Raw genomic sequence first — 72089 nt, 5'->3', positions numbered from 1 at the left:
AAAAAAAATGTTTAAAAATTAAAACACAGAGTGATAATAATTGATTATATTTTAAATAATGTCAAACAAATAATAAATGCTGAAAAACACACGAACGGAGCAAACACATAGAACGTGTACAAGTAACTGTAACACACTGAACGCCGTTGACTTTTAAACATAGAGTAATAATAATTGATTATATTTTAAATAATGTCGAGCAAATAATAAATGCTGAAAAAAACACGAAAGGAGCAAACGCATAGAACGTGTACAAGTAACTGTGACACACTGAACGCCGTTGACAACGTAATATGTAACTACATCCAAATTTGAACTTAAAATATCAATCAAAAAACTGTTTATATATTTTTTAGTTTTTAGTTACAGAATGAACTATATATACGTGGAGCCTATTGTTTAAAATTTCAATCCTTAAAGTTATAAAAATAAATTCAACTTTTGAAATTTATATGCTTATAAACATTTTTTTTATGCATTTTTAACTCAAAATAATTGGTATATATATTTGATTTTTACGAATTTTGACAAAATTCGAACTTCAGACGCTTATAAAAAATGACTGTAGATATTTACGCTTTTTTTAAATTCTTAACTTACGAGAAACCTTGTATTACATTTTTAAGTTTTTTGACAGTGCAAACATTTTTTTATTGACATTATTTAAAAAAACTAATAATAAACAATAATTGAATATGCATAGGCATAATATGGAAATAGTTCAACATGAGTCATTAATTTTGAAAGGTTTTTATGGATAATAATCTATGAAAATTTCATGTATCTACGGTTATTTTTTATAGAGTTACTCCAAAATCCAAAATCGATTTAAACTGATTTTGCGTAAAAATTCCCGTTTTTCCTTTTTTTTCCGGTGCTTTTGGAAACTAGTTAGGTACTTGGAGTTATAAATGTTGACCTCACGAATGCACCAACTAGATTAATTTTCACACTGGAAAAGATACTGAAGTTGAAAATAGAGCATTATTTCGATCACTTATCATGTACACAGACAAGAAATATATTTTTTAAAAATCACCCACACATCATTATAAAATCATTACATTCATCGATTTGCTCAGAATCTAAAAATATATGGTCATATATAACTTTCTCTTCAAAAATTCACCAAATGGGTTATTTGATATCAAATATAAGGGAGGACAGATTATTCCTAGTTAGTACGCAGGTGGTTAGTTAGGTACCTATATTATGATACCAAAATAATGTTATTATTTTTTATTCATTTAATTTGTATATTACCTATCATATATTATTTGCATATAATACATTGTACCCATTCATAATAAAACGTAAATAAGTATACGTAGGTGGTAGGTCATATAAAATATGTAGTACCTACGTAAAATTCCAACAAAAAACGCTAATCGATCTCAAACATGTGCATTGTGCATAATTTAAACATTGTAAACTATATAAACAAAAAAAAATTCTAACAATTGTTAATACATTAATGTACAATGAAAAAATATTATATTATTTGAATTATTAATACCTACTATAACTTTGGCATCTCTGGCCTCTGGACCAAAGTTATCATGCTACTGTTTTTACTGGTCTACACGAACCAGTCGTGTGATCAGTGGTACAAGTATATTGGCTGTTCCTTTCACTTGTGTCGCATTTACCGACAATCATCGGGAACGGCACCAGTGACAAATAATTGTACAAGTATGCCGATCCGACGGCATGGCAAGTAACCACCAGTACCAAATATTGGCCAAGTACACCAGTCGTGGGAATGCGGCTTTAAGACAAGGTCGTATCGATAACAAAGGGATAATAGCCATCTATTCAATAGATATATACGATTATTTGAACGTTTTCAAAAAAACCTACACCGTACTCCAAATGTAGACATACAGTAGATATTTCTGATTTATATCAATAAGCGTTTATTTCGTGATTTTCGGCTATTTGATCGTTTTCAAAAAAACCTACACCGTACTCCAAATGTTGCTACGCAGTAGATATTTCTGATATTTAACAATAAGCGTTTATTTCGTGATTTTCGGCTATTTGAATAAATCTACACCTTCATAACAATAAATATATGCGTCATACGATATTTAATAATAATATATATTTATTTTTAATTTCACACTCAACGTTGATAGTAGGAGTTAATTACTGATAAGGAGATTTATACACCGCGCACGTTACGGATAATCATTATCACTATACTCTTTTTCAAATGAGAACGCACCGGGTCGCGCATCGTTATCAGAGGTTATTATTATAATTATTATCTACCGCATCATACTGTTGCACGCCACAGAATATTATTATTTTTATACTCAAATACGTAAACACTTACGGATTATTATTATTCATTATTTATTGATGTATTTCTTATAGTATACATATTGTTCAATGTTGTGGAAATACAACTCACTACGTATACAAGGTGGCACCACCTACGACAGCTGAAACTGTCGGGAGTGGGGAGGCCATGCGCGCGTTTCGACCGGTTTTCGTCCGCCGCCCGATGCGTTCTCATTTGAAAAAGAGTATAATGAGGAATGGTTACTGGTAAGGTTACGGTAGTTGCATCAGATGCTGATAGTAGGAGTTAATTACTGATAAGGAGATTTATACACCGCACACGTTACGGATAATCGTTATCACTAATTAACTGAGGGTGCGGAGGGTGCGGAGGGTGCGGAGGGCGAGGGGGTCTGCGGTCTGAACTCTCTATTATATACTACTTATATAGTTACATTATTTATAAACCATAAACTTTTGAGAACCTGTATAAACATTTAAAATGCGTTTGTACAATTTTGCGATTTTTATCAATAAAAAATGTATCTGGATGAATTCATTAAGATTAGTAAAACAATTATCTAAGATGAACGTTTAGATACCTTGTAACTATTTATCTAGATAAGATAAAATATGTACAAATAATTATCTAGATCAATTTATTTAAGTCCGAACACTGTCCCTGGTACATCACCAACGACTCACTTCATAAATACATTTGCATTCCAACCTTAAATAATCTTGCTACGCTCACCTATAAAATACACATAAAACTTTCAGTTCTCACTCAAATCCTATTATTACTCATCTTTCATCCAAGCAAATTCCAGATAACCCACCTAGGCGTCTTAAAAGGAACTTGTGTAGGGATTAGAGACCTTTTCTCTCCATAAAATCTTTCTCACGGGGTGCCGTCAATGGCTAACTTGCTCTTAACGTCAATAAGCCCCCATATATCTCAACATCTAATATATTATATAAGTATTAATATATTCTGTAGCCGAGTGCCCCCACCACCATGTGTTAGGAAAATTAGGTGGACCCTTTTCTTTAAAAACTCCTAAATACGCCACAGCTGTTCATTATGATTAAAGTGTTTATGTGATCCACATAGGTACCTACTAATTGAAAAAAGTAGATTAACTTTATTTAAACTTAGTTAAGTTGATATTTTTTCTATACCTATTAACTTCTGATTTAGTGTTCTCTTAACTTACCTAAGTTAACTTGAGTAATGAGTTAATTATTTTCTTTGCGGCTAGTTGCGCCCTAGGGACAAATGTAGATACTGGTCATAGGCGGAAATCCATTGAAATTTATGGGATGGGGGAGGGGGGTGTTAAATTAACTAAAAAAAAACCTTATTCAATAATAATATGATAGAAATTGAAACATAAACCTCATTGCGTCTCATATTTTATTCAGTTGAATCATAATACATTTTAACAGCCTGTAAGTAGGTACACATAAATACAACAACAAAGGACCATTAAAATAATATAATTTATTCAAACTATTGTAAATAACACAATTGTTCTATTTTTTTTTGAAAATTTGTTAATTACCTATGCAGTCATTGTCAGTAGGTATGTTTTACAATATAGGTTAGGTTAGGTTAGGTACCTATCGTTTTAAATATCAACATTTTTTTTTATAATAATGTAATATACCTCTACTAATTACTGTAATGTCGTGAGGTAATGACAAAACTTCATAATTAATTCTCGTTAAGCATGTGTTCTTTATTTTACATAATTTAATAAGAAACGTACATAGGTACTTGACAATTACTATACTCCGGACACCGAGAGAGCGCTACTCGTTAGCGCATCCAAATGACCGAGCTCCGCGTTTTCGTACCCAAATTTCTCCTACTCTGCCATATAGTTGTAACAACGACGGTGGCGGCAGCCAGGGTTGACGGCGGCCAACGAACGGGCAGATTTATACTCTGTTCAACGAGAAAACGCACGGCGCACCGACCAAAACTGGTTCCCCCACGCAACATCCTGCCATAGAAGGATAGTTTTGATAGCAGTGTAACGCGGGGGGATGCGCAGAATCTGTGCGTTCTCTCGTTGAACAGAGTATAGTGGTGTGAATGCGCGAGATCGGACGAGTTTTGGTCGCTGCCGGGTAGCGCCCTCTCAGTGGCCGGAGTATAGTATATAGAACAGAATGAATTGCATTATAATAAAAGTGAGGTTAACATCTCTAATATACAATGTAACCAACATCATAACAATTACTATACAATTAGTAAATCTATATCAATATATAATATATTTTCACATGAAACATGACATAATTCTGTGGGAGCTATTACAATATTTGGGAGGCTAAGTCGCTCCAAGCCCCCTCATTTTGCTACTGGCTGTAGATAATATTATATATGTATAATGTATATATCTCTTACCTAATGGCTATTGTTAAGTTTTTTGTGCAAAATATTGAAGTAGTTTTGACATTAATTAAGTAATAAGTATAATTATAAAATATTTTGAGAGTAGCTTTCGATAATAATATTTTGTATATTATTAGATTTATTAGATATTACAAGCACAAGTGTTACATAAATAACATATCGAATAATTTTAATAACAAGATCAAACTTTTAATTTCCAACATAAGGTAAATACATTTTAATAAATGTTATCGATATTCAGTTATAAATTAATATCATTAATAATGTCCATTTTATCAACAAAGATAGCGTTTACTACATCATAACTCCATTATTGCGACAGCATTATTTTCTGAAATATTTTACATATGTGTGAACTTGTAATACTATAATAATTTATGTTATCATTTTTAAATGTTAGAAAATTCGTGCAGGAAATTAGCTCAGAATCTATGTAGGCGCCTACGGGAACACAAACGATAAGCGCTAATAATTACCAGGTCATACTAAAAAAATGAATGGGTAAGTGAATAATTGCATCATTTATTATGCAATACACATAGGTGATATAATGACAAACGTCAAGTACCCACCACTCGAAGTCTTGCCTACATTGAATATAGGAAATTCATGTAAAATTATAATTATTTTAAAATTCTAAAATCTTACTTTTGGCAGCTCTTAGTTCTTCTTCCCACATTGATAAGCCTAATGGTATGCATCCTAAAAATTATAATTCTTTAGATATGTAGGTAGGTATTAAATAATTCAATATTTAAGAATTTGGAGACATACATTTTAGGATTTTTCAAATACATTTTAACATAGAAAAGTAGTTTTATTAATTGAAAACAAAATCATAATTATCATATAAGAAACGATAAATTTCTAATTTTTACGTATAGGTACGTTCATACGTTATAGCTGGTAACCATTATAACCACTATATAATCATATTAACAGAGAAAAAAACTTACAGTTCCGATTTAATTTACATATTGTTACACAATCATTGATGTAATTATTAAAAAAAAACGTGCAATTATTTTAGGTTGTTTAGGGATTGGAGTTTTTGAAAAAATTAAATTCTATTAAGTGCCTCTTGTAGTTTTATTTACATAAATATAATAATATACTATGGGTAAAGACATAATCGTTTGATTCAAATATTTTACCGTTATAATATAGTCTTGTTATGTATACATGATACTGATCTTCTTTGCTAAGAGCCCGACCTGATAAATATAATAATATGATTCATTTATTTACACAGAAATTAATAAATATACAACAAATTAATCGCTTATTATAACTTATAAGTATATACCTACAGTTAAAACGAGTGTCATTTAATATTTGCTTTACTAGATTATTTATGTATTATTAGAGGCTTTCGTAGACAATAATATTTATTGTATCCATACTCCGTTCAATTTAAGAAACGTAGGTATAGACAGCGGCGACCAGTTTTCTCCGTGCAGCAGTGAGGCACTCAAGCAACACCTGTTTGTCAACTCCATCGAACTATCCGTTTATAACTGCCGCGTGGCCGTGTTATTGCTACGACTCTGGCCACTGCGGACAAGTCAGCCGCTGACTACGTTTCCTAACAGAGTAGGTACCTAGGTATAATAGATCAGTGATTGTGAGTAATTCATTCCATCACAAATATATCACTGTATTAATGAAAATATGCTTTTCATTACTTAATATGACGGTACCACCTAATAACTAGAGGCCGGAATAATATTATCTCTTAAAAAGTTGAAAATATTCTTTCAATATTCTTTAAGAATCATCAAAAAATTTGCAAAAATATGTTTTTATATTAATGTATTCTCTTAAATTAAAAATATTCCTATAATTTATATGCAAAAGAATAAAGTACATAATACAAAATAATACTAATATAAATAAGTATATAGGTAATACAAAAAAAGTGAGTGCTGTCGTGGGACACCCGGTAGAAACGAAGTTTCTTTTCCAACAAATATTATAGATTACAAATACATTTTAGTGTAACCATTCAAAATAAAAGTAAATATCAATAAGTAAATGTATTTAAGTAAATGTGAAAAATAAATGAAAATGAAAATGATTATTATTACTATATAATTACTATTATATTAAGGGGGCTGGAGCGTGATTAATTTTCGGTCGAAAACATAGCTCACGACTTCAATCACTACGCCCAATATAAGGTTCCGATATCAATTTTGAAAGCAGATTTGAATTCGTCTCTAAATTATCTATGCACTGACAATTTCATTTTTCTGATTTTTATTTTTTTTACTTACAAAAAATTTACTAACAAAAAGAGTAAAAATAGATCATATTCATAATTCAAATTTAAATACATCGATATACTCGTACCTAGAATATTAAAAATGTACGACGGTTAAAGCATAGTAAATTTATAGGAAAATTCAAATCTGCTTTCAAAATTTAAATTGGAACATCCTACTGAGTAAGTTAGTAATTTTAAGGTACCTTATTAAGGTATTTGTCATTATCATATTTTTTGTATTTTCCACAAAAAAACGCATGCGTTGTCTCCGTTTAACAAATGTACAAAATGGCAAACAACTGTTTTGCGCGGGATAGAACCACTCCCTCGGTATTTATAGTGGAATTACCAAAATTCCATAAAGCATAGGGAACAATTTTATCTGTTGACTCCTACAGAAGATAGTGTTGACACCTACAAACGATGGCAAAAATAATAGGTGGTAAGTTTTTAAAAAAAGTCAAATTAATTTTTAAAACGCGGACAAGTGAATACCGCTTGTACCGCTGTTGTTGCCTCCTATCATACTTATATAAATTATCAAATTTAATAATTTCCTTCAGTTTGAATCGTTTAATTAATTAATTACCATAAATTATTAAATATTAAAAAACCAAATGACTTATGTATATAGGTAAAAATAGCAAAATTATGTTAAAAAAGAAATCAGTAGAAAAAATTATATCTTCGTATTTTCGACATTGAAAATAAAATATATATGTCTTGCAATACATTAATAAATATTAGGTATACAAAAATCAATTAAGCTACCTATATTTTATATTTTATTATATACTCAAAGATTTATTTAAATACTTTTCTTAATAGAAAATAATTTTTTTTTAAAAAACACAATAATAGCCTAAACTTAACTTAGCGGACAGTTAGGGTGGTTTGCGACGATCAAATTGATTATTATTCAAACTATTTTCGTTGTCCCTATAGTATTTCACGAATTTTGAGTTCAACTTTTATTGAGTAATGACTATGATCGTGGAGTATTCGCCATTGCAAATGGTGTAACACTTTTAAATGATAAAAAAAATAATATCATCAAATACGCACGACCCAATGTTCGAGTCAGTGGAGAGAAATTTATCATAGGTTATGAAGGAGATAAAGATCATATTGTCTTTTCAATCACTTGAAATATCACAATTATTCAGCTTCCCAGTAGGCTCATTCGGTGAATTTGTGCTACTGCATGCATAAGGAAAAACATACAATTATTATGGATAATCATTGCATTGTACATTTCTCCAAATAAAAAAATGGATGACATCATTCATATTATGAAAACGTCTTTTTATTTTAATTAACATTGTTTTATATATTATTAAAAAGTTTTGTTAATATTTTATTCTTTATTATAAACAAAAAAATATAATATTTATTATAATATATGTCAATATTGGTTGAAAATATAGTTACATAAAAATAATAATAGTTTTATTATAAAATATTAAAAGTTGATAAATATTTTACTTTTATTTAATTTTTTATTTTTAACTTAGAGTTATTTAAACACTTTTCTTCATTTAATTTTTTTATTTTATATTTATAAACATTTTTAGTAAAATATTTTTCTTATATTACATTTTTTATTATATATTCACAGTTATTTAAATATTTTACTTCTATTTATTTTTTTATTTTATACTCAGTTCTTTAAAAACTTTTTTTTATTTTATTAAAATTATAATAAAAATTAATTAAATATTTTCCTTGTATTAAATTTTTTATTAAAATATATTTAAAGTTGATAAATATTTCACTTTTATTTAATTTTTATTATAAGCTCAAGAAGTTATTTAAATACTTTTCTTAATAGAAAATAAATGAATAAAAAAAACACAATAATTGTCTAAGATTATAAAGCTATTAAGCACGAATGTTCAAATTCTCACTTTCAGGAAAATGAATTCCATCAAATTTTGAAAGTCAATGAACGTAATGTATACACTGCGTAAATACACAAAATGCACAACTTTTTTTTATGATTCTATAGTAGACATTTTGATAAGAATTATGTAATATAGAGCTAACTGAAAAGATACTTAACAAAGTTCCATGACTCTGAAAATAACGTACAACAAATTCTGAAAGTTGTCCTAAAGTGTTCAACAAATGGAGACGAATCTGTCTAGCACAAAAAACATGTCCCAACAAACAGTTGCGCTGCTGGCGTGAACTTGGCAGCGCAAAACTGGAAATTGGCCCCCCGGTGAAAATAACGTTCAACAAATTCTGAAAATTGTCCAACAGTGTCCAACCAACGGATACGAACCTGTGTAGCACAAAAAACATGTTCCAACAAACAGTTGCGCTGCTGACGTGAACTTGGCAGCGCAAAATTGGAAATTGGCCTCCAGCGAAAATAATGTCCAACAAATTTTGTAAGTTATCCAACAATGTTCAACAATCCACCAACAAAGTTGTTGGATTGATTGGATCGATGTCTGCTAATGTTGCGTTGCCAAGTTCACAAGGGTGATAACGATTCCGACAACAGACGTACATATCTGGTCACTATGATGCCCCTATACAACGTTACTTCGGTACTACCATGGCTAAATATATAGGTATGATCGCAACTTTGTGATACGCAGGTGTCATGGCCGCTACTGGCAGTGAATATTATCACTTCGATTTATTTGCTAACAAAACCATACAAATTATTAATTTCTTGGCTAAATAAATACAAAAATCACTGCCAGTTGAGATTCCTTTCCATGCTAAAACATGCAATAATTGTACGTGCGTAGCCCATAACGAAAATGCGGCTCAATGCGATCATACCCATATATTTAGCCATGGGTATTACGAATTACACACACTAATAACCATTTATTTTCAACACATTCAGAAGACCCATATAAACTGAAATATAAAATGCCTAGATTTACTCCTTAGAATAGATTACGCTCCAGCCCCCTTAATTATATTCAATTTATTATATCACTATTATCGGGCATAATATATAATTTATATTATTTACGCCACTGCAACGCAACATTTTAAAAATCTATAAAATTAATTAGTATATTCTCTAATATTTTTTATTATACAAAATATTCTTTTATCTTGAAATATTCTCAAATATGCAAAAAAAAACTTTTGCTATTAATTTACATGTTTCATGATTTGTAAAAATTTAACCTAACCTAACACCCGTCTGACTGCATAGAAAAAAATATGCAAAGTAATATAATTCCGGCCTCTACTTATAACTAACAATCGTATAATAATTGGTAATTACATACAAATATACTCTATTCAGAATAAGCTTGAACCGCTCGTTCGACCAAAACATGTTTTTTACGCGCATTCTGGTCACTGGTGGGGGCGTATGCACTATGCACGGCGGCCAGCACCGGCGTCAATCACAGAACGCATAACCATCGCAGGGGGGTCAGGCATTGTTCGGCGGCTCAGTCTGTATGTGTGACGCGGTTCAATCTTATCTTGAATAGAATATAAAAGGTACTATTTTTAGGTAGAAATAGGAAAATTGAGCTAAGTGCTAAATTGAATACTTTTTCAAAATTAAGTTATATTACTATACAAATTACATAATCAAAATATTATGATATGCTAAAATTACTTAGATATTAAATATTTTAAGTATTAAATTAGAGAAAAATAATATATGAAAGACTCACATTTTCTCATCAAATTGTAATATGTTTGGTCCACTGAAACAAAATATTATTATATTTTACATTATACAGTTATATCAATACCATACAGTGCCTTGATTTGGCGCGGTGGTTGCATTCAGTCACGAAGCGTGTTCTGAGTGCAAGCCCTGGGTGGTGTCACTATATAGTTCCCAGATGGGATATTTTAGCGACAAATCCTTGCCACACATACACGTGTTCTAATCCAACTCTCCCTACAAACAGCTAATGGTCATAGTTGCCAGGCTTTAAGAAGAAAAAATAATAATATTAATTGAAAATGTATAACACAGTATCACGTAATATACGCCAAAGGTGGGAATTAACTAGGTAGATAAAACTTAAAAAGTTATATTTTTTTAAACTTTTTAACTTAACTAGTTAGTTAATTTTCTTATCAACTTATAAACTTAACTAGTTTAATTGACAGTTGAAATAACTTAACTTTCCTTAGTTTATTTAAAAATAATCCATCAAGTTAAATTTTTTTGAAATTTTTCGTTTTTAAGGTTTTATACGTAAATATTAACAGTAAAATAAAAATAAAATTAATCCAATAAGTACCATACTAATACTGATATTTTTATTATTTTTATTGATAAAAATATTTTGTAAAAAGATATATTTTAGTTGATTAGATAGGCATAATATTATATGACTTTAAATTGTCATTTGATATAAAAAACTTAATATTTGTTAAATTATTAATTGGGATGTTTTGGTATAGTTTAAATATTTATTAATCATGTAAAAAAAAATAGGTACATACACTGCACAGTACATTGGAAGTTCAATAAAAATTGTTATTCTAATTTAGGAAATTAGAAAGAACTCAGTTACTCTTTATGTGATCCAAATTCCATACACTAACTAAAAAAGTAGATTAACTTTTTTTAAACTGAGTTAAGTTAATATTTTTTTTCCCTGTTCATTTTTATTTTATCGCGTTAAATTTATGATTTGTTAACTGTTAACTTTTAACTTATCGATCTTGTGTCTTCTTAGCTTAACTTAACTTGAGTTAATTATTTTAATTAACTTGTCCATCTTTGATATACGAATTATAAATAACATAATTCAAATTGAAAAGCAAATGAAAAAAATGTGGATAAGTGGATGTCGCTCTGCTATTCAGTAGATTATAAGTGGGTCACTGTTATGGTTGGTGTTAAATTTGAATTCAATGATATAATATTTACTAAGTATATTTGATGATATTATTATTGTGAATAAATAGTAATTTATATAATATTATAACCTATTTACGTGGAACATTGTTTTAAATTTTCAATCCTTGGCTATAAAAGTTAAACATTGTTTGTATACATTTTTAATTACAAAATAATTATTAAATTTGAAATTTGATAAATTTTGTCAAAATTTGAACTTTAAATGCTTATAAAAAAAAATATATCAGGAGCCTTGAATTAAATTTTCATGTTTTTTGACCCAACAAATAAAATCATATTGACATTTATAGAAAAAAAAAATTAAAAAAATTAGAAAAAACGACTGAATATCCAATGTAAAAATATGAACTTCAAACGCACATAAAAATTTAATTAGACTTTCTTGTAGACATTTTTTTTTTATCAAATGTAGGAAAACTTATGAGGAATCTTGTATTACATTTAAAATTTTAGATTCAAAACGAAAAATTTTTATGAATTTCTAACTTAAAATAATTTGCAAATTTTTAGATTTTAACGTGTTTTGTCAAAATTTGAACTTTAAATGCTTTAAAAAAACTGTGACTTTAGATTTTTAATATTTTGTCATTGTAAAATATATTAAGAGCCTTGTATTAAATTTTCAAGCATTTTTAGCCAATAAATAATAGAAATAATAAAAAAATATTTAGGAAATTAAATCGTGTAAAAAAATGCTAATATAAACAACTATTGAAAATCTTATGTATCTATGTATCTATTTGTTTTAGAGTTACACCAAAAACCAAAATCGATTAACCGTAAAAATTCCCTGTTTTCCTTAATTTTTTTTTGTTTTTCTCGGTGCTTTTGAATACTAATGGGAATATGGGATTTTGACCAAATAGATTGCACCAAATATATTCACTTTCTCATCGAACAAGATACTGAAGTTGAAAATGAAAGAATTTTTTTTTTTTTATTACGGTTAAGGCTCTGACTACTAGGTCATTAGCCTGTGGTACTGTAGGGGAGGGTACTGTAGAATTGTTTACACGTGTGTGTTTGTTTTGGCAGAATTTTTAATTTGGGCACCCGTAGGTATCTGCCATGCCCGGGTGGGAGATGGCGGCACTTGTTCTCCGGACACCGTGACTTTCCCGAAGAAAAATGCCGACCGAGACCGAGGTCTCGAACTCGGGTCGGCTGCGTCGCAGCCGACGCCTTAGTCCGCTCGGCCACTCCGTCCCCCAAAATGAAAGAATTATTTTGACTACTTATTGTGTACACTGTGCTTGTGCACAAAAAAAACCACACATTGTAAAATCAATACATTCATCGCTCCGCTCAGAATCTAATACATAATTAAATTAAAGTCGATACTACATAAATAATTTATAATAGTGTATTCATTGATTATGATTTATTAATCACATTAACTACTATTGGTAAAACAAGCTAACGATGGGCACTCTTGTGGAAAAAATTTGTACCTTCTGATTAAGAATTTATAGATATAATTTTATATTGGTTATTTTACTTTTTATAATAAATTAATTTTGGTATCGAAATTTTATACGCTTTTATAGCTAACTGTAGACGTTGGTAAGTACAATTTCTACTAATATTATCAAATACATTTAAATACACTTCACTTAAGACAAAATATATGCGAAATGTCGGGAAAATAAATACAATCTCCCGACTCGAGTGCCGACTCTATGTAAGGGGGAACCCGCCTAACCATCAGTATGATAGACGTCGACAGCGCTCCCAGTGATAAACATTATAATTATACACCCAGTGGTACTATAATAAATTATACGGACCAGAAAAATAGCTCCTCAGAAAAGTAGAAAGAATAAGGTTTGGTGTGTTCAAAAAGATAATTTTAAGAAGAATTTTTGGACTATACAAGGATAATCAAAACTGTGAGTGGAGAAAAAGACATAATAAAGAACTCCAGAACCTTTTACAACATCATTACATTATGAAAGAAATTTCTTTCAGAAGACTGAAATGAGCAGGGCATGCATAGAGAAAACAGTGATCAATAATAAGAACTGTGATAAAAAACAACCAGGCAGGAAAACGACCTCTGGAAAGACTTCGTCTGACGTGGGACTATAAGAGGACTTTGTCACCAGAGATGTAGGAGCGGTGGATCCTCGAACACAATCGAGAAAAGCAGCAGAGGACAGAGACAGGTGGAGGAAAATATGCTTGGAGGTCTGGTCTTAATGGCCAGTACGATAGGCGTCGACAGCGCTCCCAGTGTTAATTTGTTTTTCCAATAGTAGTATGTTTAATTCTCACATAGTAACTATATAATTTATAATATACGACAAATAATAACCATATGTACTATGTACGTTTTTTATTTTCAACTTCTAAATGTTTGTACATATTCTTCTTATATTTTCGAACACGTTTGTCTATAAGAAAAAGTAAAAAAAAAATATTTATTAGTAGATCAAGGTCAAAACATTATTTATACAATTTTCCATTTCAAAAAAAGCATTAAATTATTGATGATGCTAACTTTTCCCGTAGAAGTAAAAATATCAAAACAGTACAATATCACCTACAAGCAACAGCAAAACACCTAGAAAAATGGTCAGCAAAACGGGCTTCAGCTTTTCAATAGAAAAATCCAACTGCATAACCTTTACTAGGAAATCAAACGTAGGGGAACTAAATATTAAAATGAATAATAAAAATATACCTAATAAAAAATGTATAAAAATATTGGGTATCACATTCGATACTAGGCTCACATGTTCGCAGCACATAAAATCCTTGAAAATATCTACAAACAAAGCCTTAAATTAATAAAACTATTATCACACACAAAATGAGGAAGTGATACAGAAACATTGATCAAAATAGTTAAATCAAAAATCCAAGCAAAACTATTTTACGGTTCATTTCTTTATAACATAGCCAAAAACACATTAATAAAATATATAGACTCGAATCACAATACAGCGATGTGAATGGCTATAGGGGCCCTCAAAAGCAGCCCAATTAAAAGTATCTATAATACAGTGGAGAACCAATGCCAGAACTAAAAAGAACAGAGTTGACACTTTTATATGCTGCGAGACTAACCAGATTAACAAATAACCCAGCATCAACTAACAACATAAATCTAGAACTACAAAAAAATAAAAACTACACTAAGGTTCCACAAATAATAAAAAATAAAAAATAATTAGTCCTTCATGGACAAGTATATACAAAATAAACACAGAATTGAATACTCTACCCACGGAAAACACACCTCCATATAAGTATATACAAAAACCTTTTGAAAAATACTCTTGAGAACCAAAATTAATTTCAAGAATACCGATGCCTCCAAAAGTGTAAAAATTATTAGTGTAAAAAATCAATTCAATCCTAGTGATATAGCAATTCAAATTCAAAATAGACTAGAAGAAGCAAACCAAAAAAACAACAATATAATCATAATTTGGATACCTGGACACATAGGAATAATCGGTAACGAAAGGGTAGATGAACAAGCAAAACTAGTTATCAGTTCCCCGGACTCACAGTATATCAATATTTCTTCATACTCTGATATAAGAAAACAAATTCAACAAGACACCACTCTATTGTGGCAAAATATATGGAACACCCAAAACCACAAATTAAACCAAGTCAAACAAACAGTCAAAAGATGGAGAAGAAACCCTAATGTTAGTACCACAAATGAAAAAAAACTAAATCGGTCCAGAATCGACCACGAATATTTAATGAATAAAGGTGACCGACCAATATGTCAATCATACGGAACCATAATCACAACCAAACACATCTTCGAATAATGTAGAATGTACGTAAAACAAAGAGAGGATTTCAATATAAGTCACCAAATTGGAGCAAGCCTAGGTCCAAATCCAGACTACGAAACCGACACTATTAAATTCTTTAAAACAACTAAATTACTTAAGCTACTTTAGTCAACATTTGCAATGTACAAAATATCAAAAATCTAATTTAAAACTGCTTTTTTTTTCTCTTTTCTCTGTTCTCCATTATAAATATAATGTATTTATGTTTATAATGTTTCGCTAATAACCATAGCAGTCGAATCAGAAATTGTACAATTTCAAGACTAATAATAATAATAATAAAAAAATAAAAATATATCTTACCCCTAAATTTATAAGAAGTCATTTCTTTTTAATTTTAGAATTTAATATGATTATAATCATAATTGTGAACGTAAAATTTTCTGTGTTGCGAAAGAGAGAGAGAGAGAAAACAAATAGTGCGCTAACATCGTATTACGATAAAAAAAAAAATACTTACCGAGCTTTTCTGCACGGGTTTAAAATAAATTTATAAATTATACAGCGTTTAATATAATTTATTGAGATTCAAATATAATGTATAGCCTTGATGTAGGTACCTACATACATTTTTTGAATCTTCCTGTATTATTGATTATCATTTATCAATAAAAGTGAAATACTTAAATAAAATACCTGTTATTTTATTTATTATACATTTATAAATAACATATCATAAACTATCACCTGCCTACTGAGCAGAGGTGATACTAGGGTTAATTTTTAGGGGAGTTTGGAGTAAACTTGGCTGACTTCCAAGAGCAAAATATGACGATTATATAAGTAAGTAATTACATTTTATTTAACAAAATTAAAAATAAAAAAAATAATTTATGTTTTTGAAATTTTTAGGTTTCCGTAAGAAAACGTATGAGATACCTACCTACATCGAATTTAAAAAGTTCAAACACTATTAAAAAACGCTTGCTAAGTCAAGGATCGGCATGTAAACTATTTTGATTTTGATTTTTTTAGAAATTTATGAACTGATATCACACCCAAGTGGTATAATAATTTGAATCCAGAAAAATGTCGGTATGAACAGCCCCGCAAAAAATCATCTTCATTTTCATTTAGTGAGATAGATCTCCAAAACCAGAGAGTGGATTTCGTTGTTAGGGGTCTTGTTAGATTCACATTGGTTAGGAGAAGTGCAGTGAAGATTTTCAGAACTTTATCTTTAATAGTTAATTCACTACAGAACATTAAAAAAAACAAATTTTACTGGGCGTTTTTTGATGTTTTTCAGCTTTACAGCTTTGTAGTGAATTAACATTGGAGAGAAAGTTCTAAAAATCTTCACTGCACTTCTCCTACCAAATGTGAATCTAACAAGACCCCCAAACAACAAAATCCGTCCTCCAGTTTTGGAAATCTACCTCGCTAAATGAAAATCTAGCAAAAAACAACTATTTTTTTATCTGTGAAAAATTAAATAATTAAAAAAAATTTTAATTCTACATTTAGTATCTACTTGATAATCCCTTTTTAATGAGTTATCAACCAACTTTCTAACTATCATAGTTTAGGAGAAAAGTTAAAAAATATAAATTTTGGGACTGTTCACGCCGACGTTTTTATGGATTCAAGTGGTTTACCGATTGGGTCTGTTATAAAATCGCTCTCATTAATATTTTATATTAAAGCTAGCTAAATTACCTTCCTACTCATCATTACTGAGTTACATTTTTATTATTTTCCTATGTAACACAAATTCTTGAAGTTTTCAAAATTCAGACTTTTTTCATTTCAATTACCATATTTACTTAAATTAAAAATTAAGATAGTAAAAATATTGTGTCGATGTATTTTTATTATTTATAAATTGCTATAAGAGCAACCTATGGGATCTTGTATTAATTTTTCAATCTGTTTAATTGCAACTCTAAATTATTATTAGTACTTAAAATAAAACTAAAAACTATGAAAATTGTAATCGTTTACAATTAATAACCTTCAACTAATTTAGATATTTTTAAAATATAATAATCTTTTTTTTTCGTATCTATTTAAGAATTTTCCCTTAATCCACGCGTATTTGCTTCATGCACTTTTTTTTTATACATAAGTTACGGAAAAATTAAGAAAGTGTTTAAAATATATTTTATGGTAGTATACTTACTTAGAGTATTAACTGTAATTAATGTAAGAATATAATTATAAAAAGTTAAATTAATTTATAATTGATCAGGATTTCCAAGTAATAGAAGTTTCATATTTTGCAGTACGCTACTTATTTTAACATGTAAGATTGGTACCACTTCCCTTCAAAAATTGCCTTGTACCGTCATTGTACCGTCACCACAATTCGTTAGACTCTAATGATTTATACTTTTAACCAAGTATTAAAATCATATGTTTTGTCTCAGTAGTTATCTTATTAGTTTTAACTACCCTATTATTTCAAATGACAAAATTGAATGAGAACAATTTAATTATTTATGGTAGTAATTTATATTCAAGTTAAAACTTTAAAATTTAACATTAAACTTCTACATAGTTTAGTGCTGTATATGTACGGTGCATTAATCATCTGAAGAACCACTCTGTAATATTCGAGATTAAATTACAAAATGTCAAAACGTCTAAAACTGGTTGGATAGGTAACTTAGTATAATATACTTAGTATATTATACGTCTGAGTGATGGACAGTATGCAACCTCTCATTTGACGACGTCACTATGCATGCGGTACCGTTTGTTGTACGAAATTAGGAACTTGAGTTTATAGTTTATAGTTTATACATGGGACGAAGAATGATGCAGATTAGTTATCAGAGAGGGGGGACGTTCTCTATGAACAGACTGGTGCAATGATCATTGAGAATGATGTCTGATGATGGTCACCGATGTTGTACAAATATATTGAGCTATAATTTTTATCCAAAACTTTTTACTGTACGACCAATATAAAACGAGATATTCAAAAAACCTTTGACTTTGAATAACCATTGCGCGTATATGATATATCGAGGTCAACTTTCTACACGTTGTTTATATAACGATATCATAAAAATATGTACCTAAATTTAGCTAGTTGAACCCCTTCTTTCGTTTAATATGAATGCACAAAGAAGAAATTTGGTATCCCATTTTTGAGGGAAAATAGTTTTTGCCGTTTTTAATAGCCTTTGGTTTTAACAGTTTGTTACATAGTTCACACTATACAATTATTATAAAATATTAAAATATATACATAATAAATACATTTTTTAAACTATATTATATAATATCTTTAATCGTATATAAACCATTTTAAAAATAGGTAGGTACTAAATTAAATAAAATAATACATGATATATTTTAACTAACTTATGAATTTTCTTTTTTTTTTATAAAAACTCAGATCATCTGATTGTGATGGGTATACTAAAAATTAAAATTATAAAATTATTATTAGGTATTTAAAGAATAAATGATTTGTTTAAAATTATAAATATTTTCTTGAAATAGTTTTTGGTCAAATAGGTATAAATGTAGTTTGTGGTTTGATAAAACAGTATTAATTTAATTAAAATGTGCTTACTGTATTGGTGAGCTGTAAGTAATCAAAAATCTTATTAATTTTTATGAAACAAATACATTCACGTAAAAACTTTAAAAATAAGATGAACAAACAATTTTTTTAAATACAATATGTAAACTCTTAATTAGATGATTTATTAATCAATTTAATAACCAATTTTATAACAATTGTAATTCATTTCAGCTGTAACGTTCAACTTGAAAAAAAGTATCATTTTAATTGTCAATTAATAAGCTAACGAATACAAATGTTCAGAAAACTAAAGTTTTTATTTCTCCCTTCTCTTTTTGCCATACTCACCTTCCATGCATCCATGGGCAATCTTTACTACCAGCCTAATACAGATCACATTGTGAAGATTCTGGCCATACATATAAAATATAAAAATACATTGAATCTATCTACATTCGACATCGTCATTTCTCCATCTCATCTCATTGTACAAACCACAGGTCAAAAATTATATATCACTCAAAAGGAAACTAACGCTAGCTAAACTAACATTTATTTATCCCCCGTTCTCTCCACACATGTACAGACTACAGGATCATTATATGAAACCTATACATCACTCCACATTAATCATTGACTTACACTTTTATGTACATTTTACACAAAGGCTAATTTAATCTTAGATTTTTAGAGCGACTTTGTTTTGGTGTCCCCGTTAACATAAATCTCTTGGAGCCCTTTTAATTGCTAGTGAGTTATTCCAACTTCACTAAGAATGTCTTCATTATAAGAATGATATCCTTAACTAGTAATAACCAATAATCATTCGCATCAAGACCAACCTAATATTCTAACCTTTTATATAAATTATGTTTAAATGTTGATTACTTTTACATTATTAATACTGATATTTATTAAGTAGGTGCTCTTGTTTAAAACGCCAAATGGCGTTAATTTATAAAAATAAATAAATTCGATTTCGTATAAAATAGGAGTTAAATATTTACGTTAAATGGACTTACTCAGTTTTGTTAATTGAAATTTCCATTTATCCACACAGCGCCACAATTTCTCTAAAATAAATAATAGTTAAAAATGTAGTAATTGTATCTTGTACGAGAGAAGTAATTAGAATGAACAGATTTACAGATGCTCATTGAATGTGTTTTTGCATTTACCTACATTAGACAATTTAATGTTTATTATATCTATTCATTTTTAGAGGATGTTATTCTAATTGATAAATCTATATACAATATTGAAGAGAGTACAAAAAACTAATGAAATTCAGTTACCTTATGGTACCTACTTATAGTAAACAAAACCAAGATATACTATAAAGTACATAGTAATGATTAGGAGCACAATTGATGACTATGGTAGTCAAGGATAATTTCCTCGTTGAAGGGATTCTTAATTCATAGACTCAAGTATTCATAGGCAGGATTTAGAGGGGGGGGGGCTTAAGGATGATTATCACCCCAGTTTTGAAATTAGCACCCTCATAAATGATGCCATTTGTGGACTAACTAAACCTTTTTCATTGAAATTGCGCCACTGCAAGTATAATATCTACATGATATTAAACACGTTTTAAACAAATTCTAATTTTTATATCAAACTGGTTTATAGTTTTTGAACCAATATTGAAGAAACAAAATAAATTTAAATTTAACTTGGTCAAAAACAAAATATTAAAAATATAATATTAATAAATCTTTTTAAAAGTAGGTAGGTTTAGTAAAATATTGTCTAGCATTAACACAAATCAATGCCTGAAATAATAAATAACGTCTAGATCAGAGTAAAAATAAATATTACGAAATAATTGTATGAATATGTTATTTCAGTAATTTGTGTTTTATATAATGATTTTCTAATAATAATGGCTTACTCATACAAAAGTCTTTTCCATCATAAGTTAAGAGGTATCCGAATCTGTAATCTAAAATTAAAATATTTACTTTATTTATAGGATTCCTATTTATTATTTAAACATAATATTTTGTATTAATAATATTAAATACAAAGGTACATAATGTTCATTTTTTAATTACCAATATTTCTGTAAATGTATTGAGTGCTTTTGCAGTTATTCAATTTAATCATTATGACGTTTTGTATTATAATATTCTATTTGTTTTACAATATACCGCAGTAACAATAATTTTAATTCAATGAAAATTTATTGTATTATAGTAGTATATAGTATTAGCCTTTATTGTAAGTTTACACCTGTTTCAATTCAATACATTTTAGTACTTACTGGTGTAACCTGAGTATAAAGTCAACAGAAATATTTTCTTAAATATACTTGTAAATTATACAGAATGCTTTTGACGTAAGACAATTATTATTTTGAAAAGTTTTAACTCTTTCAAAAATTTTTTTTTTTCTTGGAAATGTTGACATTTAATGAAATATACAAATAATTAATATTCTTAAAATGTCAATTTTTTTTTTACTTTTGGATTTGCAAATGGAAACACCTTAACATTACAACGACATGCTTGATAACTACTGAACAGCAGAACGATACCCACTTGTCAACCTTTTCTTATATTTTGTCTTTATTAAAAAATATTTATTTACTTGACATTTTCATCAAATGTTTATTTTATAATTTTCCATACATGATCACATTTTTAAAATATTTTGACTGGGTTTGAGTTATTTATAGGCATTTTAATTTTTCTATTTTTAGTTTTTTATTCTATACTAGCCGACCTATCACGGTTTGTTTATTTTGCCTCCGGACGATGATATGTATAATTTTTTATTCAAATTTTATCGTTTAATGTGATCGGGAAGTAAATATAAAAGACGGTTAGTAAAAACGTATTAAAATGTTTCTAGCGGTATGAACAATGATTATATTTTTACTAAAACTAATACAGATACAAAATAGGTACTAATTAATCTGTTGTCTATAAAGAATTTTATAAAACTTCTGAGTATATAACGTTTTTTGTTCTATCTCCTGTTGACATCAAAATCATTAGATGATTCGGGTCCCCAGTTCGAGAAAATCCCACGTATAATTTGTCCATGTGAAAAGCACCCTGAACGAAGATCTACGCCAACATACCTAAATGTTTGACCTTGAGCTTTGTTAATCGTAATCGCAAAAGAAACTTTAACAGGGAATTGAATCCGTTTGAATGAAAACGGCAAGTCAGTGGGAATCATGGGAATTCTTGGAATATATGCAATTTATCCTTTTGCTGGCCCAGAAACTTATGAGTAGGAAATCCCGAAGGAGAAAGAGAATTGAGTAATTCTTGTGGATAATGAATAGCATAATCTGTTAATGTAACGGTATCAATAGATAGATATTCTCGTGAGTCTCCATCGAATTTTAGAAGGATGATGTTATTGATTTCTATGGGTGTAGACGCGTAGTAGTATGCCACGTGCGGTGTGCTGAGTGCTAATGTTAGCCTGCTGCTAGATAAGCGTAGGTATAATTATTATTGTAAACAGCGATAAACGATGAATACCATTGTAAAAATAGATAAAATACCATGTGCGGAAAACCATTAAAACCCGTTCAGCATCGGGCGATCGTAACACGTTTGAGTGTTGTTGGCATATCGATAAGAAGAGTATTATTATTTTTTGATCGTTGTTTTCCATACTATTCTTATAATATTAAAACTATTTGTAGTTTATAATTTCGGCAAGTATTTATTTACAACAGAGTGCGTAACCTAGGTAACGTAACTGTAATTAAATTGTGAATAATATATCTCTTGTAGGAGTATTTGGTATAAAAATTGAAAAATGTTTAAAAAAAGTGGTACTAAAACCTTCAGTAGACTGCCCGGAATAACAGTAAAAAAATTCAGCCAAATCGGTTCAGTAGTTTTCTCGGTTAGCGCGTTCGTAGAAAACCTCTTACAATTTCATATAATAGTATAGATAGATATTTCAATACAATTTTATTCGTTGGCGCAGTTGAAAAATATTAAAGATCCATAAGCACAATTTTTATTTTCTAAGTATTTAAAGTTCAAATGTTGACAACAATTATAAAAATCTCGAAAAAGTTTAAATTTATTGTACTTAAAAAATTTTAAAATGCTAACTTTTTATAGTTTAAGATTGAAAATTTAAAATAACGTTTCTCATAAATAGTTCATTCTGTAACCAAAAGTTTTAAAAAATGTATTAACACAGTTATTAACAGCTTCCTCTAAAATTATTTTCTCTTCGAGCAGAAAGAAGCTAACACGGCAGAACACACTAAACTAACAATAGAAGAAATTAAGAGACAAATAAAATGTTTAAAAAAATCACAAGACCCCTGGCGAGGAGAAAATAATCGGAGAGTTACTGAAAATAATGCGTGAGGATCTAGCTAAATACGTACACCGTTTATTCAGTCTAATATGGACAAAAATAGCCTAAAGAATGGAAGACAACGCTTGTTTATCCCATACATAAAAAGAAGACAGGCAGCTTTGTAATAATTACCGAAGGATAGCTCTGCTCAATGTTGCTTACAACACTTTGTCGTACTGCCTTCTCGATAGAATCAAACCTTGGCGGAAGAGATCTTTGGAGGCTTCAGACCAAACTGCTCTACCATTGACCAAATATTCATCATTCGACAACTACTACAAAAATGTAGGAGTACGTAAGTTTTCACATGCTATTAATGACTTCAAAAAAGCTTCGAGTCAAGAGCTTAAACCTGATCGAATCGACCTCAGGCCCCCCACCGCCGTAACTATACTCTGTCCTAATTTTCTTTCGAAGAACGTAGTCTCTTTTCCCATGTTCTGCGTCGTCATTGCGCAAACTAACCTATCCACTCAAAGTTAGTTGCGCGTATATAGTTGTCTACCTAACAATTAGTCTGTGATAATTATAGCACAACCAAGCTCAAATTATTTTCGGACATAACTGACTGGTCCTTCGGGTATCCTCTCCTATTTCGTTCACATACATGTGTATTAATTTTTAACTTAAGTACGTTAACCAAATATTATATTAACTCTTAACATTTTCTTCTTAACCCGTAATAACTTAACTAAGTTAAAAATATCACTAACTTGCCAAGCCTTGAAAATAGTTGACATTTTTTTTCTTCAAATTTGTTGTTGTGCAATAAATTCAAATAACGTAGGTAATACAAAGTAAAAAAAAAATCAAAACTTCTCTAGACAATAAGTGATTTAAGTTTAAAATATCATGCTACATATAATATATTTATATGTATAGTTAATATAGTTACTTTTGAACAATTCACTATGACCTTCTGATAATTTACCATCTGAAAACAATACTAAAACTGTTTATCCATTTATTTACTTTTGATTTGGCCAATTATTACGTTTTATGGTATGAAACTGCAAGTTAAACACTTTTTAATGAAAATAATATTTTTTTATGACGTTAACGCCATTTTTTATTTGATAGACATAACACATTTATTTGTACATTATATTATGGGTATATAATATATTTTAGGCTTAGAACAAGTAAAATAAATATGATAAATTATATTGAATCCATAATATACTGAATATTAGTCAACTTTTTGTGTTTCAAGCGAAACATGTTAATAAACCTTTAAAATTAACTAGTTTAGTTTCCCAAATAGTGACAGCCCATATACACATATTTTTAAGTAGATAATTCACTGTTCCAACAGGATTGTTAACAGAAAAAGAAACATTTATTGTACATTCTGTCTAGGAACCCATGATTAAATTAACAATTCCTAAGAACTGTCCATATCTTAGCAACTCAAATGTGTCATACATTGTAGTTACCGGTGGGAAATATTTTAAAATTAAAAATACAATTTATGGTTTAGTCATGGAGTATGCTGTATTTTTGTAAGTAGCTGCGAATTTCAACCTTAACTTCTGTAATCTTATAAATCGTACAACATTGTAAAAGTAATCACATTGATATATTTCAGTGTATATTTGTTACCCTATATCTTTAATTCTTGTTCGTGATTATCCAATATTAGCGGTTCTCTACTCTTCGTGTATGCTCCGATTATTAATTGCTAATTGCTAATTGCTGCCATAGCTCGTTATCAACTATTAATGGATGTGTGTACGTCAATTTAAGTTTATTGTTCAAGCTTTTGCTACTTTTATGTAAGCCAAATCCAAAAAAAATTATCATTCTAGTTGGATAAATTCCATATGGTCAGTTTTTAAATGTGGTCTCAGTATATTAGGTTGCTCATTGTCCTTCTCCAGTTGTGACATCACAGAGTTGTTTACACCTACTATATCTTTACCTTTCAGAGTGTTATTAAGATTGCATTCACATTTTTTTCCTAGAAGTACCTCAATACACAGACGTTTTGACTTTTTGTTCTGGAGTGTATTTTAGTCTGCACCCCGTCCATTGTTAGGTGTATTTCAATATTTCATGTTCAAATGTTGTTCCAGCGAGCCTTCAAGCTCTGAAAGAAATAACTATTTAGATGTGTTCGCACTATCCCCGTTGGTAGTAGGTGTTGGTCTTTTTTGAAATGCAGTCTGTAAGTATACTGGCTGATTTTTTGATCCACGCTCGTATTTAAGGGCGTCTCGTCTCCCATAGCGCCGATACCCGTCTAACCTAACCTAACCTAACCTAACGCAGTTGCCGTCCATAGTCGTCTGTGATGGATTATTGCGTCATCAGCGGAGGTCATTGTTGCTTGTAAACGGAGTCTATCATTGGTAGGTATTCGTGCGTGGCTCCACCTGATGTCATCCGCTATTGGAATTCGTGTTTGGCTCTGTTTGGTGTCATCCAATACTTCATTTTCATGCCTATCGACTCATCTCTTGATTCCGTTGTTGCATAGTTCTTCCTTGATTGGTTACACCGCATACCTTGTGTCAATAATCTAATGCACCTGTATACTTACGTATTATTCTTGCCCGTCAAAGGCGTAATAAGGCGTAATAAGGCGTAATAAGGCGTAATAAGCATAATTTACATAATTTACATAATAATTATATTTTGATCACTGAAAGCGCATGATAGGGTCATCATTCATCAAGAATAGATTCGATTGAGCAAGTTTGTAATACTACGTAACTTATTGTCACCTACAGTCACGTTCCACATATAACGGGCAGAACACATAGAACTAGCCGGTACAGTCGGCGGGAGGTTAGTAGGTCTTTTGTACGATTCCTGACGTCAAACGTATCAGTATGCAGTGTTTATGTTCGACGATCAGTCAGTCGATCCTCTGACTGTGTTCCGGAATCTCATGTATTATGCAGCAAATATTGGCTGAGGGCCCCAATCAGTATACGTATAAGTAATCTTAAAGCAAGGGCATATTATGAGCGATGTGGTTTACAATACTCATAATTCGAGCTGCTCGAATTTACATTAATTAGACATAAATGAATCCAAGTGCTTACCGTCATTAACTGTGTAAAATGAACATGAAAGAAATATGTACTAAGTTTAAACATTTTTACTAGAAATATGGTAAAAAGTTTGTTTAATCATTCTTTTAGATTCTGAGCGGAGCGGAGCGATAATGTATCGATTTTACAATGTGTTTTTTTAAAATTTGTATTTGTGTATGTCATGACCTTTTAGGATAGTAAAAATGCTTGGATTTTCTTCAACAGTATCTTTTCTGATAGGAAAGTGAATATAGTTGGTACTTTTTTTGGGTGAGTAAAAATACCCATTAGTTTCCAAAAGCGCCTGGAATAACAGAAAACAAATAAAAGAAAAACGAAATTTTCCGATTTTGACAAAATTGATTTTGGAATTTGGTGTAACTCTAAAACAAATGACCGTAGATACATGAAATTTACATAATTTGTTTATTTTATCAATTCTTATAGGTACTTGATAACATTTTTAAAGTATTTTAACTTGTTTTGGGCTGTTTACGGACATTTTTAATTTTCAATTATTTTAATTTTTTTTCTATAATTAATGTCAATAAAATTTTATTCGCTAAGTTAAAAAGCTTGAAAATGTAATACAAGGTTCACGATATAAATATAAAAGTTAGTATATATCTGTGGCTTTGATCACCCGAAAACAATGTGACCAACAATCTTAGTTGTATACAAATTATTGCTAAAATTATGTAATTTAAAAGATAGAAACAAAAAGCCATCTAATATCCTATACAAGACATGTAAGTTTCGGGCTTAGTACACTTAGCCCTGTTTGTACTCGTGGTCGCCACTACGAGACGGCGGCTACACGTGGGCAGCATATCTGCGAGCTCCAATCTGTGTAGATAACCGTAGCATATAATAAAAAGCTAGGTTAATCAATATTTTTTTTACTTTTTGTTATATTTTTTAGTATTAGGTATTTAAATATCAAATTGATATTAGCAAGGTGTTAGTAAAAAAGTAATCGAATAATATCTTATAATCCAAGTACCAATGTGAAAAATACCAGTGAATAATTTGTGTTCGACAAAACTTATACAAAAATAGAAATGTGATAAGCCTTACCAAAACTTTGATTGGAATCATCAATCATGAAATTTATATATCTACCAGTTACATACTTAATAATAACCCTAAATTACTCACTTTTAATGCTTCTTAAAAATGTTATATCATGATCTGTTAGTATTTTTTCTAAAAAAGATGTGTATTATGGTAATATATGTATATTGTATACCTAATCCATTTGATGAGGTATATAATATCTATTGATTATAAGAATATGATAAATTCCTTATAGTATTTATTTGTATCAATAATAAATGGGGAGGGGGGAATTTAATTATTGGGAAAGTAAATTGTCTCTCCCTTATAACGAATGTTCTAAATTCAGAAATTCCATCAAATTCCACAATAATTGAGACATTTCCATAGACCTGAATAAAAATATATATAAAAATATATACCTATAAATATATATAATATAAATATATCAAATATAAAAGTTCACTCAATTATCAGTTTGAAATTTCAAGTGCCTCCCGGAATGGCGATAATTTAAGTTGCATTTAGTTTATCCCCCCTCTACATTTTAATTTTGATATCAAACCTTTATCAATATTTTGGAACGCATTTGGAATTATAATTGGAATATAGTTTTTGGAATTCGGAACTTATTTTTTTCACGGAAAGTAAAATTATGAATAATATGTATAATATTGCATATAAGGTATATGTAAAAAATGTAGAATAAATTACCTATTGTATGTATTTAGTATTTACCTACCCAACAACCTTTATTTAAGAGTGTAACCTTCTCCTATATTTTTAACTTTATTGGGACCATTTGGAACCTAGTTTTCTGAATGTGAAACATTATATTTTTCTTGTAAAATATACAAAATGAGTTTTAAAAAACGCTAAGATGTTATTTATGAAAATTAAGATTCACATACTATGCAAATATGTTTAGAAAATATAAAGCAGAAAAGCATAAAGAACTCTTCAATAGTAGGCAACATAATATCATCATTATTTTTAAAGGATTTATTACCAGATACAATGCGGCTTTGTAAGAATGAACCCTACAGACAAATGTTTTAAGTAATTGGTTCCAGTCTCTATTTTGTACTCAATTTTAAAAATTCGATGTTTGTCCAACGAGAGATGACAAATTTATTCTAAAATATCTTACAAGTATAACGATTGTCGTCATCGACATCGTACATTACTCCCTACGTTGGGCACAGCTAATAGGCTGAGTGTTAGAAATGGAAAATGTGTATAAGTATGTAGGTTATGTAAGTTATGTATGCAATATATATTATGCGGACGTGATGTTTAGCATGCGTCGTGTTAATAACTGACCGGGACTCCTGGCGATAAACATTTAGGTAGTCTATAGTCTATAGTCGGATGGTCGAGAATGATGCTAATGATGCTAATGATGGTCATAGCTAATGAAAGATTATATCAAATAATAAATAAATTTGAACGTATTAAAAATCGTTCAAATTCATTAAATATATAAATGTCGTTCACGTTCACGTTGTATTTGAAAAAAAAGTGAGAGAGTGTGTGAGCCCACCATTAGTCATTACTCATTACACTCTCGGGAAGTAAAACTTCTTTCATAAGTAATTGGGCCCGTAAAATTATAAGTGAATTAAGGAGAGAGTGAGAAAAATCAATACAATAAAAAAAATATGTAAACTACAATGGACATATATAAAGAAAAAAACAAACGTGTCTTTTCATTTTTCGTTCCGATTTTTTTTGCACCCTCACCTCAAGAAAGAAGTTTTTCTTCAAAAATGAGTGACGTTCACGTATCGTTCATTAAATATAAACGACGTGCTTTCCAAACATTAATATTAGATATAGGTACACATATTATTCAAAATTAGACTTTCCAAGAAAAGTATGAAGTCAAATCCTGCTTAATCAATCCCAGGATTAACATTATAATATGGTTCAAAACGTTAAGAACATAATAATATTATGTTTTTTATATAGTTGTTTAAAAATTAAAGTTATTAACTTACTTTTGTCGTTTAAACTTAAATGTTCGTCTAAAAATACATATTAATTCTATTAATTTCTGTTTTTAGGAAAATAATTAATATTTTTTAATGTCTATTTATTTATCATTGATTATATTAAATGATTATTTTATAATTATTTGAATATAATCAGAAAATGGTTTACCTAAATTAGAATTTTTTTTTATTAAACAATTATAATACTATTGCCTAATGTGATTTCTTATTTTTAGGATATTTATTCACATGGTATTATGCTAATATAGTACAAGTATTAACGTTGTATACCTAATTGTATTAATGTATTGTTAATTTATTTGTGTTTATTATAATTTTTATGATCAACTAGAATCAATAGAAATAATCATACATATATCAATGTAAACAAACGGCCTCAATTTCTTCTCTATGTTGGACCCACGGTTTAAGATAGAATGGTTACGCACACGAACCAAGATATACAGGATACGAAACGAACTTGTGATAAGTGAAACCCGCACCTTCTCACGTTGCGGCTAGACTACTAGCGCTTTATAGGATTGTTCAGTGTTAACCGGGAGAATAAAAAAACTAATAGTTCATTATTCTCCCGGTTAACACAACAATCCTATAAAGCGCTAGTAGTCTAGCCACAACGTGAGAAGCGGGCGGATTCAGAAAAACATTGATAAGACCTTTCCGTTTCGTATCCTGTATATATTAATTCGTGTTTATGCGTCAACGTATGTTAAGCTTAATGACCAAGTGACTATACAATGTACTCATATAATTTTACTGACAGTTAGTGCTATCTAGTTTACACATTTTTTTTAATACTCACTAGTTAAATATACAATATACAAACTATTTAATTTTTTAGTAAATTTTTTTTATATTGCTTTTTATATAAATTAAATGCTTTTTTTGACATTTTGAATGCTTTTTTTTACCGATTATATTGCTTTTAAATCCGAACCCTATTTATTAGTAAAATATACGAAATATATAGTAAGTCTAGCAGTCAATACACTTCTCACCGAAAACTAATTTAATATAAATAGGTATATAATCAGATAATCTTAAATTAAATAAATAATATAATTTAGACAGCCAATAACTAAGTTGTGGACTCTAAAGAATATATAAATAAAAAACCAAGCGTTTTAGATGAGTTGTAAATGTTAGGATTACTATATTATGAGATGTGCTAGCAGCTACCTTACAACAAAAGTCATGATCAAAAACTTTGGTTTGAAATTCAAATGCACAAAAAATTTAACAAAAAATTCCAAATATTATACTAGTGCTAAACTTAAAATTCTAACATTGGATAATTTGAAATTTATTTTTTTTTGTCAATATGTACATAATACTGTAACGATTGTCGTCTACGACATCTTATGTTACTCCCTACGTTGAGCACGGCTAATATGCTGAGTGTTAGTAATGGAAAATGTGTTTATATGTATGCAATATATATTATGCTGACGGGATGTTTAGCACGCGTCGTGTTAATAACCGACCGGGACTCCGGGCAGTCGATGGAGGCAGTCTATAGTCGGAAGTCGATAGTTTGATGGTCGAGAATGATTAGTCATTGTAGATGGTCGATAGTGGAAGACAATGGGTGACAATGACCTGAAGAGGACCCACGGACGACCAGCTCAACCCACATTGGATATCAGCACACACGACACACCGTAGCCCGCAATTATAATTTATAAGTATACCTAATACATATTATTTTATGTTCGAGGTATTATAAGATTCGATATTGTAGTAATAATAATACATTCATATTTAATAACAGATACATATATATATATACGTTGAGTACTCCGCTTCACGTAAGGTAACCCTGATCCCTAGTAATAATATCGCATACCGAGGTCATACTAGGTCGAGTCTCCAAGACCTCGTTAATATAAACAGAACGACACCTAAGGAGTGATAGAAGCGGTAGGTGAAGAGGAGACATTACTGCACATTTGTACAATTATATGAGCAACTATATAGAATAATTCTAAGTAACTAAATATTAACTTACTTATCTTAACGTTAATTTTTTCTTTTGGGTACTCTCCTGAAAAAGATATATAATATTATGCTTCACTCAATGGTTATAATAATTAAACACACATTTGAAGACATTCTAGGAAATTAAAATCTTATCAATTAATTTGAATATCCTTATAGCATAAATCCAGAATATATTAAAACTTCTTTATAATTCTTATGTTTTCAACCAGATGTAGATATAATTATAAGACTATGTCACTAGACAGTAATGCATATGGCAAATTTTCACAGTATACAATTTACAACCGTCCCCTCCTTCAACCACAGACAGTTTGATGTCAATCTATTATATCATAGTCCATGTTTAAAAATTATATAAAAAAAATATATTTCCAAAATAAATAACACATGGTTTCTTCAATATTTTCTGTTTTAGATAAACAAAAAGTCTATCGTATTATTGTTATTATAATTTTTTTTTAACTTAAGCACGGCAACTGGCCATTAGTTGTTGTAAGGGTTATGAACTGTGGTTGGTCAGGTAAGGTGTTGTTACCGCGGTTGTTACGGTAGGTAAGCAAACACGTGTATATGTGGCAAAGTTTTTACTACTGCGAACCCGGGTGGTCACCCATCCGGGAACTAGTAGCAGCAGGCGTTTCTTACTCTCAGTCACATCGCGTGGCTGGAAGCAGCCAATGCAACGTGCCAAGCCACTTTCGTATTATTATAAAACTACAAAACATTGATTTATTTTTATGTTTACCAAATTTTATATTTAATTTAAAAACATCGTTTTTAAACTTTTCTGGAAATAATAAAACATTAAATGTTGTATTACATTATGTGTATAATATATTGTATTATTTATAATTCATAAAATGGTTATTATGAAAGAACTAACTATATTTTTATATTTTACAACTTATATTTGATTAACCATTATGTTAACCTTCAGTAGCAGATCCAGAAGTCACCAAACGGGTGACCAAAAGGGAATTTTCAAAAAATTAAATAACTTTTTTTAGCGGGCGCTACCCGTTTTCACTAAAAGTTGACCTTTCTCATTTCCACCATAAGTATACTTTTCCCTTTTCCACGAATACTCGAGATATTGACCACGTTTCCACCAAGACAAGTTGTAAAAAGTAATAAATTAATATACTATATATTATTATTATTATAATAAAATAATATAGAACATTTTAATGTAAAAAATTATATATAACTTTGTTTGCAAAAACAAATAGATTATAATTTGTAGTAAATCTGAAAAGTTACACGGGCAATACCGGGTGAGACAGCTAGTTAGTGTACCGCTAGACAGTAGTTGTTTTCCGGACTTCTGGTATTAACGTCTTGAGTTTGTCAATTATTGGATATATTCTTTAATGTATATATGTATGTATTATACACGCTCATCGTATTTTATTACATGTAAAAGCGTTATCGCACTTACCTTTTATGTCGATTAACCAAGATAATATCTAACGGGATAATATTTTATAAACAAGTGAAAAGGTTGCACAGTTTAAACTGTGCGTTACAATTGTGCGGGTAAAATAAAACGTTATTTGTGCGAGTGCAATTTATAATGACTAAAGCTAAAAATAATTGAGAGTAAACATGGAAACAAAATACTATGACGGACGGTCCGTGTCGTGAATAAAGTGTAAAACTGATTCATGAGTAGGTTTATTTCTATGGAATATTTATATATTTACAAATTGTGGGTCGAGGAAAGCGTCGATTTGCTCTGGCCAGACTTATTCAAGTGAGTCGGCGCAATCGGGGACGCTTGGAAGCAGGCGGGTGGATACCGGACTCTATACAATGTTATGTTATATCTTTGGTTTATTGTTTATATACAAAACAGGGGGGAGGGCCGGCCACTGTTGGTACAAGCTTAATTTAAGCGACACTCCGACGGTCAACCTGGTCCGGGAAGGTCAACTTAGATAAGTGCCTTGCTGAGATTTTAGGTGGTGGTCCTGAAAAGGGCCATTTTCGGTTGATCGTTGTACGGCGTTTGGCCGAAGGGTCACTTCAAGATTTACGTTGATATTCTTCTACCTAATTATCGGTTCGTTGGTTTTTCGTTCCCGGGCGTCTACCGAACGGCGGTGTCAATCACACGTCGAGGACGTTCGCTAAGAGTGTGAACGTAACTTAGTATTCGATTAGTCCTGAGCGGTGTGGTTGACAATAGAACCGTGTAAAGGCGTCGAGTAGTCAACCTTAATGCAAGTCAGGTCACCGGGAGCCGTAGAATACGTCGACCGTGGTCACGGGATGGTTCTTGCAGTTGTTGGGCAAACACTATGCTATGGTTATGTCTCGTCTCTTGTCTGAGAATTTGGCGAGCGTACTTCCTGGTGTGTTTTGTCTCCTGCTGTTCCAGGATTAGTGTTTAGCGTTTAAGTCACCGGCTACGAAGACGTAGAGAGAAGTATTAATCAGAGAGTCGAGGTCTAAAGTAAGTAGTGGAGTATCAGGTTTTTTGTATACCGCTGATAATTTTAATTCTTTGTTGTCTATTTGAATTTGGATTGAGGGGTTTTCTATTGAAGATGTAGTGATCTTAATCTGGCGGTGAACGATTTTTCGATGAATAAATATGGCTGTGCTTCCCCGTGCAGGATGTCCTAGCCATTGGGGACAATTAGTGATATATGAGTGGTAGTTTGGAAGTTTGAATTATTGGGAGTTGTTAAAATGCGTGTCATTGAGTAGAATAATGTCGATATTTTTCCTTTGAACTAAGTCAAGGAGCTCGAGGCGTTTTCAGTAGAGGATACGGGATTGTTAGACATTTTGGATAATCATGAGCATGGCTGAGAGGGCCGACATGATGGTTTTCCTTGATATCTGTGGATGTGGATATTTTTTGTATCGTATCTATAAGAAGGTTGGTGAGCGAATCTTCGGATTTGCTATAAGGTTTGTCCGAGTAGTTTGTAGTAATTGAAGCTTAATAGGTGGTTGGGTTGCTGGGTTCCTTAACTGATGGTGTAGGATTTGTTGTAATGGTTGGTGATGGTAATTTAGCTGCAGTGTTGTTTGTTTTGGATTTGAGGGTCATTTAAGCTGAGAAAACAGGGCACTGTCTGAAGTTTGCTGTGTGTTCTCCTCCACAATTGCAGCATTTTGGAGGTTTTCTGTGGTTTTGGATTCCCTCAATTGGTGGGCGGACGGAGTGTTAACAGTTTGCTGATGAGTGACCGAAGTTTTGGCAGTTGAAGCATTGAGGGGGCGCAGAAGCTCGGTATTGTTCAACTGTGATTGAGATGTAGAAGATTGATGTCAGATTGAATATGTTCTTGTTGGTTGGGTTGCAGGGAAGAGCGACCATGTATATTGGTAGTGGTTTTCTATTTTTTAGGAATTGTCTGATGAGGGTTATTTCAAATCCAGGCTTGGAGAGTTCGTTTTGAACATCTTTTACTAGGGTGTTGCTGGGTATTCCTCGGAGTAAGACTTTTAAGGATCTATTCACTGGTAACGAAAAGGTGCGGAAAGGTATTTTGGCTTTTCCCAAAACGTCTTGAGCTTGGCGAAAGGCGGCAGAGTCGGTTGCCAGGGCATGGATGTTGTCGTTGATAAGTTTGGCCGTAAGTTTACCATTTGGAAATAGTGACATGCTTTTTGGGGCAGCTTTAATCCAATGGTTTGGTTCTATAATGATTGGTAGAATTCGTTCTTGTTTAATATGAGGTAGTTCGATTTCTGATCGTAAGGTGTGGGACTTCCAGCTGTCGTTTGAATCAATAGTTGTTGAAGAAAGAGTTGGTGACTTCGTGTCGATGGAAGATTCGTTGCCAGAGGGGGGTGGTGAATTTGGTTCTGGTCGTTGGGGTCATTTACCGTTGGAGGTTGTTGCCCCTTGGTGCCTGAGCTTCATGAGAGTAGTTCCTTGGGCTGTTTGTGAGTTGATTGTTTTATTGTTGGTGCTGCGACATGAGCCACCAAGATGGTTGCCCATAACGGTAGGTATGTGACGTGATCTGTGCTTTCGGTACGATTGCGGTGCGAGAACCGGCTACGTGCACCCCTCAGATGCACTTGCCTCATAGTCTGTGAAGGTGTAGTAGTGCAAGGTACTTATGGTTTTTTAAAGTGATGTGCTATTTTGTGAAGTGATTTTCAGCTTCTTGTGGCGTTTTCAGAAGAAGCTGGTCTATCGTTGAGGTGTGGAGCTACTACTCTCTCTAACTCTTTGCTTTACTTTGCTTTGGGAGGGGTGGCTATGCCGTTTACTATTCCAGGCTTGTGCCTCTACTAGTGGATGGATTTTGGGGTTGATTGGTAGGTTCAGTTATGTTAGTCAGTCCAATTTAATGGGTATGGTTTGAGTAAACGTTTGGTGGTTGGAGGGGAGTGGGTTTTACCTAAGAGGCGGATATGATCGTATTCGGAAAAAGAGTTTTTGTAGAACATTGTTTTTGATTGAGAGCAAATGGAATTTTGAATAGATTTGAAGTTGGCTGATTTTAAAAGGGCCGAGTTTCTAACGATAGTGGGCATACCGGTTATCGTGCGTATGCCGATGTTTTGGACGGATTCAATACGTCTCCAATGGGAGGGGCCGATAAAGGGTGCCCAGGAAGAGTCAGCATATGTAAGTATAGGGGTCACGTAGAGTTTAAGTATGTTAAGTTTTGTTTTCAGCGGAACGGGACTGGTACGGTTAAGTAAGGGGTAAAGCATACCACGGACGCGGGTAGCTCTTTTGGTTACGTCTTGAATGTGTTGGTTGAATGTAAGTTTACGTCCAATCGTGACGCCTAAGTATTTGGCCTGTTTTGACCAGTTAACGGGTTGGTTATCGATGGTTAGAGGTTGAATGTGGGTTGTATTAGAACGCCCGAAGAGGACTCCTACTGTTTTGGTCGGGTTTATTTTGATTCGCCACCTGTGGAACCAGTTGGACGCGAGGTTGAGTTGGTGTTGTAGTTGTATGGTTGCACGTTTGGGGTTTTTGTTACTAGTAAAGAACATCGTGTCGTCAGCGAAGAGTGAGAGGTTGGCTTTAGGAGTCGTTGGAATGTCGTTAATGTACGTCAAGTATAGCGTCGGTGAGAGACAGGAGCCCTGAGGGACTCCTGCGAGTACGTGTCTGGTAGTAGAGAAGGAGTGTTCGATTTTAGTGGTAAAAGTACGGTCGGTGAGAAAGGATTGGATGATTTTTACGATTTCTAACGAGATGTTGAGTTTGGAGAGTTTGTAGAGTAGGCCTTCGTGCCAGACGCGGTCGAAGGCTTTCTCCACGTCGAGGAAGACGGAAGCAGTGTTTAAGTCGTTGTTAAAGTTTTCGCTCAGTTGGTGGGTGAGTTTGGTCAGTTGTAGTGTGGTCGAGTGTTCGGGTCTGAAGGCGAACTGTTCGGGACGGATTTTGTTTTTGAGTTTGTCTTGTAGGTGGGTGAGGATGAGTCGTTCGTAAATTTTGGACAGGGAGGAGAGGAGGGCGATTGGTCTATAGTTTTCGGGTTGTTTATGGTCTTTGCCAGGTTTGGGAATGGAGATGATGACTGCTTTTTTCCAGGCAAGGGGAAAGTAGCAGATTCTGAAGGCGCTGTTGATGATCCGAGTAAGGGACAGTATAACGTTGTTCGGTAGGAATTTAAGAGCCGTGTTGGTGATGAGGTCGTCACCTGGGGCTTTCTTTTTGCGAAGGTTGCGAATTATGTCTTGTATCTGGCCGGGAGTGGTAAAGAGGTTAGATCGGGTGATGTCAAGGCCTTGTAGGTACTGGGAGTGAGCGGTTACGTCTGGTAAGTCGGGGCCGGGGTTTGTTTGAAATTGATGTTCGAGCGAGTCGGCTATCAGCTCTGCTCGTTCGTTGGCCGGAAAAACTAGGCCGTCGGGGCCGGTTAGTGGGTGAGATGCTGGACGTTTGTGTAAGAGACATTTGTTGAGTTTGTATATTGAACCGTCTTGGTGGTCTAGTGAGTTAAGAAAGATGTCCCATTGGTCAGTATTGTGTGTTGCGAGTAAGGTACGTATGAGAGATATTTTGGCGTTTAGTTGTCGTTTAATTGTCGGGTCGCGGTTTATTTGCCATTCGCGGCGTATACGGTTTTTGTCTTGTATTTCCAGTTTAATGTAGTCTGGTACTACAGTGGACGGGTGTTTGCGTGTCGGTACGTATACGCTGGATTCAACCGCTTGTTGGATATGTTTTGTGAGGTTTTCGATTGCCAGGTCGATAGACTCGCGGTCGTTGGTCGGTTGAGTGGTTGAGTTCGGTAAGTTCGTGAGAGTTGTCGTGTATTTTTCCAGTTAATAAACCGATTCGTAACCGGTGGAGAAGAAGAGATCGGAGTGCAGAGTGTATCTAGAAGAATGGGGTTGTGGTCGGAAGATAGTTCGTTGAGGTTAGTGATTTGGGTTTGATAGGGTAGTCGTACGAGGGCGATGTCGAGTATGTCAGGTCTGTATCGTGTGCATGTCGGGAAATGTGTGGGAGAAGAGGGAGCAGTTACAGAGTAGTCCGATTGTTGTGCGTGGTCAAAGAGGACACGGCCGGCAGCGTTAGTCGTGTGGCTATACCACAGCGGTGTTTGGCGTTGAAGTCGCCTGCCGAAATTTGCCATTCGGCACTCTTTGTCAAAAGGTCGAGGTCGTTTGTCGTTAGTAGGGTTCCGGGTGGTTTGTATACGGCTGAAATAAGTACTTCGTGGCCGTTGAGTTGTACGAGGATGGAAGAGGTTTGGATGGTTGTGTTTAGGGTAACTGGTTGGTGAACGATACGTCGGTTGACGACAACGGCCGTGCCTCCGTGGGCGGGCGAGCCCCGCACGGGCGGCAGGTCGTTCCTGTACGTAAAAAAGTTAGGAATGTGAAGTCTGGCCGAGGGTCTTAGGTGGGTTTCGTTAAGTAGGATTATGTCGGTTTTCAGTTTTAGTGCTAAAGAGCGCAGTTCGTCAAGTTTGTGGTTAATGCCGTTTGAGTTCCAAAATAGAATTTTTAAGTTATCCATTTTGGGGGGATAGTATGGTTAAGAATGATTGTATTGCTGTCTGTATCAGGGTTTTGGGGTCCTGGTTGTTTACTATGGCTGTTAAGAGGTTGGTCAGGAGGTTTAAAATGAGGGACAGGTTAATTTGTGGGGCTTCGGGACTGGTCGGTTTTGGTGGTGGTGGTGGTGGGGGCGCTTGGCCGGTGGTGGCTGCAGTGTACGAGCGGGTTTGGGGTTTTATTGTAGTTGTTGGTGGGGGCGGGGGTGGTGTAAAAGATTGAGTTGTCGGTGGCAGGGTTTGAGGTTTGGTTGTTGGTGGTGCGATTTTGGGTTTTATCGTCAAGAGATGTGGGCATCCGCGGAAATTAGCCGTATGAGGCCCGCCGCAATTGCAGCATGTCGGGGTTTGGTCGGGAGTTTTTTGGCATTCAGATGCCAAGTGATTTCCTGCGCACTTGACGCATCTGGGTGGGTGGCCACAGTTACGGGAACCGTGTCCAAAACGTTGGCACGAAAAACATTGTGCCGGGCTGGAAGGTTTAAGGGCTTCTACCGAAATCGTAAGATAAAATAGGGAGTTGAGAAGGAAGATATCCTTGGCGTTCAGGGTTGCCGCAATGTGTACGAGGCACATGGGCATCGGTTTTTCGGGAGTACCGAAACGGCGGATGTATTTTGTTTGGAAGTTTAGGGTTTCTAGTTCGGATTTTAGATCGTCAGTGGTGATGTCGATCGGTATGCCCTTTAGAACGACCTTAAGGGAACGATCTTCAGGGAGGCTGAAGGTATGGAATTCAGTTTTGCTGTCAACTAGGACTTTCTGAATTTGTCGGAAGTGGGTGGGGTCGGTAGTTTGGACGGTTATTTGTCCATTGGATGTGGTTTTGGCTGTAATTGCCGATGGAGTGAAGTTCGGAAGTTTGTAAATGGTTGGTGCGATTTTTCGCCAGGACGCAGAGTTTAAGATTAAGGGGGGTGGTCTGATTTGCTTGGGTTTGGCTGATGTCGGGGTTTGTTGTTCGGATGTTTTGGCTGGTGGAGGTTTAGTAGTCGGGGCGGAGTGTTGGGCGGATTTGTTTGATTCGGTGTCGGAAGAGGAGCAGTTTGACGACATTGATATTGATGAGTCGGTCGACGGAGTTGGAGAGGGTGGGGAATCCCTCTGTGGACCTTTTAGGAAGGTGGACGGTGGGGATGGTGAGGCACGTCGACGTCCCTTCTTGGAACTCCCGGGTGTTTGCGCGGGGCCCTTCCGCTTGTTAGCTGTTTTGCCCATGGCAAGACCGTAACAAACTCAGGGTTTAACACTGTAGCTCTGAAAAGAGCGATTTTCTGGTGGTGTGACGGGTGGGTTTTAGGGGGGTTTGGTTTGGTCAGGGATGGGATTCTGCGGCAATGAGAGGGCGCGGCCCCTCGACGGATAAACGGTGGGAGGTGGATACCCGTCGCTTTCGCGACGGCTTACCTTGGGCGCTGGTGCCCTGTCGGAGTAGCGGTGAAAACGGCTGTTTTGAGTTGAAGGTTCGTGGTGTGAACCGTGGGCGCTGGAGCCCTGTTGAAGCGTTGAGAACGGCTGGCTGTAGAGTAGTTGGCAGAGGACGTCTTGCTCGGATGTGAACTGAACGTGAACTAGTAGTGTGAGTGAGTATCTCTCTAACTCTTGGAAATGTGCCTATACTTATACCTCTTTGCGTTGTATTCCTTATTGCTGATTGGGTGTTTACCTTGGTATGACGAGAAATCATCACACCGTTGCTTTGTTGTTATATCTTGCTAGGTGCGTTTTTCGTCAGTCATACTGGTTGAAATATACTTGTAGAAAATCACACCTTCTCATTGGGTTCTGCTGTTTTTTATGTGTGTTTTATTTGTTATGTCGTCTTGAAGAAGGCCGTTGTGGTAGTTGCTCCGTTACAACTGTTATGCCAAGTGTTTTGTCGGCTTAAGATTGGTAATTCTTGCGGTATGTTATACTTCTGTTTGTTGGTCCTGAGAAAGACCCTTTTCATGTGTATGTTATAAGTAGGATATAAAAGAGATTTCTGGAACCTCAACCTGCTGGCTCAACCCTATACCTGATGGCTCAACCCGTGTACATCTTTGCTCAACCCACGGGTTGAGTCAATCTATCACACACGTATACGACATTCCCCCCGCCACCCCCGCTCTCCATTAACAGTGGTGGTGAGGGGAAATTATACATCTCGTACGTATGCGAGCGATTGTTGTAAACACCAGTTAAATGAGATAGAATTTATCATTATATGATATGCGAGTAAGTTGCGCAGCGCTGTGATTGCCGTTTGAGAAGCGACCGACTTGGGTTCGAATCTCGGTCCGGTTAATAAATTTTTAAATTATTTTCCTCGCACGGCAGCGGCTAATTGATAGCGTAGAGCCGTGTGGTGCGGGGTATATCGTATAAGTGTGTGATAGATGGGGGGGGGGGTATCATGAGAGCGGGGTAGCAGGGGGAATGTCGTATACGTATGTGATAGATTGACTCAACCCGTGGGTTGAACAGAAGCGCAACCATGGGTTGAGCAAAGGTTTACACGGGTTGAGACTTCAGGTATAGGGTTGAGCCAGCAGCAGGTTGAGGTTCCAGAAATCTCTTTTTCATCCTACTGTTATAATATTGTTCCCTAACAACTATTACTAAACTACTTAAAATTTTTTATTGGGTCAGTTAACACGTCTAATAAAAATATTCGTTAGCGATGTATTAAAAAAAGTTGTTTCGCAAATGTGTATATTGATGAAATATGAAGTAATTATCCTGTCAATCAATTATACACAACCACGATCAGAAACGTGGTCAATATAAGTTTGGTGGAAAAGGGAAGGGTACACTTTTGGTGGAAACGGATAATGGTGGAAAAGGGAAAGATCGACTTTTGGTGGAAACGTGTTACGCCATTTTTAGCCCAATATTATAATAAAGATTAAAGAATAACATAAAAAACACATTCCATGGGCGATCGAATCCCCTTGTATCCACCACTGTTAACCTTTAGATTTTTTAATATTATTTCAGAATATTAAGCACAGTAGTAGAACAATACTATTATTATATTTATTAAAACATTTATAATTTATGTATTTATTTTTTTCGATAACTTACGAAAACAATCATATAAACTAATTTGGTCTGATTGTAATTCATCATCTGTTAAAATCACATATAATATGTTTAATGTTTATTGTTATCATAAGCTTCACTATATGGTCGATCAAGGACTACTTTTGATACCCCATAGATTTCTCGGGGTTAATAAGGATATTGTTTTGCTACCAACAAATTATATATTATATTTATTATTCAAGTGTTAACGAAAATGATACGTTTTTATAGTTGTAAGTTGTAACTTACAATATTATTAAGTAAAAATATTATGGTCAAAGAAATGTTGACTGTTAAAATTTTTATAATTTTTACTATCTATATATTCTATGACCAGATGGATAAAAAAATATATTCTGAGATAGTTCGATAATGTTAATTAATTTTTTCTGTATGAATTGTTTCTATAAAATTTCCTTAAGACTGTGTTATATCTTTATTTAATTTTTGTTTTGGATTGAATTATGTTAATAATTGAATATATGTATTGTGTACTGATTTTATAATAATAATTCACGTACCTATGACTTTAATACGTTGTGTATTGATACTGTCGCTCCAAAAATATTTTTTTTTATTTATTGATCTATTCGCTTTAATAACAGATTATTAGCATAAAGTATATTTAAATTTTACATTTCAAAAATTAACTATGCAAATAACTTGTTTTTGATTGAAAATTTAAAAAATTTAAATTTATAATTTTTTAAAATTTATTTTAGGCATTAATATCTAAAATATTCTTAAGCTATTAATTATATATGCAATTATTATTATTGAATATTCATACTACGATCATCAAACAGTGCATCGAATATTCTTTATTAGAGTTGTGTAATTAAATACTTAAAACAATTTATAGGTACATTAATGACAGTTGGCTGATACTCAAATGTATATAAGGCTATTAAATGTTTTTGTTCACATTAATCTTTCTAAATGAATATAGATTATATGTAGACACAAAATACAATATAAATGTTAATATGCACCAATAAAAAAAAGTTAAAAGTTAAAAGTTAATTTAAATATAGGTTAACTCAGTTAAGTTAAAAGTTAATACAAACTTTTTTTAACTTTTTATTAAGTGAAAAAAAGTTAATTTGTTTATACAACGTTTTCCAACCCAAAACTAAATTATAGACTATAGTGTTAATACTTTATGTAGTATTTCCATATGAGTTAGATTCGAATGATATACATTTTTAACTTAAAATGATTCACGGTAAATATTTTTTGTCATAAAAACGAAATAGACTGAAATAGTGAAATAGAATACAATTAAAAACAAAATAAATTAACTTAACTTTCTTCTTAAAATGAAAAATTAATTTGTTAATTTCACGTTAATTAAAAAGAAATTTAGTAAGTTAACAGTTAAGTTAATGAAATGCCAAAAGTAACTAGTTAAGTTAAAAAGTTAATATAAAATTAACTTTAAAATTTAACTTTAACTTTTTAACTCGTTAATGCTCAGTTTTGTTATTTACTATGTAATTATTTTGAAACAGAGTTCGGTTTTATTCTATTTCAAAAAACGAAAATATTTAAGCATTCTACGCTTAAAATATGTAAAGTATCTCAAACAGTCAGACATAGACAGTTACTTACAATCCTCATCATCAAAAGCATTATTAGCTATATTTATTATTAAAATAATTAAGTAATAAATTAGTTTCTATAAAAACTAAATTACAATGAAGATGAATATTTTATGTTTTATAAATTGATTTATAAGTAGAAATAAAATAACAAAAATTTAATTTAAAGGAATATTATATTAATTTTCCCCCAATGAGTAAAGAAGTTAAGAAAAAAGGTAGACAAATGGGTACCGCTCCGCTGTGTAGTAGTTGTCGAGTAAGGCATTATAATGGATGAGTTAGATTTGAATTCAATGATAAATAACTGCATGCGAAAAACGATTCTGAACGGAGACGGTGTGTTACCTAGTTATATATTTATACAAAAAAATTAATAACATTTTAAATTTTTTTGTCAAAGGTTTTCTTTCTAAGTTTTCGAGAATCTTCTATTAACATTTCTTATGTAAGCTATGAAAATAACCTAACCGGGTCCTTATTTTTGAACTTTCGAATTTTTGATTTCTTACCTTCCGATTTTGTTCATCACTATAAGTTAATAATTTACGTTACATTTGGTCATGATTACTTAACTCCTCCACGTGCCACAATGGGGTTAAAAATTTTCAAAATAGGGTTTGTAAGTCAATTTTTTAGTTTAATTTGAAAAATATTGAATTTATTAAAAAGTATATAAAAAGTAAATTATAGATTTATATATTTGTAATAAAAAGTATGTTTATACAATTTTTTATAAATCTATATTTCCGAAGAAAAATGATAAAATACTAAATATTTATTTATTTCACAAAATTGGTTTTTATTAAATTATTAATAGATTTTAGCATAGTGGTTGATAATACAACAAAATATTTTAAGTAAAAATGATATGATATTTAATTTCCTAAAATAAATTATATGAGTAAAAATAACATTGGATTGACTGTTATATTGTTACAGTATGGTTTATACAATATCAAGCTGGAAAAACAAGAAAAAATAGTAATTCTTAAAGGATAAAATATATGTTCAATATGTAAAAAAAAATAATTAATTAATCGTTAACAAAATCAGCAACAGTTTTCTGGGTAAAAGTTGAATCCAGAGTGTCAATTTTAATTCGATTTTTATAATCTTCTGAGCTTTTGTTGTTTAAGGCTGTGACCATTTTTTTTTTAATTTGACATGAAATATTGTGATCAAAAAATGAAAAAGATACAAGCAAGCAAGTCTGATAAATACCATTGATGACGTAAAAAAGCTGTAATTACTACTTTCGATATAGTTTTATCTGGGTACAATGACAGTTCTTTTAGAAAATTTAAATCGTTTACAGGAGCAGATACAGCACAGGGAGCTTTAAACCAATAAAATACGTAAATTTGAACAATAAATAATGAAAATCTCTTCATATAATTTATTGTAATTTTAGATGTTAAAAATTGATTTTTAAATATACAAATTTTAATGGCGTAAATAGCACGTGCCATCCATCTCGCTCGATGTACTGCTCCAGGCTGAATAAATGTTATACGACTTGTAGGAACACCACCGAGATAAATAATTATGAGTTTTAACAGCTCCTCGTAATCTTTACGAGAATGAAATGAAATTAACTGTTCTTTGTAAAATATTATGACTTTGTCTTATTCTTTCTTCTAAGACTTCAAACTTATTTTTATCGATATTTTTCCACTGTTGTTGGAATGCTAGAAATATTTTAATGTTTGGTCCAGTTGATGGACTGTTATAACACGTAGTAAAAACAACTTCTAACACTATTATTAATATATGATGACGGCATGTGAGGTACAATAATTGTCTACCAATTTTTTCTTCGATTAACTTGCATGCTCCATTTATGTGTCCTGTATTGCTGGCTGTTGTGTCAAACGATAGTGATTGAACGCAATCTGTAATACCCCAATCAAGTAATGACTCTATAACAGCATTTGACATTGCTTCTCCGGTTTCAGATTCGAGCTTTGGAACATTGAGAACCTTACAACTTCTCCGTCTCTGGATACTAGAATAGGACGATCAACGTTATCTTTCCCTGTAATATCGGGCAATATTTTGCCATCCCAGTGCACAGTTAAAGAACAGTTCAGATTAAAAGATGCTTTTATATTCTCGGCAAATCGTTGTCTTAAAATAACTCTATTTCTTCGAATAGTTGAGCGATTTATGGCGATGTTATTGCATTACATCCAAGACTTTGAGCTGTGGCCATGATAATATGAACTGCTTTTCGATCACTTACTTGTGTACGGTCTAATGCCGTCACAATTTCAGAACTCATGATAGTTCGTCTTCCCCTTTTCTTATATTCGAAGTAGATATGATTTCTAATGGAAATTCAATTTATTATCCACTAGAAGTTTCAGAACTCAGAATGTACAAAAATAATATTGTTGACTTTTTTCTAGTTGATAGGTACTTTTAAAATGTTATCGCAGTCATTACTAAGTTGAAGATAACATCGACGACTCGACGCGTGTCCTAATATTACATTTTATGACTAAACACAGATTACAATTTCATCAAAATATTATATAGATTCTACTATTAAAATAAAATATTCAATCCCATGTGTTGTATATTGTAGACAGTCGTCAAAATAATATTATTTAATATATATGTAATATAGGTGGGAATATTTCAAATTGTAAATTATTGACATAGGTCAGGCCAGCGAAGCAATATGTGCTGAGGCGACGATAATATTTTCTATATAACACCACCGTACGCGCAGGCACGACCCCCCCCCCCCCCCCCCCCCCCGTTGTCGCTGAGTGATTCGGCGAGGACGTAGCTACGACGTGCGTGTGAAACGCCGATCGTAGTACGGGCTAGGCGATCCGAATTTGCTAAGTGTTTTATTTATGTTTGTTTTAATACAATAAAAGTGTTTCCTACCTGAAAACCCGAGTTAAACATTATTTTAGTCATTCTTACGTTCTTACCTTTTATAGGAACAGCGCCGGGATATACGTACTATGTGTCAATGAAGTTTTATTAAACTGAATAGTGCCAAGGTATATGTAATCTTTGAGTCATTTCAACTAGATAGGAACGAACTAAGAATTGACAAGCGCATACCATCGTACCTCAACAAGTTAACAGTGCCATTCTAATTAACTTTAGAGAGTGTCATTAACTAGAGGATACGAGGGTAAGGCGTATAGTTGGTTTACCACGTATTGTCTAAGACGGGTGATACCACACATGCAATTATACTTCTAAACTTTCTTTCAAGAAATTTAATTGTTCAACCCAATTGTGGCACGTGAAGGGGTTGAGTAATCATGACCAAATTTAACGTAAATTCTTTTCATATAGTAAGGAACAAAATTGGGGGGGGGGGATAAGATACATAGGCGTGTTTACGGGATGGGCTGGGTGGACACTGGGCCGGCCGACTGTGCCTCCAACAAAATCATGTCAGGATAAAAAAAAAAGTCGTGTGGTGTGTTGTACCCTGCAGTACCTATAGATTTTGATTAATTGTAATTTTTTTTAGTTACGCTGGGGCTCTTTAAAAACTACTATTAGAGCTTTAGTTACGCATTTATTAATCAGTGATTATATTATCATATAATATTATGTTCATCAATTCTTTATAATTACAAAATATGGTACTGTTGTGCCCATTTACCAGGTCTTGCGCTGTGATATCACAGATTAAATAAAATGTTATCTAAAATTATATAATATGGTTTTATCAGCTGAAAATATCCAATTACCGATTATCATTTACGATAATGTCGATTTTACGTTTATATGTGCTTGCGCGCAACGCTATACTTGACAGCCACGCGCAACGCCTATAGCAAATTTTAAGTTGGGACATAGTCATTTTTTAATATAATACAATGTTTTCAAAGCCAGCCAGAGTAGAGATGTAGTTTAGGTCACCCATTTAGTAAGCTTAGATATAGTATATAGGTTAATAGGTAACCATTAGCCTGTCATCTACCTGAAGATAATTGCTTTTTAACAACATTATTTAATTCCAAAGCCTACCCAAGGTGGTTTTACACAGCAAATCGGAGGATATCTTCGATTTTTTTGTCCGAGTGCAGCACAAGTGAGCGAGTGGCAACGTTATCAGATTATGTGCTTTTTAACAACTTTGTTGAATTCCGATGCTTACCTAAGGTTGTTTTACACAGCAAATCGGGGGATATTTTCAATTTTTTTATCCGAGCGCAGCGCAGCAAACGATTGCCAATGCTAGCAGATTATGTACTTTTTAGTTTTTAACAACTTTGTTTAATTCCAAGGCCTACCCAAGGTGGTTTTACACAACAAATCAAGGCATATTTTTGATTTTTTTTGTTAAAACCATTGTGTAACACCATTGTTTTAAGTATAAAAAAACATTTGAAAATCGTGAGGGGGTTGGTGAAGTGCATTTGTTCAGAATTAAAAAATATTCCTACATTGGTGAATTTTGTAACATAAAAATGAATTTTTCTTCATGTCTAAAAAAAAATAGGTCTCACAATTTATTGATTTGTTGTGCCCCCTCGGCCACCAAAGTCTGAACACGCCTATGGTAAGATATCAAAAATATTAATATTTTTTTTTCCTTACAAATAAGGATGTATGTATGTATGTATGTATGTATGTATGTATGTATGTATGTATGTATGTATGTATGTATGTATGTATGTATGTATGTATGTATGTATGCAGTGGCGTACCAACGGGGGGGGGGGGGGGGTGTTAGGGGTTAAACCCCCCCAAGTAAAATACGAATAATGATTTTTTTTATGGAATATTATATTTAGACTAGGATCATATTATGCATTTTGTCGGTCGGTCACTTCCCGGTGGTTTTAAAAGGTTCCGTATATCGGTCTAGTCTGGCCCCGATAACGCGTTAATATTTTTGTCGAAAAATAATTACTGTCATTCCATGTTACATTTTATTACATGGGTCATGGTTGTTTATGAGCAAAATACTATAAGTTCATACACAGATATACGTGTGCGTGTAATGTGTATAATAGATACTATTTTGTAATCGTAATATCGTTGCTATCTACTTTGAATCATGCGATTTGACATAATAATAAATATTATATACCAACTAAACTAATCTACAAATAACCGATCGACGATTAGGTACTAGTCGATTACACTAATCTGCAACGTGAATACTCAGAATACTCGCACAATTTCATTTTATTTTGAACTCTCGTTCAGAACGAGTCATTCTATGTTCAATATTTTTGTATTTATACAATTATTTAATATTTTAAACGTAAGTTATTGATTTATTATTTTAAACGTAATTCATTTTTTTTATTTATTTCCAATATGAGTGATAAGAAAAGAAAATTAAATAACACCACTCTAACGATGTTTTTCAAAAAAAAAAAGCAAACGAGTGAAGACAAAGACAAATCTAATACATCAAATTCTGTAACACCCGTTGAAAACAATAAAGAAAAAAGCCCGGTTAGTAAACTAAGTATGAATGATAACGATATTGCTAATTATTTTAAACAAACACATACGTCAGATGAGTCGAAGTTATCTATATTTAAAGCATTATGGTACCCAGATAAATCTTATCAATTTCCTACTAGTGGAAAACGAAATTTAAAATTTCAATTTAACTGGTTTTCTCGATGTAACTAGCTTAACGGGAGAAAGCTCAAACTTTATTAGATAATCTAATAAATCTTGGTATAGATTGTTCTTTTATGGTTGGACAGGGATATGTCGGGGCTGCGCCTATGAGTGGTGGTTTTAATGATGTACAAGCGTATGTTAGAAAAAATAATGATATGGCTATTTATGTCCACTGTGCCTCTCATAGTCTAAACTTGGCTATTTCTGACGCTTGTGACCTTCAAAGTATTCGGAATTGTATGGGTGTACTTAGTTCGGTATACAATTTTTTTAATACTCCTAAACGACAAGAAGTTCTTTTAAGTAAAATTTCAAGTATAGAAACAAATACAAAAGCCACTAGACTTAAAAATGTATGCCCCACAAGATGGTTTCAGCGACATGTTTTAATTTTCTTAGAACTACAAAATGCTGTTACAATTTCTCTTGAAACCATTTCTTCGTGGCAAGACAAAATTACTTGTTCTACAGCATTACAACTATTATCCGCAATTCAGAATGTTGAATTCCAGATATCCCTCCGTACTACTGCCAAGATCTTTGGTATAACTTCTCCCTTGAGTCGTTTATTACAAACAGAAAATCTAGACTTATCAACTGTAATGATTCTCGCAACAAACATTGAAGAAATGTTAATTAAAATGCGTAGTGATAGTGAAAATTAATTTAATTATATTTTCAATGATGTTCAAAAAAATCTTCTGATTGGGATGTTGATGTTAAAATTCCACGAAAATTTGGAAGGCAAGTACACCGTAGTAATATTGAAACAAATTCACCTGAAGTATATTTTCGTGTTTCAATATTCATTCCATTTTTAGATTTTTTTTATTACCCAAATTCAAATACGTTTGTTAGATCATAAACAAATTTTGTCAAGTTTTCACTGTCTCTTGCCATAAAAAATAAATAATTTAGAGTTCAAAAAACAATTTGAGACTGACATTGTACATTTAGTACGTCGTTATGAAAAAATCGTTAACTGCAGTGAACAACAAAGTATCGGAGAACTTAGATTATGGTGGAATTATGTAAGCCAAATGAATGACAATCTTAAAAATGCCCATTCAGCTTTACTTGTATGTGATGAAAAAATATTTCCAATTATACGAAAACTTTTAGTTATTCTTGTTACTCTACCAGTAACGACAGCCACACCAGAAAGGACTTTTTTGACTCTTCGTCGTCTCAAAACCTATCTACGAAATACAACCGGAGAATCTCGCTTAAATGGATTAGCAATGCTAAATATTAATCGGGATATTGAAATCTCAACAGACGTAGTACTAGATGAATTATCAAAATCATCGAGACGAATTAATATTAAGTTATAACTTAATAGGTTAGTGTTTTTAGTCTATAAAATATACATTTTTAAAAAATTGTATTGTGCATGTCTTTAAATATAAGAAGAATACAATTGTATAAACATTTTTTTTTTTTTATATTGTATATAAAATATGGTAACCCCCCCATTAACGAATTCTGCGTACGCCACTGTATATATGTATGTATGTATGTATGCATGTATGTATGTATGTATGTATGTATGTATGTATGTATGTATGTATGTATGTATGTATGTATGTATGTATGTATGTATGTATGTATGTATGTATGTATGTGTATATATGTATGTATGTATAAAAATATGTATAATATGTATAACGTAATGTTTTCAGTTTTATACAAAAACTAAATTTGAATCAAGATGAATATTTTATAACTTATAAATTGTTTTAAATTATTTATACATACAAAAACTGACTTACTTGAACAACCACTAATCGAAGTATCCTCGATCTCAGGTTCGTTTTTATCTAATAAAAAATAAATAATTTAAAATCAAATTAAAAGTCACTGGGAAGAGGTGATTTAGAGTTTTATAAAATATAATGTATTTAATTTGAATAATATTTTAATTAGGTACTTAATAGTTATAAAATTTTAAATACCTATCACCTATGTAACTAATATTTAAGTGATCGATGGTCGACAGTTTTTAAGGAGTTCGAATTGGGCAATTTTCAAATTGCATGCATGCATGCGAGTTTTGTAAATGTGTGCGTAGTAAGTGATCGTTATAGTGAGTGTGACTGTGACACTGTGTCACACCTAACCTAACCTAAACAATTTATGCTAAGTTGTATGACTGTATGTATTTAATTGTTCCATTTTACTGATCAACCTAATAATGCGATCATGATTTCAGAAAACTGATCTGAATTCGTTAAAATGTCTACTTGAAATCGGTCAGTCCACATTTTAAGATTTCTGATTTAAATTAAAATGAACAATATATACAGTTAAGAAGAATACAAGAGAGCTAATTTCACATTCAATATTAATATTATTAACCTAAATTATTACCTAAAGGAAATTAAATTATAAAACTTGATTGAAGCCAAATAAATATTTTAAATAAAACGTTAATTGTAAAATTGTAAAATGTTTAATGTTGACTAATATGGCCTTAGGTACTGTTGTTATTTAGATAAAGATTAAAAAAAAATTTAGAATTGTCACGTTATTATACAATAATATTATAATCTGATAATAATAGTTTAGATTAATAAAAAATCAAAGAATAAAAATATAATTATAACATCATGGAATTTCACACAAAACAGCCAGAACTTAAATATTTATTTATTTATTTATTTATTTATTGAGTAAACACCCAGAGTCCAAAGGCGGTAGTAGACGGTCAAGTACAGTACTGTTATAAACCCATTTCATTATTAATATAAGTATTTGTAATATAAGCATTTCTTTGACATATATATGTAACCATGTATCCGCCGTAGGAACGAGCACGGCCGGCGTATATGGCATTCCGCTGCATGGACACTTTTGAGCCACAGCGGGCCCGCCCGACCGCGCTCGTCCCCAAGGCGAGTCAGTCGTTGTCAGTCCAACAGAGCCTCCACAAATCCGTGTACTTTTGTATTAACATAGTGTTCAAGTGCGCTGCCGTAGTCGCGTTATATTATATACAGATATAATACATGAGTGCACTGCCGTCGTAGCGTAATATTATATACGAATATAATACGCGAGTATACCGATATCTTCTTGTTATATATACGGATATAATACGTAAGAGTGCCGCCGCCTTCGACGATATACAAAACAATTATTTTGATCATCATCACAGAAACCCACTAAAGGATAGTAGTCCCCACGCCAGCAGTTTCGGGGCTAGCGAACGTCGATTCCTCAAGAGCAGTCGAAGAGGAAAGTCGTCGTTGATTTTTCGTGGATCCAGTGTCCAGCCAAGCTGAGTAGCAGTGCAATGTAATCCGTACAGAGCATCAAACAAAAATCCAAGTGAAAAAAAAAATAGGAATTATGCAAGCCATTTCAGTAACAGTCGCGTGAGTAATAAAAAGAGTTGTAATAGCTGTAACGCTAGTATTTAATTAGTTTTAAAAGGTTTAGTATTAGTCGGAGTATTTAATTACATTTAAGTGAGTTAAATTTTGTTCATGAGTGACCATAGCGAACTTTTAAAATCTGGAACCCCTACACCTGAGTTAGGTGATTGTGCAGAAACTTTAGTAGAAACCGCTATTCAAAATTTTCAAAATCCGATTGAACACCCAAGCCCTATTCCACGCACTAGTTTGCCCGTGACATTTTCTGACCCAGATCTACCCAAATCTGAAAAACCTTTGTTAGACCTAAAATCTACTTTCTTTTGTGCTTAACTACAGGAAATAGATAATCTTTTTAAGAACGTTGATCAGACTATCAAGGGTGTGGATAAAGTATTGATAAGCGCGAACCACTCCCTTATAACTAACTTACTAGATCAGACTATCGTAGGAACAGACATGTCAGTGAATGATGAAAATGCTCAATCACCAAACGAAACACAAAATCCCCTAGGTGAATCGCTCTCACAGGGAGTGAGGACTGCGGATTCACACGGTAGTCACCAGGAATCAACGACGGCAGAAAATCAAGGAGTCATACGGAATGGTGATGCAGGGTATGCCACCGTTCGTGCAATAGAACCAACCGACACTATAGGGTTAGAGGCAGCTCTACGGTTGTTACCAAGCTCATTCAACGGAGAAAAACAAGAAGACACAGAAGTTTTTTTGGAAAAATGTGAGTTTGCAATCTCGTGTGCAAGTGAAACAGCACGAGCAAGACTACTACAAGGTATCATCGTGCGACTGACAGAAAAAGCATGCCAAGCAGTTAAATTTCGATCTTTCTCTTCATGGCATGAACTCAGAGAAGCATTAAAAACAGCGTTAGAACCACAAAGAACAACGGCTCATTTGTTCTTGGAAATGTATCATAGCCAACAAAAAAATGGAGAAGACGTAATGGCTTATTCAACCCGCATCGAACAATTACTCAATTTAATCTTGGAACAGGAAACAAGTGGCAAGTCAGTGGAGGAGTCGAAAGCACTAGAAGCTAGTCTAAAGGCCCAGACTGTCCAAGTGTTCATTGAAGGGTTGGGGGAATTAATAGACTTCATAAAAGCCCGTAATCCTCCGACTCTCGAAAAGGCGATACAAGCTGCTAGAAAAGAAGAAAGAGTCAGAAGATCTAACATTTAATCAAAGAAACTCTACATTGGTACCACGAAGGCAAGACATTTCCCAAAAGTCAAGTTAACGTGTTTTAAATGTGGAAAAATTGGACATTCAGCTAAAGAATGTCACAGCACTAAAGATCAGAAATCTTCAACACCACCGAACGGACCATCTGACAATGCTAGTAGAACAATGATCATATGTAATTATTGTAAGAAGCCTGGACACCTACTCATAGAATGTAGGAAGCGTCAGTAATTCAAAGAAAACAGAGAATCAGGGAAACCAGCAACAACCGGCAGTCAACGGTGGACGTCCGGTTGGCGAAATCCGAATAGCCGTTCCAACCAAATCCTCTACTTCCAGTCAGAATTATAACGAGACCATGTAACATGCCATATTTCTCAGACTATCCGTGGAACCTCAATGTTACTTCTGGACTTAGGGAGTGAACTGAACCTCATAAAAATATCATCGTTAAAGGACCAGACCATCGTGTTTGAAGAGACAGTATTCCAACTTAAAGGCATCAATGACTCACTGGTGTCTACAATTGGACTCACCTATCTAGATGGTAAATTAGGAGAAAATATAATCATCACAGATTTCCAAGTGGTACACTCCGATTTTCCAATACGACACGATGGTATTCTCGGACGGCCGTTCTTAGCGTCAAATCGGATCATCATCAACTATGAAACGAACAAGGTAACCCCATTCCTAACAAATCAGACTTAGTTCTTAAGCCACGTACAGAGACATTGTTCAAAGTCAGAGCTGAAGATCGGTTAGAAGGTGAAGAAGTAGTAATAACCAACCAAAAATTAGCTGACTCAATCAGTTGTAGCAACGTAGTCACTAGGATCCAGAACAAGGATGCCTTGGTACTACTCATCAATCCAACGGAACAAGCTGTTAGATTACAAGTTCCAAGTCTCGAAAATCTCGAATACGAACCGTATCACGAAGCGTTGGTGCAAACAATACAGGCCTAACAGCAATCACAATCTCAGATTAACGGGAACCGAATCTCCCTGTTGAACGAAGCCCTTCGCACAACGCATTTAAATTCCAAAGAAAAGGTTTCATTAGAAGATGTCTGTCACGAATACTCAGACGTATTCTTCTAGGAAGGAGACAAGGTCACAGCAACTTCTGCCGTAGCTCACAAAATATGGACCCCAACAACGATTCCCCCAATTCATGTGAAACTATATCAGTTACCCCAACGGCATCGTCAAGAAATCACAGATCAAATGGAAGATCTTGAACGTGAAGGCATAATAGCGCATAGTGAATCGCCATGGAACGCGCCCCTACTGGTCGTCCCAGAGAAGCCGAACATAAACGGGAAAATAAAATATCGAGTTTGTGTGACTTTCGTCGCTTAAACGAAGTCACCGTAGGAGATTCATTTCCGCTTCCTAACATCGTAGACATATTGGACCAGTTAGGTAGGTCCAAATACTACACTATGCTGGATTTAGGACCATCAGGTACTAATGAATCCACCAGACTGCGAGAAAACGGCTTTTTCCATAGACAAAGGTCATTTCGAGTTTTAAAGGATGCCATTTGGTTTGAAAGGAGCACCAGGGACATTCCAAAGACTAATGAATAAGGCTCTGCCTGGTTTAAATGGACTCAGGGCCTTCGTCTATTTGGACGGTATCATAATCTATGCAAAAGACCTCAAAGATCATTCTCAGAAACTCTCAGAAATCTTAAACAGACTTTGTCAGTATAATTTGAAATTACAACCACTTAAGTGCGAATTTCTTAGGAAAGAGGTCACTTACCTAGGTCACAGAATAACTGATGAAGGGGTTAAACCAGATCCTCAAAAGGTTGAATGTGTTCAGTACTTTCCAGTTCCAAAAAATGTCAAGGAAGTGAAGTCGTTCCTTGGACTATCAGGCTATTACAGACGATTTATACTCAAGAAGGACGTTCCTTATAGGTGGAGCGATTTATGTCAGACATCGTTTGAAACATTGAAGAACCTCCTCACTCAAGCTCCAATTCTACAATACCCAGACTTCCAGAAGCCATTTAATCTAACGTGTGATGCAAGCAACTATGCCATAGGCTGTATACTGTCTCAAGGACCTATTGGAAAGGATTTACCAATAGCTTTCGCATCACGGACAATAAACAAGGCTGAAATCAATTACAATACTACGGAAAAAGAATTGACCAGTATGGGGAATAAAAGTATTTAGGCCGTACCTATTTGGACAACATTTTAACATAATAACGGACCATCGTGCAATAGTTTGGTTATTTAACATAACAGATCAGAGATCACGTTTAACTCGATGGCGTTTGAAGTTGGAAGAGTACCAGTATACTATTCATTTCAAACCCGGAGTAAATAACACGAACGCAGATGCACTAAGCTGTATCCATGATGTCTCTACTAGAGGGCATACCAGGTCATCAGAATTACCAGAAACTCAAGAACCATCAGATTTACCAGAAACTCAAGAATCATCAGATTTACCATAACCTCAAGAACCTACAGATTCTCAAGAAAATCAAACACATCTAAAAGAAACAGAGTTTTTAGAGACTTACCCAGAATTTCTGAAAGCCGATACAGCACAGCTAGGCCCAACGCCAAACGTCGTTGAGCTGATAGGAGACATATTCGAAACGGAGTTAGGAACTTCTTTAGCTCATTGCGTGTCAGTTGACATGAAAATGAAGAAGGCAATAGCTTTGGAATTCAGTCGCAAATATGGACGACTCGACGAACTCCGAATCCAAAACCATTCAGTCACGGAGATCGCTTCCATACGGGAAGGAAACCGGTACATCTTCTATTTGTTGATCAAAGAACTTTAATGGCAAAGACCATCGTACGAAAACCTGTTTAAAAGTCTTTAGAATCTGAAGGTACGTTGCAAAGAACTTCAAGTTACCAAACTTGCTTGTCCTCGTTTAGGCTGCGGCTTGATAGACTTTAGTGGGAAACAATACGAAAAATTATGAGATTCATCTTCCGTGATTCTTCTGTGTACATTCAAGTATACACCAAGGACGAGTTAACTGAAGACAACAAAGAGCAGATCATCAAAGAGTTTCATGAGAATCCTCTTGGAGAATATCAAGGAAACACCCGTACTTACAACAGAATATCACAACAGTACCAATGGCAAGGCATGAGAGCTCAGATCGGGCAGTACATCCGAAAATGTCTGACTTGCCAAGTAAATAAGACACCCAACCGTACTATCAAGGAACCAATGGTTATAACGACCACAGCGTCGAAACCTTTTGAAAAGGTATTCATAGATATAGTTGGACCACTACCTCAATCTTACAGTGGAAATTTATATATCTTGATCTTGTTAGATGATTTCTTTAAGTTTGCATGGGCTTCACATATGAAGGACCACGAAGCCAACACTGTGTCATAGCATTTTGTAACGCAATTCGTATGCCTGCATGGGCAACCACAATCACTAGTAACAGACTGCGGAACGGAATTCCTCAGCAAAATTTTCAAAGAAGTTTGCAAACTTCTCAAAATCTCTCAGATATCTACTACACCATATCACCCACAGAGCAACGGAAGCTTAGAACGTAGTCACCGAACTCTAGGTGAATATCTAAGAAACTACTCTAATAAAAATCCGAAGAATTGGGACACTTACATCCCTTATGCAATGTTTTGCCACAACTCATCAGTACATTCATTCAAGGGAAACCAGCCTCACGAGGTGGTTTATGGATATCCTCTCGTCGTTCCAAATTCTCTAACAAACACCCCAGAACCTCAGTAAAATTTCCAAGATTATCAATTTGAAATGAAAAGACAGATGGAGGAAACTCATCAAATGGTAACCAAACAACAAATCGAATCGAAACTAAAATACAAAGATCGCTATGACCAGAAAAACTTCAGAACATCTGTCTAGACGAAATCAAGGTCTAATTAACGCAGTAGGTAGGCTAACCAACGTCCTCTTCGGCATGTGTTCAGATGAACCAAAATCATAACATCTGGCACAAGAACAATTACGTATTGTGTCATCAGTTGTACAAGACGTGAACTTCACGATTCACGATTTAGTACAGATTCTCTGAAAACAAAATCAAATATCCAAAAACTATCCGAACAATTCACACGAATGTTGAACGCCATCGATATTTTAAACGCTAAAAACCTATTCGATGAGAATACTACTAAATTAGTCAACCTGTTACATCAGTTTGCGTGGAAAACTTAGAACCTCTAAACAATAGTTAGTTTCGCATTAAATGGATTGATGCACATAAGTGTTTATCCACTCTCAGAACTTTATCACGAAATAAAGGAAATTAAACTTACGTTACCCCCAAATTTAGAACTCCCAGTTGTAGAATCACATTTAAACCTTCCTGAACTCTTTAGAGCATCTACTTTAAGTGTAGTGTATCTACAACACATACCATTTAATCTCTATCATAACATCCCCTTGCCAATAACTATTCCGAACGGGAATATAGCTCTAATAAATCCAGATACACAATATTTAGCAGTAAGCTTAGATAATGAATACCATTTTAGTCTTACAGAACCTCAATGTTCTAAGTGTAAATCACAGTTCTCGTTTAAATTATGTATAGGACTAGAATCCATTTTTAAACGTACTAAGAAAGAAAATTGTGAGGTATCTTTGTATGACAATCCAGACAGTCAGTTAGACACATGTAACCTCAGATATTTGAGTTTTAAAACACATGGCATAAACTTTAGTATCAAAATTCGTGGCTATATTATTGCACTCATCAGATGATAACAGTAGCCTGTCGTCAAGTCCCGTATAAAATAACACTTACTGGGGTAGGTAAAATAGACATTCCGGAGTATTGCGTGGTCTGTACAGACCACTCAATACTCACACCAATTAGGAATATCAAAACAAGAAATCATAAAAAATTTTGTACCTGAAAGTCCCAGTCTTACCATTATCCCTTAAAAAAATAACAGAACATCATGAACCTCAGAAAATCAGTAATCATAGGCTTTATATAAATTTTAACAAACAAGCTCGGGAGTCTCAAGAGTTAAACAAACTCAAGGAATTGTACAAGGATACCACAGAAAATATTTTTGTCAAACCAGAAAATCATTTGATATTGTTATATATAATTGTCATTACATTAGTTATTATAAGTTTGTACTTAGTTATTAAGTATCTATGTAGTGTACTAAAATTATATTCACCTGAAATCGCAGAACCTCATAATGTACAAGAAATTTTACAGTCTCGCACCGCCTAGGCCTGCAGTTTTTTTATTCATTACATAAGACATAGGAGAAAATTTGTGACTATTTAGCCCCCATTTCTCGTTTAAGTCATGGGGTGTTATAAACCCATTTCATTAGTAATATAAGTATTTGTAATATAAGCATTTCTTTGACATATATATGTAACCATGTATCCGCCGTAGGAACGAGCACGGCCGGCATATATGGCATTCCGCTACATGGGCACTTTTGAGCCACAGCGGGCCCGCCCGACCGCGCTCGTCCCCAAGGCGAGTCAGTCGTTGTCAGTCCAACAGAGCCTCCATAAATCCGTGTACTTTTGTATTAACATAGTGTTCAAATAAAGTATAGTGGTTAACTACCTCACTGCGTGTTTCATTTATTTAGTTGTGTAGCCGTATATAACAGTACAACATAAAATATAAAATTACAGAGAATGAATCATCAATTCGGAGAATTAATAAAAATTAAATAATTCAGAAAAAACATAACATAAACAATGAAGGTATAATATAAAAATACTAAAGTTTCATTGTTTATAATATGTGACATGTAAAAGTAAAACGATTGAATTAAACAAAGAGTTCTCGGAGTTACATTAAACAGTACACATAGATAATATATCATAATTACTTAGCCGGTTAAGTACACGAGATATTTTTTGAATTCTAATGGTCGACTAAGAATAACAAATAACGTGACTACCTCTTTGACGATGTGTAACAGACTGACTTTTATTTAATACTGGTTTAACAAAATAATAGTTATAATAATAATGACATAGATAAGAATTAATATATAAAGCTGACAGTGTAGGATTGATTTCTCAACAATATTCGGTCAATAGGGTTATAAGCGCTGTAAGAAGTATGGTGGAACGGAATTGCGAATGTAGGAATGGACCAAGAATTTAAAGTGGGTATATGAAACTAAAAAATGTGTAGTAAGTCTAAGCAGTCGATGGTACCTCTTACAATTTTAGAAAGAAAGGATACATCTATTAACTTACGTCTAGTAATGAGAGATACCAAATTAAGGCTGGCTTGAATGGAAGTTAAAGCAGAACTAGGAAGATTAGGATCTAGGCCAAAACGTCGCTTATAACCAATGAACCGCATGAAACGTCTTTGCACATGCTCAAGTGATTCAATATGACCAATTTGTGATGGGTTCTATAAAACCAAACTGAACTCTTAGAGAGGTCTGACTAGTGACGCATATAAAGTTTAGAGGCATAATTCATTATTAAACTCCTTAGTACTTCTGACTAAGAAACCAAGTATTTTTAAAGCTTTAGCGCGCGATTTTTCAATGTGATAAGAAAAAGAAAGATTCAATTAGATAACAACCCCGAGATCAGTGATGGTGCTAATTTCAACCAATTTTTCATCGTGGATATAATAGTCATGGTCTATTTTAATACGTGAACGGGCGTAAACATTTAGAAGTGTGTAATATCAGACCGTTATCAAGGCACCAAACCTACAAGTTATCCAGGTCTGATTGAATACGAGAACAGTCTACTGGTGAAGAAACATTAGTGCATAATTTGAGGCCATCTGCGAACAATAAATGATCAGTGATCACTGATCACAGTATCTAAAACATGAACCAACATCCATAATAAATATGGCAAACAGCAAGGGAGAAATGTGACTACCCTGGGGGACACCTGACGGAACTGGAAAAGGATCTGACCAAAAACCATTGATCTTAACTTTTTGGGTTCTATCCGATAGGTAACTATAAAACCAGGATAGTAATGGATCAGAAATATCATACATACGAAGCTTAGTTAAAAGTATAGAGTGAGAATAGAGAATATATTATCTTATTTAACTGAATAAAAATATAGGTAATTATTATTATTTATTTATAAGATCAAGTAATTGATTAATTTATTATTTTACATACATTATTTGATTATATTAAATGTTTAAAGTTATTTTTAATAATACTATCGCTATAGGGCAGACAATCGTTTTATTCTTAATTTGTTGTGTTATTTATGATAAAAAATGTTTAATAACTTACCTAATGAAGCATTCTTTATTTTTTTTAAGACATTGGGAGCTGAAATATATGTCTATAACAGTATAAGTAGTTATTTGTGTACCTTTCCTGTCGCAGTAGTGTTGTTTTCTCTTAAACATATATATATACATATTTTCTCATATTTTCTACTCATTTTTGAGAAATATACAAAAATACTATGCTTAAGACTGTCAATATTTTTTTGTAATCAAACGTAGACTATTGACGTGGTAACGCCTTTTATATTACATAAAAAAATTTAAATATATAAGATTTAATTTACTTTCATTTTACTGGTCTAACGAAAATTTGCCATAACCTAGGGTTACCTCTGAACAGAAACGCTGACCCTCTAATTTTGGTCCTATACATATATCACATGTTCAATAATCTGAATTTATCAAATATTTATATAAGCGACTTGCAACTGAATATGCTCCCCTGAATGTAATGGTTTAATTTTACAGATGACAATACGCTTATCCATTGTCACTGTCATTGTACTTTGTGGAAAATCTGTGAAACATATATTTAAAGAAAACAACATAACTGCGCCAGGGATGGTAGTCATATATATGCTATTTCTATATTTTGATAAATATTATAAAAATATGTTACATTATATTATTAAAAGCTAAAAATATGAATAAGGCAATAGTTCTATTAAAAGAAACTGCTACAGTTTTGATGATAAGTGATAAGTGATAACCAAAAGTATGTAGTTATTTAGTTAGTGGTTCCCAAATTGTGTACCGCAGTGCGACCAGTAAAACGTGCAGGCACCGTTGCGGTTCCGCGTCATTTGATCCGGGAAATAATATCCGGCGACAAATAATCCGCGACATTTGGTCCGGTAAAAAATATCCTGTATCAAAAATATCCGGGGCAAAAATGTCCAATAATAATTTTATAATAATAAAAAATATAAAAAATCGATAATTTTTTTATTGTTATGCAAATTATGGACAGTTCTTTTTTAATAATAACACAAATTATAGCTTAGTAAAAATAAAAAATAAAAAATAAATAGAAATATCTCTATAAGTCTTTAAACTATAAAATTAAAAATTAAAATTATGAGCGATGCATTTTAAATAATTAAGCAAATTGGTATAATCATAATTTTGTACAACATTTTTTAAACGTTTCTCAAGGTCCTTATACTTGCGTTTTTTGGCTGGATTAATCTCACCTAAATTAATTTTCTCGATTTTTGCTTCTTGCAGCCTTTGTTCTTTCTTCAAGAAGTTGATAAATTTCCATACCGTTGTATGGTGAGATCACAAACTTGTATTAAAAGCATGATGCCAGCCCTCAACAGCGTTAGTAGTCCGAGGTAAATCCATTACTACATCATTGTAACAGTTCCACATTTCTAAGGGGAACATTGGAATTTTTCTTCTTCTACGAACTGTACGCCCAATCCAAGTTTCTTCGAAATAATCTACTATTGGTTGAAGAACATCTTTATTATCAACAAAATATCGGGAATTCAAAAGTTGTTCAAAAGCATTTGCTACATCTTGAGCCGGAATAAAAGCCAAAGCACACAAGTGTTTTATTTGGAGCGCAAATAAAGAATCTTCTCCATATTTTTTTTGTAGACCATTAGTCTGTATTTTACGCCAAACACATTGTCCAAAATGGAAAAAACATTTTTTTATTACTGCTTTAGGAAAAATTTCGCCAAATGCAGAAATAAATGGTTGCTCAATGTCTATGCGGATCGATAATGGGTCGAGTTGTGGATTTAATATTAATAACTGTCTTAAAACTTCAATGTAACTATTTTTTGTACGGTTAGTCATCAAGATATAAACTAATGGAACAACACAATCACTTTTATAACTATGTATTGTATATAACTGTTAAAATATTGACGGAACCGTTTTGAAAGTTCTGTCACCTAACCAATTATCCGATTCTTAAAACAAGTTTAAATTAGATTTAGTTGTAAAAATTAAAATTTTACTTTCATTATTTCCACTATCGTATGCCAGGAAAAGTTCATTTTTGTTTGTAAATTTATATATGTCTGGTATTATAAGATCATTACTAGGATTTACTGGAGGATTTTCTTTAGTTATTCGTGTACGTTGAATTATTCTGGAAATCGATTTAATAGTAGGCAGTTGGCCAATTACTGAATCAGAAGCTTCACCTAACTTAGTTGAGATGATGTTTCTAGTTGAAAATTTTCCATTTTCCGCACTTTTCTTTATTTCATTAGTCCCTTAGCCTCCGATTTTGCTACATTTGGAGCATGTGAATGATCATTGTGTTTTAGAATCTCGCCTATGAATAAAGTGAATAAACAAATAGTTTGGAGAAAATATAAGAAAATAGTCAAAATATCGAAAAAATTTCAAACAAATCTCAACTTTTTTTCCGACATTAAAAAAAATTATATTCAATAAAAATTTCAAGCAAATTGCAGCAGTTTTAATACCTTAATTTTTGATTTAAATTACCTGATTCATCTTCTGAAGTAGTGTGACATCGGCTTTTGCATGCAAATTTTTTATAATCAGAGCAACGCCATACAATTTTATTTCCGTACACTTCATGCTTGCTGTACAGGAAACCGTTATACACCAACATGTTTTTGCCTTTTTGACTTTTAATACATTTTAGTGGCATAATTCAAACTTATAAAAACCACGCGCAAAGAAATTTGTATCGTGTGGAGTCACAATAAACACTAAGAAAAATTCCAGTATACAGTACAAAATTATGAGGACTATTATCAAATAGACGTATACAGATTATAGAACACACACTAAATATGATAAGATTGTTCGCATACATAAACTATAATTGACCGAGTGAAGTACAGATAAGATTGATCGGTATTTTGTCTGTCTGTACTATTCTTATAATCTAAGACTTGACGATATCATACTAATTATGAAAAATTATCGGACATTTTTGCCCTGGATATTTTTGATACAGGATATTTTTTCACCGGACCAAATGTCCCGGATCATTTGTCGCCGGATATTATTTACCGGATCAAATGACGGGTCACCGTTGCGACCCAGTCTACACCATACATATATAAATAAATGGACTGCGCTTAGAGAGAGAAATCATGAAACCGACATTGATGAGAGAGAATAAAACAGTTGGGGGCAAGTATGGAGGAAATAATTGAATACTCAAATTATTCCATGATATTATTTATGACATTATCAAATACACGGACTAAGATATAATGGACTGGAAACGACAAGGGGGGCGGGTGACGGGGGACAGCCCGCAAAAGGTTCCTCTGTTATCTTTAACAATCATAATTGAATGTTTTCAGCGCTACCAGTGGTTTTATTTAGCGTCACATTTTGTATCTCAGTTTTATATAGATGGCGCTGTAAACTCTCAATTATGATTGCAACCCCCGGCATTTGCCTCTTGTACATACTTTCGAGGCCACTGATAAGCTGCTCGTTCCCAGTCCATTATATCTTAGTCCGTGTCAAATATCAATGATGGTTATCACTACTTATCAGTTTTATAATCTATAAATCACAATAATTTCATGGCATGAATGAAATATAATTATTATTTCTTTCATGATTGCCCCCAACAGTTTCTATCTCACTCACAAAATTTACATTTTAGATTCGGATAGATGGGGGGTGAGGAAAGCGCAGTTCATTTATTAATATGTCTATACACTGTGTCAACCACCACCATGGGCAACGACACCGTCGACTCTCCCACCTTTCCTCAAAGGCACACGGGGAGACAAGTCGCACGGACGAGTACCGGCCGCCGGCACTCTCCTCGTTCTCGTTCACCGACCGTCGTCACGACATCTTACCGCCAACGGCCATACCGCGTCGAATACACCAGCATACTATTGTATAAGTCATAAGTACATTACCGCCGTAAATAAACTGCATCTTGGTTAATTACAAATAAACGTCCCTCGCGGACCTTAAACTCAAATTCCGGTGTTGCGTTGTTTTCTTATTATTGTGAGTGTCACCTACACCCACAGCACTACAACCACCATCGAATCTGCGACCGGACTACCGCGACACACAGCACCGCCGTAGCCCGTGTTAGGGTGTCATGAGGAAACCTTGGTTCAAATAAGGGACCGCGAGCCAAAATAGTTTGGGAACTCCTGAGTTAGTAGAATGTACTAATTTTAAGAACGTATTCATTTCTAGGAGTGTCTACGATAGAACAGTCATATAATTTCCTGGAAAGAAGCAAGGGTTTTCATAATAAATTTCCTCCATTTATATTTATATCAAGTTTCACGAAAAAAAAATTATACCCAATCACAATTACTATTTTGTTTTCCGAGACCAATGGCAACCATCTTTTTAAATAAAAAAAATATTTGATTTTTGTTTACTGAAACAAAATTCATGTGTGACCTAACATTCTAGTAGTTGAATTCCGTAACTTACTATAAACCATGTTGCTCAGGGATAGTGAAATCATCTATTAATGAATTAATTTTTAGACTCTGTTCAGTAATTACAGCGATAGGTACCTTCTACTTAAGAACAAATGTTACCTCTTTATACAGGATGTAAAAGAAAGACCTGACAAACAAAATAACTTTTGTTCTAAATTTTAATCAATATTTTTGCGTTACACAATTTGTAATACACAATTTTTAAATTTGTTATACATTTTTTTTAAATTCAAAATAGGTATCTATTAATTTATAAATATGATTTTTAGAAACATTTTGACTGTGAAAATATTTATTGAAGTTAAGTAGATTAGTTTTAAATTTTTTTTGAAATCTCATTAAATTTGTTAAGCAGTTACCTATTGTTGAACCAGTCGTAAAATACATTTTAAATTAAAAACGTATCTATATATTTTAATAGAATTTTCAAATAGTTTCAAGGTAAAATCCATTTTTTTTTTTTTAAAGTTATGACATTTCAACTAATGAGTTATCTATTACAAAATATTTTGACATTTTAAACTGTCGTAAAAAATATACCAGTTGACCAAATAAATAAATGTTTTTACAATCAAATCATTTCTAAAAACCAGAATTACAGGCTATTATTAATTTTTTGAAAAAATTTAAAACAGATATAATTTTTAGATTCTGAGCGGAGTGAGGAAGCTAGTTGTTTTACAATAGTGTTTATTTATTTATTTATTTTTTATCCTGTATACAAAATTTCTACCAGAGGAGCGCTTTGATTTCAACATTTAGTATCTTATCTTTTACCAAATTGGATCAAGATGGGTTCTTTAAAAAGGTCATTGTTCGGTTTTCTCAATAATTAATGCCACGAAAAAAACCACCGACAAATTACAAAAAACCGCTAAAAATAGGATTTTAGTTTGTAACGCTTTGTTTATCAGCATATACACGAATAAATAAAAAATAATAATATATAATTAATCCAACTTACAAACTCTAATGAATTTAAACAAATTAAAAAATTCCAGAATGACAAACCGTCTCCGCTCAGAATCGTTTTTCTTATACAATGATATTATATCATTGAATTCAAGTTTAATACAATCCATTATGCATTGACTAACTTGTAACCTACTGTAGAGCAGAGTGACATCCACTTACTCGCTTTTTTTATTTTCAGTAGGTATTAAAAAATAAAAATAAAATGGTATTGTATACATGTAACGCAAAAAAAAAATTTCAAAATATTGATTAGAATAATAGTATATTGTGTGGCAAGGGCGGGAAGTGAGCTATTTCAGTCGCGGGCGACGTGTGCGGCACGAGCTGTAGGCGAGGGCCGCATTTCACCCAAGACTGAAATTGCCTTCCCGCACGAGCCACACATACTTTTTTTTGTCACGCCTCCGCGTTCATTGATCGCGCCATCACGGGAAAGGTAATTCAGGCTAGTATCTATGCTCGGATCTATGCAAAAACTAGACTATTCTACGAAAACAATATTTCATGAAAGAAACGATTTGGTTTTATTTATTTTAAGCGTTATGCATGGAGTGTATAATATGAATATAAGATGTAACCAAAAGTGTATGTTTTGTAAGAACCGTGGTATAGATTTCAGTATAAATAATAATTATTATATTAAAATAAAATAAGAATAAAAAAATGTATTCAAGGCAAAGGTAATGCATTATGCGGGGATCTATGCAACAACCAAATTATTATACGAAAATAATTTCAAAAGAAAAATGTTTACACGTCATGCAAGGAGGTTATAATATAAATATAAGATGTCTCCAAAAACTTATGTTTTATGAGGACCGTAGTATAGATTTTAGTGTCTATTTGTTTAAAGAATACGCGTGATATCTGTACCCTTGGGGATTTCCATTTTACCGCCCGGTACTTTTGGGGATTCCACCTTACCACCCCGCTGGACGGAAAAACGTCGCTTTCCAACGCTTCAACCGTCATCGAAAACTGAACTTTCGGTGCAGGCGTGAAAAAAATGTATTTCATTTGTTAGGGGTTTCTGTTACACCACTTGTATAATACTGTACCTTTACCAGTTTCAACGGTTTGACAACCAAACGTGTTAAATTATTAAGAACTGTAAGAGACTTGACATTTGTGAAAAAAGAGGCAACTATTATTTAATAAAAATACGGAATTAGTTATCACTCATCCGACAACAGTTCCATACTCACGCCAGACCAGATCGAAAAATTGAACGCGATAATCGAGCAGCAGAAGAAGCTACTTACAAACATAATAATTATTGGTTCAAAGAACTTGGATATATCATTGTGTGCTGAAAGTGTTTATACAATTATTGTTTATACATTGAATTTAACATGTACAAGTTCAGTTAAAAATAACGCATCGTATGGACTTTATTTCAACAAATTAATTTATTAAACAAGAGTGATTTAATTAAATTTCATAATGTTATCAACTTCTGTATTATTATTATACTTTAAAAACAAAAAATATTCACATACAAATGTAAGGCTTATATAAATTACTTACTTACCTAAGCAATGTAAGAAATCTTCAATATTTTTTTCGAATTTGGGAATATAATGCTCTTGAACTAGAATAAAAAAAAGTGAAGTTATTATTATTTACGTAAAAACGATATCAAATTAAATCAAATATTTTGTAAACTAATAGGATTGAAATAGTATATTATACAATTTGTTCCAGTTCTATCATTAAATAATGCCTGTGAATTCAAACACGAATATGTCACAGTGAGGTCGTGAGCTGATACTCGTTGCAATTATGTATAAAAATACACTTGCCAAGTCAGTGATCGGCATATTATAAACTTTCTTGATTTTTAATTTTTAGAAACTAACTGATATCACACCCTAGCGGTATAACAATTTGAATCCAGAAAAATGTCGGTGTGAACAACCCCTCAAAAAATCATTTTCATTTTCATTTAGTGAGATAGATCTCCGAAACCGGAGAGCGGTTTTCGTTGTGTTCGGGTCTTGGTAGATTCACATTAGTTAGGAGAAGTGCTAAGAGTTAAGTGAAGATTTTCAAAACTTTATCAAAATTCAGACTTTTTTCATATTAATTACCATACTTACTTCATTAAAAATCAAGAAAGTAAAATTATTATATATTATTACCACAATTCAAACAAAATAACTTCAAAAAAAATTAAATATTTACCTGCAAAATCAGGAAATTTATATTCGGATCTACCTATATTTATTATATATATTAGTCGAAATATATAGTAACTATATTATAGTAGGTAATATTACGTTTAACGAACGTCGAATCATATTTTCTATTTATTTTATTTGTAATAAATATTGATCAATATTCAAATAAACAGTTTCTTACAAGATATTAAGAAATTTAAAACTAAAACTAATGCAAAAGTAAGAAATAGGTATATTAAATAAAAATATAAAATATAGTCATAATGATTTTTAGGGTTCTGTACGGTAAAACGGGACCCTATTTACTGCTGTCACTAGGCTGTATCTCATGAACCATGAAAGTTAGAAAGTTGAATTTTTCACAGATTATGTATTTCTGTTACCGCTATAGTAATAAATACTAAAAGTCCTAGAATATATAATATAAGCAGTGTTGCCAACATGTTTATAGATGATGGTACGGAACCCTTCGTACGCGAGTCCGACTCGCCGGTTTTTTTTAAATACGTATATTATATCATAGATTTATATTTAAATACGTCGTGGGGTGAATAAAAGAAATAGAATAGGAGATTTTAGTGGCTATTTTAATATCTCTCGAAGAAATTAAGTACTGCCACAATTTACATAAGTGCGATACATGAGTCACATAAATTTAATTTATTTTCTTATCAAAGTATAGAATTGATCAGACTGAAGAAACCTGAATTAAACCAGTATTCAAATTATTTACTCACAGAATATATATGTTTGTTTTACAAACTCATCATATTTGACACTTGGCAATGGAATTTCTGAAAAAAATCTACATTACATATATATATATATATAATACTTACAGGACATAAATGTACAGAAAAATGTATAAGTGCATACTGTTTATAATGATATTTTAAAATACAAAGTTTTCGAAAAAATTACCTAGCAACCTACTGTATTTATAGTTACTAAAAGTAAAATAAATTACTTTAATAACAATAATATCATAGAATATACATAGTAATATTATAAGCTGACAGACTGCCAAACTGTTGTTCAGAATAGTTTTTCGTATATATTGATTTTATACTATTGAATTCAAATTTAACACTTCTATTACGGTGACCCACTTAACAACTAATGTACAGCAAAGTGGTACCCTGCACTCACCGAGGTATGTACACGCTCGACACCTACTCTCTAACTCTCCGATTTTTTATTTACTCATAAATATTTTTTACTCGATCTATATTTTGTGTAAGCATTTATTATTTAATTTTCTATAGGTGATGTGTAAATTGTCCATTATTTTTTTTGTTTTACCTACTTATGATTTTTTTATATAAGAAAAAAGTCGAGTTTTCATGGGTTCCCTCGCACACTGCCATAACTGGCAACATAGTCAAATTATTTGGAAATTGTTATGGTATATAGAAAATGCTAATATAAACATTCAGTGAAATTTTCAAGTATCTATAGTCATTCGTTTTTTAATTACAACAAAATAAGAAAATCGTTACATGAGAAATCAAGTCAATATCAAATATTGTAAAAATATGAATTTCAAACGCTCAAAAAAATTGAATTCAACTTTCTTCTGGAAATTTTTTTTGATAAGAGTAGATTAACTTATGAGAAATCTTGTATTACATTTTAAAATCTTAGATTTAAAAAGAAAATTTTTTATGATTTTCTAACTCAAAATAATTTTCAAATTTTCGTCATTTTTACGTATTTTGTCAATATTTTAACTTAAAATGCTTATAAAAAAAAATGTAACTATGGATTTTTAATTCTTTTCATCTGCCTTTGAAACAATATACTAGGAGTCTTCTATTAAATGTTTAAGCTTTTAACCAACAAATACAATTTTATTGATATTTATAGAAAAAAAAAAACTAAAAAAAAATGGAAAATGAAAATGTCCGTAAACAGCTCAAAAAGAGTCTAATTAGTTTCAAAATTTTATCGTGTATAGATAATGCTAATATAAATATTCAGTCTAAATTTCATGTACCTAAGAAAATTTGTTTAAAAGTTGCACCAAAAACCACAATTGATTTTCTCGAAAACAGATTTTTCTTTTGTTTTTCACGGCGCTTTTGAAAACTACTGGAAGGTGATGACAGACACAAAAAAAAAAATAAAAAAACAAAAAAAAAACACACATCATTGTAAAATCAATACATTCATCGTTCCACTCAGAATCTAAAATTAACTTTATTTTATTTTTAAATAAAATTGAAAAATCATTTCGTCTATTATTTTTGGCGACCCTCAACCCTATCTTTCGCGACACCCAGGTTGAAAACCACTGGTCTAATCTTGATTGTGTACAGGATTCAGTATATTATTAAGAATTTTTTTTTGGCTGTTTTATAATTAATTCTGTTTTTATGCAAAAAAATGTTACAATCATCTGCGAAAATGGTATATTTTATAGGGAGAGGGATGTTGTCAAATATATTATTTATCGTGACTAAGAACAGGGTGACACTGATGACTGAGCCCTGAGGAAATCCATTTTCAATAGTATGAGTAGTTGATAATGTTTCACTAATTTTTGTTTGGAATGATCTCTCCTGTACGAAATTGGTGATGAATTTAATCATGTTTCCTGTGATGTTCTATTCGCGTAGGATAAGGATTACTTTTTGCCTCCAGACCATATCATATGCTTTTGTCACAGAATAGATTAAATCAGAAGGGACACTTTAAATGTAAACAAAAACGTGACGGCCATGTTGGCGTTGGCTACTTTATCAATTTAGTGTTATCAGGTAAACAACTTGTATCATAATTCATGATTTAAGGTCATTAAAACTACTTAGCAAGAGCATTTGTTACACGTTTTTTATTTTTAGTGTGTACTGCCTTTTAACTGTTCTCTTGTGGTCTGTGCCTTTGTGAATAATATTGTACATTTTGTTATATATCTACATAATATAACAATGTCGAGCCGAAAGAGTAGTTATTCATTTAAATGCATTGTGAAATCGTGCGGAGAACTGAAAATTCAAAAAAAATCTGTTAGTTTTTATCTTTTCCCAAAGATCCTGATCGGTAAGTATATTATATTATAATTTATAATGCTGTTAATTATCAAACAATTCAATGGTACTTGTTAAATATATAATATAATATTACACAAGTGCACAATATACCAAATGTTTTAAGTCTAGTAAACTATGCAGTGCACCTACAATATGTAACAAGAACCAAGTCATTTGTGTTTTTTAGTATAAATAAACTATTTTATTATTACACTTTTAGATGTAAAATTTGGTTAGAGCGATGTCAACGGCCAGCTGACATTCTACATCAAAAAAATATTAAATTATGTGGAAAACATTTTTAAAAAAATATGTTTCTAAATTTTTTGGAGAACAGGTTAAAACCAGATGCTATACCTACATTATTTACAGGTACGTAAGAACTAATATGACATTTAGCAGCAGTAATTTTCTAATCGCCTTTTATTTTTTATTTATATTCAGATGAAAGAGAAGGTTGTGATGTAAGTACATCTTTGGAGTTATCATCTAGTAACAAAGTTGGAATCTGTACCACTTTAACTAAAGATGTGTCTTGTGGCTCAAATAGTCCACTAAAAATAATTGATGATAAGGGTAAATATAATACTGAAACGTATAGTAGCAATGAAGTATTGGCTCTTCCATTACCTGGTTCACCTGGTAAGTTAATGTGATTTATGTAGAGATTCATTTATAATTAATGATAACATGATGACATAATGTAAAATTCATCATATTCTAGACAAAT

The 72089-nt window shown here is 32.5% G+C and overlaps 1 protein-coding gene, 2 long non-coding RNA genes and 2 pseudogenes across 3 annotated transcripts in view; 1 reads left to right on the top strand and 4 right to left on the bottom strand.

Annotated features, from left to right (window-relative positions):
• LOC132945532 (uncharacterized) overlaps window positions 1-266 on the bottom strand; it is a 1628-nt pseudogene extending 1362 nt beyond the window's left edge.
• Window positions 267-29584: 29318 nt separating this feature from the next.
• Window positions 29585-42255, bottom strand: LOC132945196 (uncharacterized). Its single transcript, XR_009664522.1, has 5 exons — window positions 42183-42255; window positions 41662-41706; window positions 32346-32387; window positions 31608-31643; window positions 29585-29611 (listed from the first exon to the last, which is right to left on the bottom strand). It is a non-coding gene; the product is annotated as an uncharacterized LOC132945196 (long non-coding RNA).
• A 5497-nt stretch (window positions 42256-47752) lies between these two features.
• LOC132945197 (uncharacterized) lies at window positions 47753-60931 on the bottom strand. The gene is made up of 3 exons (XR_009664523.1): window positions 60741-60931; window positions 50663-50710; window positions 47753-47800 (listed from the first exon to the last, which is right to left on the bottom strand). It is a non-coding gene; the product is annotated as an uncharacterized LOC132945197 (long non-coding RNA).
• Window positions 60932-67322: 6391 nt separating this feature from the next.
• The window catches only part of LOC132945729 (uncharacterized), a 22615-nt gene continuing 17848 nt past the window's right edge, over window positions 67323-72089 (bottom strand). The window contains exons 5-8 of the mRNA XM_061015482.1: window positions 69065-69121; window positions 68332-68364; window positions 67679-67738; window positions 67323-67456 (exon numbers count right to left, since the gene is read on the bottom strand). Coding sequence (XP_060871465.1) covers window positions 67323-67456; window positions 67679-67738; window positions 68332-68364; window positions 69065-69121 — 284 coding nt within the window. The remainder of the gene's footprint in view (window positions 67457-67678; window positions 67739-68331; window positions 68365-69064; window positions 69122-72089) is intronic.
• LOC132944414 (uncharacterized) lies at window positions 71258-72063 on the top strand (annotated as a pseudogene).

This window comes from Metopolophium dirhodum, chromosome 5 (genome assembly GCF_019925205.1).
Source record: "Metopolophium dirhodum isolate CAU chromosome 5, ASM1992520v1, whole genome shotgun sequence".
In the NCBI taxonomy this organism is placed as follows: Eukaryota; Metazoa; Arthropoda; class Insecta; order Hemiptera; family Aphididae; genus Metopolophium; species Metopolophium dirhodum.
The sequence above is the reverse complement of the archived record's forward strand: the minus strand, read 5'-3'. Positions and strand labels throughout refer to the sequence as shown.